The sequence below is a fragment of the Lissotriton vulgaris genome, chromosome 7 (assembly GCF_964263255.1).
Source record: "Lissotriton vulgaris chromosome 7, aLisVul1.2, whole genome shotgun sequence".
NCBI lineage: Eukaryota > Metazoa > Chordata > Amphibia > Caudata > Salamandridae > Lissotriton > Lissotriton vulgaris.
Genome location: NC_141695.1, coordinates 1,234,447,942 through 1,234,520,030, shown reverse-complemented (window position 1 = coordinate 1,234,520,030; position 72,089 = coordinate 1,234,447,942).

Genomic DNA, 72,089 nt, shown 5'->3' with positions numbered 1-72,089 from the left:
CCTGAAAACATGTGTGATGAGGGCTTCTGGTGGTGCAGAACAACTAGGACCCAGGCCGTATTCTATACCAAGATGTGTGATAAACCCTTCGACAGAAGGACTTTCAACCCTTGGATTTGAAGGACTTTCAATATCCAGTCTTCATGGAACAGTTTGAGACTTGGCCCTTTAACCCATTCTTCCTTAATGTGTCCTCTGCATTACCAATCTAGATTGGTGTGACCTGTTGTCAGTGTGCAATGCGCTCATGGTTGCTTTTTGTGTCTTCATATCTGTAGTCAATGCCCCATCCGAGAGTCAATTTGCTTTGTTCTGCACTGCTATTAAGCTTCTTGAAATCAGCCCTTAGTAGGCTAGCCTCAAATTTAACTGTATCTCTTTTCTGTTCCAGCACTGTTTTTCAGTTTTGGATTATATCAAGGGCTTCTGTCAGCTTGGACACTATTGTCTTCACTGCGCCCATAGCTTCACTAGGCTCTTGTAATAAATCATTTATATCCTCACACAGATTGTGGCTGAGAAATATATTTTTGTTTTGGCTGTGCAGCTGAACCATTTTAGTCCTTCTCTTCCAACCCATATGTGGTCCATTCTGTTGCTCTGTGTAAGGTCTGATAGGCAAATTCACTTCTCTGTTACAGGCAACCATCTACTGTACTTTTCCCAAAGTGGGCATCCAGTGCGGTAATCGCTGTACTCAGTCTACAGTGATCAGTGGTTTGAGCCTTTTCCATTCTTCCTGACTGGCCTCTACAGTGACCTGTCAGTTTATCATTCAGTTAATGGTACATAATCATTTTATCAGTCCCACTCCTGGCAGGAGCTCTGTAACTCAAGAGGGTCCTTGGACACCCTATGTATATGCGCAGCCCTGTGAGTGTCTGCTGTGAAAGTCCTTCAGGGCCCAAGTCGGTGCCAAGTATATCCGATGGTTTTTAATGAAAGTCACATTACATCTAAAAGGGGCATCCATTACTTTATTTCTTGTTGCTCTGCAAGCTGGATGTTCATACCAAAATGGCAAGAAGGCATGTTTTGGCTCCAGATGCCATAACATCAGTGTGACTCTCATTGCCCTTTTAGAAGGTGGCTATATTTTCTTCAACCAGTCACTAGTTTGGCCACTGCCTTCTGTCTGTTTCCCAGCCACACCCACAATCGGGATGATGCAGCTGATCTCTGCTGCTTTCAATCTAATGGCATTGAATGGCTGCACTCCACTTGCTCAAGGCAGAGAAAGAAGAATGGATTATGGGGAGGTGGTGCTTATCATATTGGGACATTTTGCTAAAAGGGCTTTACAATGAGGTTGGTTCCTCAGCCAGTGTATGATCACCCTATAACACAGCAGGTACCGCATGTTGCTTTGCAGAAAACGCTCCTATTCTGCTTGTTTGCACACCAAAATCTTAATTCTTTTAGCGTTTTTTAACAATTGAATGAACTTTTTAAAATTGATGGTACTACTAAATGGGATCACTGAACGCTTTTAATTTGTCTAAATTGTGTGAATTGAAAAGTGAGGGGAGAGTAGAGGAAAGTGAACCCTGAATTTGAGAGGCTTCCAAGCCGCCACCGCCAGTTTTTCCTAGACGGTGTGGTCTAGTTGTGTGCACACTGGTGACTTCAAAACAGGACGCTGCGCGAGCGCCCCAAACCCCGTAACACAGCAGGTACTGCGTGTTGCTCTGCTGAAAACGATGCTATTCTGCTTGTTTGCACATCAAAATCTTAATTCTTTTAGCTGCTGTTAACAATTGAATGAACTTTTTAAAATTGATGGTACTACTAAATGGGATTGCTGAACTCTTTTAATTTGTGTAAATTGTGTGAATTGAAAAGTGAGGGGAGACGAGGGGAATCCGAGTCCTGAATTTGGGAGTCTTCCGAGGCAATGGTGCCATTGTTTATAGAAGGTGCAATCTAGTTGTTTGCACCCTGGCGACCTTAAAACGGGACGCTATGCGTGCGCGCATAGGGGACACCAAAGGCGCGCCTGAGGCAAGCCCGTCAGCGCCCGTCAGTGTCCCGGAAGGGGCCGGCGCAGGAAATGCTACTGGTTCGCCAACAGAGCAGTTAGGCCACATCAAGTATTGTAGTCAAGCTTCTTATCATTGGTAGGTGTGTGAGCTGCTGCCCTCACCTCCCTGTTCGGATTGGCTGCTGACTGTCTTGGAGGTAAACACAGTATCTGGGTGGCCTCTCCCAACCCCAGGGAATGTAATGAGAACTATAACACCAGCACTCACTCTGACCAGCTTCCTTCTTAATATCCGGTCAGTAAAAAACACAAGCTTCATATCCACGACCTGCTAGTAGATTCAACACCTGACGTGGTGTTTTTAACTGAAACATGGCTAACTGAAGCCTCTAACCCAACTATCTCCAATGCGATCCCCTTGGATATCAGATCCTTAGGAAGGATCAACACGAGGGGAGGGGCGGGGTGTGGACCTTATTTTCAGGAGTTCCCTAAGCTGCTCTCTATTGCCGACTGTGGAGATGGAGGGGGCAGAGAGCCTGGGCTTTTTACTTACCGTCTCTTCCCAACAGTCAATTGCGGGTGTAGTAATTTACCTCCCCCCGGGGCCGGCAGGAAAATTCCTGGAGTCTATCAGCCACGCTATTTCCCCTATTGCTGCCAAATATAGTCATTACCTAGTTCTCGGTGATTTCAATATCCAAATGGATAACCCCACAGAACCTAAGTCTAGGGGGTTGTGCGAATCTCTTGACAGACTCAATCTAACCCCGTATGTCAGCCTCCCCAGCCATGAAAAGGGGCACACGCTGCACCAGGTTTTTTCATCAAACTGTCAAACTGGATTGAAATGGATGCGTCTCTCTCTAAAGCTTGGTCGGACCATTGTTTGCTACGTTTTAGAGTCCGTAGGGAGCTGGGCAGCCCCCAACCACATGGTAAATCCTGTGCTAGCAGTTGTATGCCTTTTCATCTGATCACTCCAGAAGAGAAGGGCATTCACCAGATCTGAGAGGAGAGGCAAAAGAACACAGCACACACACATCACCAGCACCATCACACCAGCACCAACAAGCCCCCAGCACATAACATACCTCACACACCACCACCACACACACCACCCACACCCCTGCACCCACAAACTCTTTGCACACCACACACCATGTCCACACATTAAATGCCGAAATTCACAGAGAGTGAGTTGTCAGTTATAGTAAATGAGATAGTCAGAGTGGAACCACAACTGTTTGGTAGCCTGGTCCAACAGACACCATTAGCCACAAGTACTCAAATGTGGGAAAGAATAGTACAAGGGGTCAATGCAGTAGGGACCACCCCACGATCCAAGAAGGAGATCATGAAGCGGTGGCATGATCTGAAGAGGGTTGTCAAAGAGAAGAGTAGCAAGAACTGGGAGCTGGCCAACAGGACTGGCAGTGGCCTCCCATTCCATTTACACCATGGGAGGAGAAGGTGCTTGCCATACTGCATCCACAGAGTCTCACAGGACTAGCCGGGGTAGTGGAGGCTGGTAAGTACAAACAAATGACTACCACCACACTGATATGTACTGTCTTGCACAACTACAAAGCTACACCACCTAGGATAAATACCATTCATCTGCACCACACACTCTCAAAAACATGACTCACGGATCCAACAATCACCCACTCCCATTCACCCCAAACATAGCCACCAACATCACCATGGGGGCATGTTTACAGGCAGCCAGCACTATAGCTCCCACAGGAACCCTTGTCCCACAGCATCAGCAAGATGTAGCCCCCCCCCCACCCAGAAGCATGTGTCAGCCATTACACAACCCACATCAAACTAACAGGTAGGTAGACATCTTGCCATGGAGTGCTGTATGTGGGAGGGAGGCCTGCACTACTACTCTCACCATGCCCCCTGGCACACACCACAGCAGGACAGAGCCCTCCCCCATCCCACCCAGAAACAGCTGGAAGCCATTGCAGTACACCAAATGACATGACAGGTAGGTAGCAATCTTCCCTGGAGGGCTGTTTGGGGGTGGGAGGCCTGCACTACTACTCCCACCATGCCCCGTGTCCCACAGCATCATCAAGATGGATCCCTCCCCTACCCCACCCAGAAGCACTTGGAAGCCATTGCAATGTTCAGCTTCACCTAACAGGTAGGTAGCCATCTCCCATGGGAGGCCTGTTTGGAGATGGAAGGCCTGTACCACTACTCCCACCATGCCCCCTGTCACACACCGGATCAGGATGGAGCATTCCCCTACCCAGGAGCAGTTGTAAGCCATTGTAGTACCACAAGTAAACTTACAGGTAGGTAGCCATCTTCCCTGGGAGGGCTGTTTGGGGGTGGAAGGCCGGCACTACTACTCCCACCAAGCCCCCTGTCCCACAGCATCATCAAGATGGAGCCCTCCCCCACCCCACCCAGATGCACTTGACAGCCATTGCAGCACACCAAATGTACTAACAGGTAGATAACCATCTGCCCTGAGAAGGCTTTTTGGGTGTGGGAGGCCTGTACCACTACTCCCACCATGCCTCCTGTCCCACAGCATAATCAAGATAGATCACTCCCCCACCCCACCCTGAAGCACTTGGAAGCCATTGCATTGTTCGCCTTCACCTAACAGGTAGATAGCCATCTTCCCTGGGAGGGCTGTTTGGGAGTGGGAGACCTGCACTTCTACTCCCACCATGCCCCCTGTCTCACAGCATCATAAAGATGAAGCCCTCCCCCGCCCCACCCAGAAGCAATTGGAAGCCATTGTATTGTTCACCTTCAGCTAACAGGTAGGTAGCCATCTTTCCTGGGAGGGCTGTTTGGGGGTGGGAGACCTGCACTACCACTCCCCCATGCCCCCTGTCCCACAGCATCATCATGATGGAGCCCTCCCCACCCCACCCAAAAGCACTTGGAAGCCATTGCATTGTTTACCTTCACCTAACAGGCAGGTAGCCATCTTCCTTGGGAGGGCTGTTTGGGGTGGGAGGCCTGCACTACTACTCCAAACATGCCCCCTGTCCCACAGCATCATCAAGATGGAGCCCCGCCCTACCCAGAAACACTTGGAAGCCATTGCATTGTTCACCTTCACCTAACAGGTAGGTAGCAATCTTCACTGGGAGGGCTGTTTGGGGGTGAGATGTCTGCACTACTACTCCCACCATGCCCCCTGTCCCGCAGCCTCACCAAGATGAATCCCTCCCCCACCCTACCCAGAAACACTTGGAAGCCATTGCATTGTTCACCTTCACCTAACAGGTAGGTAGCCATCTTCCCTGGGAGGGCTGTTTGGGGGTGGGAGGCCTGCACAACTACTCCCATTGTGCCATCTGTCTCACAGCATCATCAAGATGGAGCCTTCCCCCACCCCACCCAGGTGCACTTGGCAGCCATTGCAGTATACCAAGTGAACTAACAGGTAGGTACCCATCTTCACTGGGAGGGCTGTTTGGGTGTGGGAGGCCTGTACCACTACTCCCACCATGCCCCCTGTCCAAAAGCATCATCAAGATGGAGACCTCACCCACCCCACCCAGAAGCACTTTGGAGCCATTGCACTGTTCAGCTTCACCTAACAGGTAGGTAGCCCTCTTCCCTAGGAGTGCTGTTTGGGGATGGGAGGCCTGCACTACCACTCCCACCATGCCCCCTGTCCCACAGTATCATCATGATGGAGCCCTCCCCACCCCACCCAGAAGCACTTGGAAGCCATTGCATTGTTCACCTTCACCTAACAGGTAGGTAGCCATCTTCACTGGGAGGGCTGTTTGGGGGTGAGAGGTCTGCACTACTACTCCCACCAAGCCTCCTGTCCCACAACATCACCAAGATGCATCCCTCCCCCACCCTACCCAGAAGCACTTGGAAGCCATTGCATTGTTCACCTTCACCTAACAGGTAGGTAGCCATCTTTCCTGGGAGGACTGTTTGGGGGTGGGAGGCCTGCACAACTACTCCCATCATGCCACCTGTCCCACAGCATCATCAAGATGTAGCCCTCCCCCACCCCACCCAGGTGCACTTGGCAGCCATTGCAGTACACCAAGCAAACTAACAGGTAGGTAGCCATCTTCACTGGGAGGGCTGTTTGGGTGTGGGAGGCCTATACCACTACTCCCACCACGCCCCCTGTCCAACAGCATCATCAAGATGGAGCTTTCCCCCACCCCACCCAGAACCACTTGGGAGCCATTGCACTGTTCACCTTCACCTAACAGGTAGGTAGCCATCTTTACTGGGAGGGCTGGTTGGGGGTGGGAGACCTGCACTACTACTCCCACCATGCCCCCTGTCCCACAGCATCATCAAGATGGATCCTTCCCCCACCCCACCCACAAGCACATGGAAGCCATTGCATTGTTCAACGTCACCTAACAGGTAGGTAGCAATCTTCCATGGGAGGGCTGTTTGGGGGTGGGAGGCCTATACCACTACTCCCACCATGCCCCCTGTCCCACAGCATCATCAAGATGGAGCCCTCCCCCACCCTACCCAGAAGCACTTGGAAGCCATTGCCTTGTTCACCTTCACCTAACAGGTAGATAGCCATCTTTACTGGAAGGGCTGTTTGGGGGTAGGAGGACTGCACTACTTCTCCCACCATGCCCGTCCCACAGCATCATCAATATGGATACTTCCCCCACCCCACCCACAAGCACTTGGAAGCCATTGCATTGTTCAGCGTCATCTAACAGGTAGGTAGCCATCTTCCCTAGATGGGCTGTTTGGGGCTGGGAGGCCTGCACTAAGCATGGGCGGAAAATCCGTTTCGCTCGCGGATTTTGCGGATTTTCGGTAAATTCGCAATCCGCGAGATTTGCGAATCTCCTGCAAAATCCGCAAATCCGCGAGCAGCGGATTTTGCTCGCACTGTTCGCACTGTTCGCGTGAGTTCGCGCCCCGCGAATAAGTGCAAAATTGCAGAAATACGATCTTAGCAAAACTGAAACTACTTACCAGGTTCAAAAGTTCAGGCTCATCATTAGTAGCCATTTCCTGTAGTGCTTCCTGAGGGGCCCCTCCAGAGTTCAGTTGCCAGTTGAAACTCTTATGTGACCCTGCTCTGAACCTCAGAATAGTTACACATATGCCACAAAGGTCCTGAATTACAGCTAAGGGAGACAAGCAGGAGCCAGGCTGGAAGTTCAAATCCATTAATCAGCCCCTAATTCATTATTGTCAGTTGGGGCAGGGCAGGTGTTGTAACTAATTTTGCAACAATGAAAGCACTTAGCAAGTGCAAAAGATCACTAATCAGGAAGCACTAAGGAAGCAGGTGCCAGCTAAAAAAATATTCTGTGACACATTAATCAGCCCCAAATTAATTCAGGTCACTTGAGGCAGGGAAGGTGTGCTTGCGTTGCCACAATAATGTACACTGACTGGACAACCAGAGGGTGCTGTGATGAAACAGAGGGTGGCATGGGTGGGCCAGAGGGTGGCATGAGTAGTCAGAGAGTGGCAGTGGTGACAGAGAGTGGCAGTGATGAAGAAGAGTGTCCCAAACAGGCTGGACACGTAGAAACAACAAGTTCGTGAAACTTGCGACCCGACAGGTAAGTTCGCAATTTGCGACATTGTACAAAACCCTCGCGAACTGGCAGAAACCCGCGCAAACACAAAAAAAAAAAATCCGCAAATTCGCGAGAATTCACGGATTTTGCGGATTGCGAGTTCGCAAATCCGCAAAATTCGCGAACGCGAGATTCGCAAAATTCGCCCATGCTTAGCCTGCACTATACTCCCAACATGCCCCCAGTCCCACAGCATCATCAAGATGGAGCCCTCCCACACCCCAGCCAGATGCACTTGACAGCCATTGCAGTACACCAAACGAACTAACAGGTAGGTAGCCATCTTTCCTGGGAGGGCTGTTTGGGTGTGGGAGGCCTGTACCACTACTCCCACCATGCCCCCTTTCCCACAGCATCAAGATGGAGCCCTCCCCCACCCCACCCAGAAGCACTTGGAAGCCATTGCATTGTTCAGCTTCACCTAACAGGTAGGTAGCCATCTTCCATGGGAGGACTCTTTGGGGTGGGAGGCCTGTACCACTACTCCCACCTTGTCCCCGTCCCACAGCATCATCAAGATGGAGCCCTCCCCCACCCGACCCAGATGCACTTGGCAGCCATTGCAGTACACCAAACAAACTAACAGGTAGGTAGCCATCTTCCCTGGGAGGGTTGTTTGGGTGTGGGAGACCTGTACCACTACTCCTACCATGCCCCCTGTCCCACAGCATCATCAAGATGGATCCCTCCCCCACCCAACCCAAAAGCACTTGGAAGCCATTGCATTGTTCAGCTTTACCTAACAGGTAGGTAGCCATCTTCCATGGGAGGGCTGTTTGGGGGTGGGAGGCCTGTACCTCTACTCCCACCATGCCCCCTGTCCCACAGCATCATGAAGATGGAGCCCTCCCCCACCCCACCCAGAAGCATTTGGCAGCCATTGCAGTACACCAAACAAACTAATAGGTAGGTAGCCATCTTCCCTGGGCTGGCTGTTTGGGGGTGGGAGGCCTGCAATTATACTCCTACCATGCTCCCTTGTTCCACAGTACAGCAAGATGGAGCACACCATACCACAAGATGCATGTGTCATCTAATAGACCACCTCAACCAAATCACTTGGTAGGTAGACAGGCCGGTCTCATGACAACACTGAGCAGAATGTAATCCCTCCCCCATGCACACACAGATGTGCCATACCACAAAGCCAAATGTGAGGACATCACAGGTAAGTAGCCAGTACATGCACCCACACATTTGTCACTAAAGAAATGGCACCATATGGCAACACCAGCCCTCTCATTGCACAAATATGCTCACCGACGTAGCTTACCACACACAGTTTACACACAGGTAAGCAAAGGCAATGGTCACAGCTACAGAGTCACACACCAATGCAGATGCACAAGGAAGACTAGGCACAATCATGCACAGCACACACTGATGAGTGCATTGCCATGGGGCACAACCGAGAATGACCATTTCAAAAAAGAGAAAGCATGTGTGGGGTTACAAATCAAGATATGTACATGACAGGACAAAGGTATGCAGGACAATACAATGGCCAGTCCATGGCCAGATGTGACGTCTGCCAGGGTAGACAAATCAACAAAGAGTCAACAATGAAAAAAGGTTGTGCTGGTCCCTACATACAAAAAGAGAAAGTCCCTGAGCTTTAAGGATATACCTTATGTCGTAAGATAGCATCTAAGATGTCTATGGAGGCTATATTCGACCTAGAAGGAAAGCTATCCCTACAATCCCAAAAAGCAATATGATTATCACTAAATAGTGGCTAACAGTCAGTATAGGAACTCTGTGAACAACAAATACTGTAAATGAAATTCAACAATCTTTAAAAACACTCTAATATGTTCCTATATTTAAAATCATTAATTTATTGTTCATAATTAATAACATCATGAAATCTAGCAATACATAAAAATACAATCAATAACAAATAAAAAACCAATAAAAAACCAAAAGTCGACGCGGCGTTTCGGTGTCTTGTTTGGATGGCAACATCTTCTTCAGGACGGTTTTTTTAAAAATCACTCAAAGTTTTGAGGAATTCAGACCAAAAATGATATCTTGGTAGTACAGCTTTTCATTCATTGGGCTGCATATCTTGTTATTTTTTCACAATGTAATTTTTTTTAACAATTATTCCACCTGAACAGAAATTCTTATATACATTCAATGTTTGGCTGTACCAGGGATGACCACCGTATGTGTGGATCGAATACAATTTTTCTTCTTATGTATCAAGATGAAAGGAAACTTGAGGCTGATGTGCCGTTGCGTAGTAGAAGGGTCTTTAGACTTGCTTCCTTCTATAGTCTGTATTTTTTCTCCGTTTTTTGAATATTAAATTCTCACTGAATGTATATAAGAATTTCTGTTCAGGTGGAATAATTGTCAAAAAAATTCCATTGTGAAAAAATAACAAGATATGCAGCCCAATGAATGAAAAGCTGTACTACCAAGATATCATTTTTTGTCTGAATTCCTCAAAACTTTGAGTGATTTTTAAAAAAACGTCTTGAAGAAGGTGTTGCCATCCAAACAAGACACCGAAACGCCGCGTCGACTTTTGGTTTTTTATTGTTTTTTTATTTGTTATTGATTGTATTTTTATGTATTGCTAGATTTCATGATGTTATTTATTATGAACAATAAATTGATGATTTTAAATATAGGTGCATATTAGAGTGTTTTTAAAGATTGTTGAATTTCATTTACCGTATTTGTTGTTCACAGAGTTCCTATACTGACTGTTAGCCACTATTTAGTGATAATCATATTGTTTTTTGGGATTGTAGGGTTAGCTTTCCCTCTAGGTCGAATATAGCCTCCATAGACATCTTAGGGGGCTATTTTATGACATAAGGTATATCCTTAAAGGTCAGGGACTTTCTCTTTTTGTATACTGATCCACCCGGTCCCATCTTGGTTCCAAGGGTAACTCCCTCCTTGTGTCCTGGTCCCTACATAGGAATAGGTTCCCGTGAACATGATTCCTGCACGAGTTGAATGGCATGCATTGATACCTCACACCATGTACAAGTAATGTATGTACCACTGCATCATGTTAGGAGTAAGTATGGGCGAATTTTGCGAATCTCGCGTTCGCGAATTTTGCGGATTTGCGAACTCGCAATCCGCAAAATCCACGAATTCTCGCGAATTTGCGGATTTTTTTTTTTTTATGTTCGCACGGGTTTCTGCAAGTTCGCGAGGGTGTTGTACAATTTCGCAAATTGCGAAATTGTACAAAACGCGTGCGAACTTGCAGCAACCCGTGCGAACACAATTATATGAAGAGAAAGAAGCTCCTGGTCACAGGAACAGCACGGGGATTGCGCTCATGAAAGTCAAGGATGCAAAGGCCTCTACCCAGCATCACAGCTGATTTTCCACAGTAGATTTGGGAAGAGGCACACCTGTCCCGCCTCGAAGACGCTCATGATTGTTTTTGGGCTAATGAATGAGTCACTGATTTTGAGCATCAACTAGTTCGAGCGACCATGCAAAGGCCGCCCTCTACCCAGCATCACAGCTGATTTTCCACGGTAGATTTGGGAAGAGGCACACCTGTCCAGCCTCGAAGACGCTCATGATTGTTTTTGGGCTAATGAATGAGTCACTGAATTTGAGCATCAACTAGTTCGAGTGACCATGTGTGTGTTACTATGCAATCGCCCTGAAGGGTGCAGGGGTCCCTTGAGTGACCTGTGTAAGGCTGTGCCTGTAACTATTTTACAATGGCGCCAGCAAGCTGCCAGCGCCGTTGTAAAATAGTTACAAAGTTAGCTTGCACAGGAAGCACTTAGATAAAATAAAGCAGCACCTGCTTCGTTTTATCTAGTGGTTCCTGTGCAAGCTAACTTTGTAACTATTTTACAACGGCGCTGGCAGCTTGCTGGCGCCATTGTAAAATAGTTGCATGAGTGGGGGTTCAACTTTTGAACCCGTTACGCTCGCGGATTTATTTTGCGGGAAATCCGCAAAATTCGCGGATTGCGGATTTCCCAAAAATCCGCAAAATTCGCGAGCGTAACGGATTTCCCGCTCATGCTTAGTTAGGAGGCATAGTAGTGCACATAGTAAATGGTGTTAAGAACAGTTAATTATGTAGTGTACAGACAGAGGATGACACACAGCTAATACAATGCTTGCAGAGTGCACTACAATGACCATTTCCCAACTAATCCACAAGTGACCAAGAAATGACTGCAGACAACACCAACGACCTGCAGAGCCAGTCTCTCCCCCCGGTACATGGGCTATCGGATGTAGACTCCCGGGATTTTCAGGACGGTGAGCTTGAGGCCGGCCCATCTGGTGTGCCAGGGAGCAACAGGTCCCAGGACCCCCATCCTCCCCACCACCACATCTGCTGCAACACCAACTGCACAGAAGACCCCTGCTTTTATGGCCTGTGTGTCCACCGCCACCACCACCACCACCAGTGCCAGCTGCAACACCCTCTCTGTCGCAGAGGATGACCACCCCAGAACACCAACTGAGGATGGCAGGGCGAGTGGGCAGGGACCCTCAGTGGCAAGGCGACAGGTCCGTGGTAGCAGGGTAGGTGGGAGGGCCAGGGTCACCCCAAGACACCAGGAGGCTGGGACCGAATCCCTGGCCACATCACCAGAGTACTTGGAGCATACCAACAGGCCCAGGGACAAAGTGGCCAGTCGGACGACCTGTTACGCGAGCTCATCCTGCTGATGAGGTCCATCAACACTCTCATTGGACAACTGGTGGGCCTCATGGGCCATAAAGTGGCGTTACTGAGGGACAGGCCTGTGCCACAACCAACACCTCCACCTCCCTCTAGTGGGCCGCAGGATGAGAGTTCACCATCCTCCCGTGCACCCACAGAGAGGGGTGAGTCCTCAGACGCCACTGGCACCACAGCAGGGCCCACCCCTGCTAAGCGGCCAAGGGGCCGTCCAAAGAAGATGGAATGAATAGCGTCTTATTCCAATGTGGCCGTGACGTATAATCGTTTTAGAGTTCACACATTATAATCCATGATTGTACCATAAGTGCGTCGTATAAAATGTAGTTATCAGGTAGCTATCCAAAAGGTCCAAACGATTTCTAGTGAAGTGTAGAGGGCATCCACTTTAATCAGGATGCCATAAATAGTAGAAACGGCCAAGGTGAAAAGCCGTAGCTCCACACAAGTTCCTTGTATATATAGTGTCAATATCCAGGAACTGACGTCAAGGAGAACCAGTCCGGCAAAAATACATGTAAGGACGATCGTGGTAGGCATCGAAAAGGCTTTTTCGATGCCTACCACGATCATCTGAACGCGGAAGAGACACGCCAGGGAAGCTTTGCCGTTGGATTAAAAAGCCACGAGCGATTGCCACCCAGGGTTAAAGGAATTGTCCAAGACTTAGCCCACACAGGAACAAGGTGTGGGAATCTGCACCACAAAAAAAGTGATTGAGAGGTATAAAACTACATCCTCCGGTCCAGAAGCTTAAGAGATTCCTTGGACTGTAAGTTTAATGAACTTTTAATTGGCGACAGATAATACAAGCCACTTTGAGTCACATCTGCCCACAATAACGATTAACTGAAGAGTTGGGAAAACTGTGAAAAAGACACGCTTCCCTACATGAACACCTAACTGTAAAGTGAATTCATCCAAGTGCGATTGCATAGGTGACATATTGGATGTGGAGAATTAAATTATGTTTGTCCTGAAGAAGGAGGCTAAAACCAGCGAAAGCTTCCGAAACGCGTTGACGCATTATAGATCTGTTAAATTTGGAGTGGCCAATTCACGATCTGGGTATAGGGAAGGGTAGCCCTGCCTAGTTTTGCCCACTGAAGGTCCAAATTAACGAATGACAAGACAACATTTACTGTCTTTCCCCCACATTTTTTCTCCTGCGCTATTGTTTTAAGTTTTTAATCTGCAATTGTGATTCGTTTTTTAAATATGAAATGTATGTATATGTTTTATTTATTCATATGAATGTCTTTTTTATGATGCAAATAAATAACGAATAATAGTATTGCTTTTCCTTGTAAATGTTTCACGTAATGATGTGGTGTTCTCGAGCCTCATGTATGATTTATGATTTATGACTGATTGAATGGAATAATTGTATTGGTATTTATTAGACCTTCCCAGAAGGAAAGCCTTTTTTTACTTCACAGTATTTGGTGCTTTATTTCCATTTGGTCATATTGAGCCCCTCTCTTTTGTTTAAGACAGTAACATATCCACCCACAGCTGAGTTGACAACTGGCAGTTTTCAATAGCCCTTCACAACAGCAAGATCACCAGACAATGGGTATGTTGTACATCGTCACCCACCTTCAAGTGAAGTAGCGGGTGATGAGCTGTTGACGCATGTCACCACCTTCCTCCTCTCCACTGTCCTCATGACTAGACTCAGGTTGTTGTGCAGGTGGGGGCCTTGGGTCCTCATCATCATCCAGGAGCAGGGGATTCTCTTTGCGAATGGCCAGGTTGTGGAGCATGCAGCATGCCACTACAATCTGACACACCTTCCTGGGCGAGAATGCCAGTGCACCTCTGGTTTTGTCCAGGCAGCGGAAACGTGACTTGAGCAGACCAAAAGTTTGCTCCACCACACGACTTGTCCTTCCATGGGCCTCATTGTATCTGATATCAGCCGGGGTCCTGGGATTCTGCAGTGGGCTCAGCAGCCATGGATGGTTGGGATATGCAGAGTCACCTAGGTATGACAAATAGACATTGCAATGTTGCACAGGCAGAGGGCAGCAGGTCACACACCCAGCACGCCATACAACTAGGCATACTCAACCGCAATCCATGCACCCTCTGGAAGCAGATCAGCCATCACCCGGGACACAATGCTGTTTCTCAGGATGTACGAGTCATGGGCTGAGACAGGGAATCTGGCACACACATGCGAGATGATCATATCTGCCAGGCACACCACTTGCACATTAATGGAGTGGTAACGTTTGCGATTGCAGAATATGTGCTCACTTGCCTGTGGTGGCACAAAAGCAACATGTGTGCAATCAATGGCTCCAATAACATGGGGGATAGAAGTCCCCCTTCACAGCTGGCAATTCAGCACCCCTGGGGAAATGGATATATCTGTCCTTGTACATCATCATGGCAGACAGAACATCACGCAGCACCATGCTGAACATCGGTTGAGACATCCCACCAGTGCTGGCTACTATCTCCTGGAACGATCCAGTGGCAAAAAAATGGAGTGCTGCCATCACTTTATAAGCTGGGGTGAAAGCTGTTGGATATGTCTGGCGAGGCTGCAGGTGGGGCTCCAACATATCAAAAAGGGTTTTCAGGGTGGCTCTATCAAGACGGAATTTGCGAATGATCGCCACATCCTCCATGTCCTTCAGCACTGTCAAGTGACAAATCAGATTTGGTCTCCTGCTAGTTGAGATGAACGTGGACACATGTCATTGAAATACATCATGAGATGGCCACAGCATATCACGTTCTGGATGACACAGCAAAAACAAAGACTGACTTGATAATTGAGTGACACACCAGGTTACATGGGTGGACGTTTGAGCTACACAAAGTGCACACCTCTCAATTTACAATACACAAGTTACTCAAACACCACATCGGTCATTGTGAATGCACATAGTGATATGGCCACATTTTACATGTGCACGCTTGGGACTGTGGCATCCAGACAATGTGTAACAAATTAACTACACTGTCTCATACTTAGCTGCTGTGCCTGTCACACCTCAATGCATCTTTCAAACTTGGCACACATCCACAGCACAATGACCACAGTTGGCGGTGAACTGACAATTGCGTGTATGCACAGACAGAATAGCACATGTAAGTAACTACATCATACAATGAGACAAGCCTTGTCAAGGTAATCACTGCACCTCAACACATTGATATGTGTACACATTGTAGAGTTCACTACAACACTGTCCTACCTCATCGACCATATGATTTATTCATGACATGTGAGGGTCTACAGACCAATCACACAGGTGCGGTAGTCATTTGCATGGAGACATGCCCAAATGGCGGTGGGCATGCTCTGCCACCCAAATCGCGGTGCCTCATGTGATTGTATGCACTCAAAATCACGGTAGCTACTGCCTATCCCCAGCGGTGTGTCACCAGCACCACCCATTTACACAGGTGCGGTAGTCATTGGCATGGAGACATGCCCAAATGGCGGTGGGCATGCTCTCTCACCCAAATCACGGTGCCTCATGTGATTGTATGGACCCAAAATCATGGTAGCTACTGCCTATCCCCAGCGGTGTGTCACCAGCACCACCCATTTACACAGGTGCGGTAGTCATTGGCATGGAGACATGCCCAAATGGCGGTGGGCATGCTCCCTCACCCAAATCGCGGTGCCTCATGTGATTGTACGGACCCAAAATCGCGGTAGCCACCTCCTGTCCCCAGCGGTGTGTCACCAGCACCCCCCATTCACACAGGTGCAATAGTCATTGGCATGAAGACATGCCCAAATGGCGGTGGGCATACTCCGCCACCAACATCGCGGTACCTCATGTGATTGTATGGACCCAAAATCGAGATAGCTACCCCCTGGCCCCTGTGGTGTGTCACCACCATGGAGCATGCCCTAGAGCCAATGGGAACAATGACTGCGGTGGCATGATGCAATTTTGAAAACAGCGGTAGGCACGCTCTGCCACCGCGGAGCCGGTCATTTAATGATTTTGAAAGATGCACCATTGCGGTAGCGCGCACCGGGCCCCTGCGGTGTGTCGCCGCCATGGAGCATGCCCTAGTGCCAATGGGAATGATGACTGTGGTGGCATGATGCAATTTTGAAAAACGCGGTAGGCGTGCTCCGCCACGGCGGAGGCGGTCATTGGATACTTTTGAATGAAGCAGACCTGGACAACCAATTGTTGCAGCTTGGCACCTTTGAAACGATCCCAGGGGGCTAAATATGTGTGGGAGTGAGCCTCACATTTCCACTGATCCCAGAGCCTGCTGCCAGAGACCCCTTGTCTGCTGCTGCCTCCAGGGACTGCTGCCTGGGACTCCTCATCTGCTGATGCCTCCAGGAACTGCTGCCTGAGACCCCTCACCACCCAATTCCACCACAGGTGTTCCATGTCGACAGGGACAACAAGGACAGAGAAGATCCGTGCCAGTCCATTCACAAGCGAGGAGCTGGAGGTCCTGGTGGCCGAGGTGCTTGCACAGTACCCAAGGCTGTATGGTACCCCAACTGTCACGGCAAGTCCTCAAAATCAGAGGTGTAGGGCAGGGGAGCACACATGTAGTTGGACTGATGCAGTATATGCCTGAGGGTGTGGGGTTGTGTCATGCACTTACAAACATGCTGTCTCCAGGGGGAAGGAGTGTGTGTCCCAATGCCACTTACTGTGTTCTCACAATAGTGTTTTAAACATTCAAATCCAGCTATGCAACATCTCAGCCCTGTAGATTGCACACCACCCAACTTGTGTGGATCAATATTTTGTTTGTGAGTCCATGTCCTTCGATGCCACACACATGACCTACTGAGATATTCACAGGGCATGGACATTGAGTGCTGCACAGTCTTGTACACAGTGAGTCCACACCCAGACACAGGTTGATATGTAATGTATGTGGTGCCCAGACATGCAAAGGACTGGAGATGTGTGCAAGCCACATAGGGAGTTCAGTGCTGGCATCCTGAAAGTGTGTGAGATTTGCAGGGACTGTGTACCCACTCACAACTGCATGCAATCACACCAGCTTAGCCCATGCATAGTGCCCATGTGAGATGTACCCCAGTGTGGGATGGACAGATAGTAGATTTTGTAATGAGTTTGTGTCTAGCTACTGTACTGATAGATGTTGGGATATGACACTGTGTCACTGATCATTTCCCCCTCTTGTCTCCCATGCCTGCAGCTCAAGGTACACCAGCGTAAGGCCATGTGGAGGGCCATTGCAGCCAGGGTGCGAGCTCTGGGGTATATAACCAACGGCGCACCCACTGCCACAAGAGGTGGGATGGCATCAGCCGGCTGGCAAAGAAGGTGGCAGAGATGACCTTGGGTCTGCTTTCTCGCACGGGCGGTTGGCACGGCGCAGCATGACACCACTGATGGGCAGCATCTTGGAGGTCACTCATCCTGAGCTGGATGCATGTCTGAGGGAGCATCAGCAGCAAGGCAGGGGTGAGTATTTGGGGAGGGTGACTTTGGCTGGGAGCGGCTGCATGTGGACAGGGCCTGTGCCAGTGCTGGCCTATGTGATTTTGCTGGAGTGGTGCAGTGTCGTGTAAGCGGCTGCTTTGCTAGGTGCCAGTGTCATGCATTTGCCCAAACTGTCCTTACAAAAGTAAGCCTCCATGCTGTGCATTTCCATTGCAGTCTGAGTTGTGCTCTTCAACTTTCTTCAGCATTGGGGTAGTCAGGGGAGTCAAATTGGGAGTGAACATCAGTGTTCACAATCTGAGTGTGACTTCATGAATGCGGCCATTGCATGCACCATGAATGTTGAGACATCTTACCACAATGTGCACTAGTCTTTGGGCCCCAGAGTGCTACATGGTGGTTGGCATGGGCTCTTTGCCATTGTTGACTGTCATGTTGTAATCGGTGTCTGGGTTGTCCCCTCGTGTTCCATCCAGGTCTGTCAGTGGCAACAAGTGGTGTGCCCCCATCATGTCCGTAGGTGTGGGCAGAGCTAGTTTTGTGTCTGGTAGACCTCAGCCACAGGCAGGGTGTTGTGCTGTGTGGCCTTAACATGGCTCAGTCATGTCCGATAATCAGGATTACATCCACTTCTGAGGTTTATGTAGTGAGTTGCCGCAATGTGATTGCAGAGAGTGGTACGCAACATATAGATTTGGACCTCTTTTTTACTGCATTGATTGCATTGCTTTGTACTGTTGCTGCCACTAACCTGACCCTGCATCTCTCTCTCATGCAGATTCACCAGTGGTCACGGAAGGACAGGAGCCGGACACCAGTGGGGGTGAGACTAGCACTACAACTGCACAGGAGCCCAGTGACACAGATATCACCAGCGCCTCAGAGGGGGACTGGAGTATGCAGGAGGAATCCTTGCCTGAGACACAAAGAACCACATCATCTGATGCCAGCGGGGATGCATCCATGTTGGCGGGCACAGGGAATGGAGACTCTGCATCATCTTCTACCACACAGTGGAGAGTGCCCACCCTTCCATCCACTTCCTCTGGTGCTGCCCGTGTCAGTAAGAAGGAACATGTTTCATTCACACCAGGCACCACTGCCCCTGCACCTGCCCCCCCCCCTGCTGCCCTCAGTGCTGAGTCTGTTGAGCTTCTGTGCCAGCTTTGTGTGGGCCAGACAGCTCTACTCAATGCCTTCAGTGACAATGACAAAAAATTAGCTCAGGTGGTTGCCTACATAGAGAGCAACACTCTGACGTGGGTGGGCTGCACCGTATTGTCCAGGCTTTGTCCTCCACAGTGACGTCTGCCCTTCAACAGGCACATACTCCCATTCCTGCTCCAGGGCCTTTGTTTACCCCCCTAATTAGTGGCCACGTCTGATGATAGTGACCACGATTCACATCTGCAACAGTCATGATACAGCACACGAAGCACCCAGCAGAAACAACCCAAGCGGTCCCGCCCGCAGACACCATCCCCACAGAAGAGCAAAGCCAGCCCAGAATGCAAAGACAAAAGCCTGTCAGGGAAAAGCAAGGCCCAAAAAGCAAAGAAACAGACCTCAGGCTCACATGCCTGAGAGGCATCCCCAGCTAAGGACTCTCCTGTCCCTAAAGTTTTGCGCAAAGCAAGGCATGCAGTTTCTGTGCCCACTGAGGAGGAGGTGCATGGCAAGGGCTCAGAGGCACATTCCCCCACCACCTCGGCTACCATTCCAAGCCCAGTGAAGCAGGGAAAGGAGGGAACTGTAGGGGGTACACCTGGCAAACAGGGGAAGGAGGGCCAGAGGCGAAGCCAGACGAAGTGTTCCGCAGGATCCAGTACATCACCAGAGGGAGTGCCAGTGTCTGCACCTGATGCTGCTCTGTTGGTGTGTGTGCCTGTTGTGTCCACACCAGTTCACATTAATCCCAGTACAGGGAAGCCATTTCAAATCCCCAAGGAGTGGAAAGGCACCCCTCAAACATCTACCACCCACACAGTGTCTCAGGTCTGCATGACTCCACCTCCACGTGCCACTACACCACCTGGTCCAGGCAGCCCTCCGGCTTGCCAAGCCACTGATAGCCCTACCTCACCTGAGCCGCTCTCTCCCCAGTCAGGTGCTCCTGCTGTCCCTGACACACAGCCAGCTCCCAGTCCACCTGACAGCTAAGTGTGAGTGCTAGTCTCCATCACACACCTTTCTGTCACACAGGTGGGCCTGTACTACCCATTGTTACCCCCTGACTGTCTTGCTACCCATGGAAGGGTACAGTCATACACAGTCCCTGTGCAGCCTCTCATGTACTTACTGTGCACTTTGCCCTGGGCACTAGCTCTGTTGCTCTGCTGTGTTGGACTATTCTCTGTGCAGCCTCTCATGTACTCACTGTGCAATTTGCCATGCCCACTGGCCTTCCTGTTTTGAGCTTGCCTGTGCAGATTCTCATGGATATGCTCTGCACCCTGACCTGGCCACTGGCCTTCCTGTTTTGACCTAGCCTGTGCAGCCTCTCATGTACTTGCTGTGCACTTTGCCCTGGACACTGGCCCTGTTGCTCTGCTGTGTTGGACTATTCCTTGAGCAGCCTCTCATGTACTTGCTGTGCACTTTGCCCTGCCCACTGGCCCTGTTGCTCTGCTGTGTTGGACTATTCCCTGTGCAGCCTCTCATGTACTCGCTGTGCACTTTGCCATGCCCACTGGCCTTCCTGTTTTGACCTTGCCTGTGCAGATTCTCATTCATATGCTCTGCATTTTGTGCCTTGCTCTTCTCAACTGTTGATCTACTTTCCCATCTGTGCAATATGTGAATAAAGACAGTTACTCCTGTTGTCTGTTTTGTCAGTGTCCTTACTGAATAAAGTTATTTTGGCATGTGCATATGTTTCACTGTGCCCCATGCTATATGTGGCACTTCAATATTGCCAAGGTCTTTGCCCGCCTAATATTTTTCACAGGGGTGACAGGGACTTAAGTTCTTTCAGACACTGATACTTGTGGTATCTGTGGTGTCAATTCTACCTGTAATGCAGTTCTCATTTTCATAGTTTTAAATTGTTGACTACATTGTTCACATGTCAGGTTGGGGGACACTGCCAGCACAGGGTGTGATTCTATGCACAGGTTTGCATGCAGGGTGGGCAATGTAATCATGTATGTGTGTTATTCCTTTATGTGTGCCCAGCTGTGTATGTGTATGGTCATCTTGTGATGGCCCGTAATCCTGGTCCCATGGCCTACATGAGATGTGTGCTCTTGGGTAGTCAAGAAGTGTGCAGTGTGAAGAGTGTGCCTTTGTAGGGAGCTGTGATGAGTGTGTGCCCCTGCATTGTCAAACACACACATGTGTCACCCAGGAGTTGTGTGCCTGTTGTTTCGATTGTTGAACCCTGTGGATGTGGTTGTATGCACGTGTGAGTTGTCTGTTGTACACTGTTTAATGTGTTGCTGTGTCCATGCTGTTCTGTCTGACTCCTACTTGTTCTTTTAGTCACTTGTGAGTGTGCAGAGTGTCAAATCAAGTCAAGTCAAGTCAGAAATTTGTATAGCGCGCTACTCAACCAGAGGGTCTCAAGGCGCTTAAGGGAAAGGGGATCGTTACCTATCAAATAACCAGGTCTTGAGTTGTTTCCTGAAGGAGAGGTGGTTCTGGGTAAGACGGAGGTGAGAGGGGAGGGAGTTCCAGGTCTTGGCGGCCAGGTATGAGAAGGATCTTCCTCCCATGGTGGCTTTTCGGATGCGTGGGATCACGGCGAGGGCTAGGTTGGGCGAACGTAGTTGGCGGGTGGGGGTGTAAAAGGATAGGCGATTGTTGAGGTAGCTGGGTCCTAGGTTGTGGAGGGCTTTGTGTGCGTGAGTGAGGAGACGAGCGTGATTCTCTTGCTGATAGGGAGCCAGTGCAGGTCTCTCAGGTGTTCTGATATGTGGTTGTGTTGAGGTATGTCCAGGATGAGTCGAACAGAGGCGTTCTGAATGCGTTGAAGTTTTTTCTGCAATTTGGCTGTGGTTCCGGTGTAGAGGGTGTTTCCGTAGTCTAGTCGGCTGGTGACCTAGTTTCAGTGGGGATCCATCGGAAGATCTTGCATGCGTACGATGTTAAAACATGATGATGAGACAGCGTTGACTTGTTTAGTCATGGAGAGGGATGAGTCTAGGATGAATCCTAAGTTGCGAGCATGGTCCGTTGGTTTGGGTGTGCTGCCTAGGGCCGGGAGCCACCATGAGTCGTCCCAGGCAGAGGGGGATGTTCCTAGGATGAGGACTTACGTCTTGTCCGAGTTCAGTTTTAGGCGGCTGTTCTTCATCCATTCGGCTACGCCCTCTATTTGTGTATGGTGCACTCCTTACATGTCCACTACTGACATGCAAAACACTTCACTTTAATGTCAGCTGTCCCCTTGGTTTACATGTGTGTGTGCTTCCCCATCAATTAATTTGTAACACTGTGCTTTGTGGTGTAGTTCTTTGTCCAGGGCATATGTGCCACTCAGGACATTTCCCCAATGGGTTATATGTGAAGTAGTGTGGCTCACTGGTTAGAGGCGGCAGACCCGAGAGCAGAGGACGGCCCGAGACCAGGGTTCGATTCCCGACGCGGCAGGTTTCTGGACCAGGGTCAGCGGACTCGATAATTCTCTCGCCTCGGTGCCCACTCTGATCAGCGATCACACTCGGCAACTCTGGGCATTAGCTTGCCTCATCTTCACTAACGGCCCCACCAGACCGCCGGGGATGCCTGGTCTCACCCTGGAGATACCCACTAAGGGACCATCTCTCAGGGAAGCCAGGAAGGGTTTCGCAGCGGTCGAAGCGCGGAGATACTCCTCCGGGAGTCGATCCTAGCGCTATATAAACCTGCAATTATGTTATTGTGCTGTTTAGCAGTCATGGTTGCTCATGTGCACTTCAGGTGTGTGTGCTACCTAGGGCTCTGGTCAGGTGGATTCTGCCTTTGTGTCCCAGATTTGTGCATCTGTTGTTGTTGTGTTGGATGTATGTGTGTTGGCTGTGGTATTGCTTCACTTCCTGGGTGTGCTGTTGTGTTTGTGCTGTGCTGATTTGTGTTGTGTGGGTTGATGTTGTGTCACTCATGTTTGTGTGTGACTGGTATGCTTGATGTGCACACATGGCTTGTTGTGTGTACAGTGCTGTGTGGATGTAGCCTTGTCATTGCCTGATGTGCATCCCCTGATGTCCTGCAGTGTTTGTTCAGTTTTTTATCCTGTGCACCTGTAGTTGGTTTGATGTGTCTGTGTTGTTCTGTGATGGCGCACTTCTTGTGTGATTTGTGGTATGCTGTGGGTGTTTTGTTCCTGAGTGATGAGGTTGTGCACTCCTGTTGTGTCTGTGCTCCCATTGTCTTGCCACAGTTTGGCTGACAGGGTATGTCTGTTTTTGTTGTGGTTCTGTGTGTATTTCAGTTGTGTTTTGTGTTTGTGTGTTGTTTTTATGCAGACATTTGTTCTGGCATCCCTGTGTGTGTGTGTGTGATGTTTGTGGCAGTGTGGTAAATAATTATTTACCCTGTCATAATTTCTATACATTAATAAGGATCATGCATATAATGAGAGGCAGAGTCCGTGGTGTCCGATTCAGAAGGGCTTTAATTCAGAAACTCGCGTTACTGGAGAATCGGGTTCCATCACCACTAAGGTTCAGGAAGGATCGTCATCTGAATCATTATTCACAAAACACATTATATATAGTTAAAACATACATTGAATTGGATAGAGAAGGCGGAGCGCTCCAGGCGGAGCAAGTGAAAGAGAGAGATAAGAGCACATGGGCGTGAAAGAGGCGTGTAAGGAGGCGTACACGTGGGTGTTCTCTTGATGAGTCATAGGTGTGTCATAGGTGGGTGGATGCATAGAGGGGGTCTGCATGGTCAGCAGGAACCTTTACCCTACTTGTGCGCGCAAAACTGGTCATGACGTGAAATTGACGTGTAACTGGGGAGAGCTGGGGGGAGCTGACTTTAGTGCTAGTAGGAGAGTCTGGGATGTCAGAACGACCTGCACCCCTGGCATTATCTGATATCTTGTGTTTGGAGGATGTATTGTCTGACTTAAAGGTCGCTGGAGCAAAGGCTGCTCATCACTAAATGCTAGTGTGTGCATATATTTCTTTGTGCATTGCGTGGGGCCATGGGCCTTCTATGGAGGCAGGTCCAGTAAATCACTTGAATGGAGACAGAAAGGCTAGGCCCTATCTTCTGCAGGCGGAATATGTTTACCCCTTTCGTTAGTCAGGAATGTGTTTCTGTGGAGCGGGGCAGATAACTGTAGGCAAAATACTGTCTTGGCAGGCCAGGCTGGGCACCTCTCGGCGGAGCAGGAAGTAAGTGAGAAGTCAGGGATACATAACTATTCTGCAGCTTTCAGAGTATCAGGAGGCTCGGAGCCTGAATTCGGGTCCTGGCTCGGCTGTGTCACAAAAACGAGTTCATCTCGATTTTTAAACGTGTACCATGTAAATGCATTGGCAACATAGGCCTCGGTGCAGAATTAACGTTTCATTCATGGCGGGCCTAATAACTGACATGCTAACATTGAACGGAAATGCAGAGGCATTATTATTATTGGCATGAGAAGGGAGTTACATGATGACATGGACATACATGGGGCATAGGTACATACATGGGTGCGTGTAGGGGACACACTGGCCACGTAAAATTTCTATTTCCTCATTCCCTCCTTGTCCCCTACTGTGCCCTTCAGGACACGTCTATATTCATGATACCGTCTATTTGTTCATACAGCATCATTTGTTTGTCTTTTTTCTTTTGTGCACGTGAACGTGGACGGGGAATACAGGCAGTGGCACACAAGCCGCAAATCGCTGGGCCACATTGCAGACAGAGACAGCAACTGAATATAACTAGTAGTATCATCCCTAGGAATGACAGTACTTTCCATCCCCAAGCTGATATCACACTCCAGAGCCAACCGGACCAAGTCCAGGTGCCTAGATTTTTGTGTATCTCGTGAGCTATCTTATGGAGCCTTGTTATTGCTGCAGACACGGATGGCGCGTTATTTGGAATAAACACGCAACAACTGGAGCCGATCACTCTACAAGCCCCGCCCCTATCTGCCAGGATGACGTCAAGAACAAGACGATTCTAAAGAACAACAAGTCTCATAGCAGACTGCTCCTCGGTCAATTTTCCTAAAGCAGAAGTAGTCTCATTCACTACTGCTTCCAGTGTTCTTGTCAATCTGCGTATTGATTTACTGTTTTGGACGGGACCTATGAAGAAAAAGAATCCTTTATTGAAATCTGAATATTGCTCCCACGCTGTCTCAGTCTGGTCGACAACTGGGGAATCGGTCTCCCTCTTGTGTCTAACATGTACTAGTCGTGAATCTCGATGGGATGGGGCTAGAAAAACAGGTGGCAGTAGGAACGCTATATAACACGTTCCACCCCAGTCTAAGGGCAGACGTACATAGGCTGTCTGACCGCAAATGAAATAGGAATGGCGGGAAGCTTTGAAAGTAGACTTTCCTTTATCATTAAACTCGACCACAGTATTACAATCACTGTGACCTAAATGCACTGAGCCTTTCTTTCTGACGCATAATTCACCTTTTACTGGTAAGACTGTTATGAACAGTGAACCTATATTTGTCTCGGACTGGACATTCAGAATCATAAGGTTAAGGGAAACATTTCCTAGTTCATACACTTCATTTTCAAGATTAGTTCCTGTCCTTTGGGGAAAACCATTTTTGTCTGGGAAACATGCTTTATTCATTACTATATTCAAATCTCCCCAAATCCATTCACTCTGGGAATCTGTGAACTTTCTGTCTTGTGATGATGACATTAAAGCAAACCATGCTCCGCACGAACCATTGTGCGAGAAAGGATAGGGAAAGAGGGGCAGAACTCCCTTCGTTTTCTGATAAGGTGGGAGTCGGCCACATACCCAACAATTTGTTACATTGCTGGTCTGATGAGAATGGTGTAACATGCTAATAAAAGTATTGTTGCGCAGTGCTAGTCGATATGACAATTCATGGGGTGGCAGATCACTGAATGTGTGCTCTACAGTGTCATCGATGGAAGAATGTATATGTGAACCAAGAGGAGGAAAGAAAACATGTAGTGTCAAGCTTATACATATAATCGATATAGGAGTGCAGACATCAAGGAAGCCAGGTAATCTGTCAGCATATTACTGTCAACATCGGTTATTCTTTTTGGCATAGGCGTACCCCACATATTCGGCGGTCTACCAAAAACCACCTCGTACGGGGACAGTCCTGTTCTGGAATGGGCTACCATACGCATGGCATACTGTGAATCTGTGTATATGTTTACTTTCAAGTTCTTGGCTCGTATGCAGGCTTGCGTCAGAGCAATGAGCTCTGCTGCTTGTGCTGACAGTGTGTCAATTCGATGTGTCTCAATGACTTCAGTATCAGTGGTCACTGCATATGTGGCCACTAGCTCTCCTGTGCTTGTTCTCATGCATGAACCATCCACATAAAGTGTCAGGTCTGGGTCTGGTAGTCAATGTCTGTCAAGTCTTGTCTTGGCTTCGTTACTGTATTTACTACTTTCACACAGTCATGTGGTGCAGTGTCTGCTGTGCTTGAGGGCAAGAGTGTAGCAGGGTTCAGGGTATTGCATCGTCTGATCTCTATGTGTGGCTGGAACAATGTCAGTTCGTATCCTGTCAGTCTTGCTACAGTAAGGTGTTGCGCCGGAGTCCTGTTCAAGAGAACTTCCACTGAGTGTGGAACCTGTACTGTCAGGGGGTGTCCTAACACTATGGAATCGCTCTGTCTTATTGCTAGGGCTGTTGCTGCAACTGATTTCAGGCACGCTGGCAGAGCCTGGGCCACTGGATCCAATGTACTAGAAAAATAAGCACAAGGCTTGTGTTTTCCTGCTTGATCTTGTGTAAGGACAGATAATGCTGTACCTTCGCGTTAGTGACAAAAAGTGTAAAAGGTTTGCTGTAACATGGAGCCGCTAAAACTGGTGCTTGACATAGAGCTTTTTTCAATTCATCAAATGCAAGTGTATGTTCTTGTGTCCAAGGGAGGACAGTCGAAGACGCTGCCTCCTGTGTTGTTAACTGTATGAGTGGTTTGGCTAGATATGCATACTGGGGAATCCATTGTCTGCAGTAGGAAGTGAGGCCAATGAAGGCCCGTACCTCCTTTTGTGTCTTGGGCTGTGAAAGATTTGCAATTAACTGAATACGGTCTGGTGTCAGCTGTCTACCCCTCTTGGACAGCAAGTGTCCAAGGTACACCACTTGCTGTGCACAGAATTGCAACTTTGAAGGAGACACCTTGTGCCCCTTGTCTGCCAGAAAGTATAAGACCGTCAGTGATGCACGTTCGCAGTCACGTTCTGTTCGTGCAGTAATCAAGAGATCGTCCACTTATTGGAGCAATGCGATGTCAACAGGCATGTGAATACTGTCTAGTTGTCTTTTCAATGCTTGACTGTAAATTCTAGGACTTTCTGTGAATCCTTGAGGAGCCCTCGTAAATTTGAAGCTGCGTCCATTTAAACAGAATCCGAAGAGGTACTGGCTCTCTGGATGTATTGGGACACTAAAGAAGGCGTTCTTGAGGTCAATTACAGTAAAGAACGTCGCTTCGGAATCAATTGCAGTCAGTAATGAAGAAATGTCTGGGACCACTGGGTACTGGGGTATTATGCATTTATTCAGTTCTCGGAGGTCAATCACTAGTCTGTAGACTGGTGGTGCATTTGGGTCAGTTCGTTTAAGAATAGGAATGATAGGTGAATTACATACATTTGAGTCAGTTTCTACAACCACTCCTTGTGCAATGAGTTCGTCAACAATTTTCAGTAATGCTACTACAGCATCAGGTGGTAACTTGTATTGTCGGATTCGTGGCAGTACTACTCCTTGTTTGAGAGTGACACGGTGTGGCGTAATGTGCATGTAACCTACATCAGTCGGACCTTGTGCCCATAAATGCTGTGGTACATTCTGGAGTCTGGGATCAAAATCTCTCAACACATAATGCCCTTTAAAATCACGTAAAAACAATCACACTCCTTCCGGAGAACAACAAATCACTGCTCCTAGTTCTTTCAAAGTCTTTATACCAAGCAAAGTTTCTGGACATGACTTAGTAAGTAACAAGTCTGTAGTACGGGTCAATGGACCGACTCCTAAGGAAACTGGCTTTGACACTTCGTTAACAATAGGCTTTCCTGAAAATCCCAGGGAAATATTCTGTGAGCCTGAGAGGGGTGCCCCTGGAACCTCGTCATGACTGATGGTGGTTCTGCTCGCCCCTGTGTCAATCAGAAATTTTCTGTCCTTTCCCAATACACGACTATGTACATAGGGACCCTCTTGATCTACAGGAACCTCAATAAGGGGCAAGCCAACCTCCCTCTCTAGGCTGTTTCATGAGTACTGTTGATATTCTGGATAGTCTGACTGTGCGTACTGGTACATTTGTTGCGTAACATGTTGTGTGGCAGCTATTGGTTGGGGTGTAGCTACTGTCTGTTGCGTGTTCTGTGGCGTTTGCGTGTTCTGTGGGGTGCTATTCTGTCTAGAAGGATGCGGTCTTTCCTTTATCTTGCCTGTAGCTATATTGTGTTTCAGGACAGCACATTCATTTACATAGTGACCTGGTTGCTTGCAATAATTACCGTTCCCCTTAACAGGTGCCGTGCCCTTTTTATGTCCATCAGCTGGTACTGATTGTGCGACTAGCACTTTCATTTTCGTATCTTTCCTGCGTCTCTTTTCATGTTCCTCTCTAATTCTGTTCTGGTGATATTGTAACATTTGCAACATTTGGGAAGTACTATTTGCTTGCCAGGTACTCTCAACCTTCTGTACTCTATTCCTGATTGGCGGTAAGGAATTCTCCACTAATTTGTTCACAAAAAGATGTGGATATGATTCACTATTTGGCTTAAGGCCACTATTAATAGTAAAACATTTTTCGAATCTAGAAGAAAAATCACTGGTGTCTTCATCTTGTTTCTGTTTACAGGCTGAAATAGCATCCCAATCTTCCTTTTTAGTAGTCAATAATCTCGGCAGAACCTGTATTAGGAGTTCAGGTAATGCTTTGGGTTTTTCCCCGAGGCCAACACCAGGGCCCCGGAGTTTATCCTCATCTTCCAATTCTGTCCAATTTATCTTTTTCTCTCCCACCTCCCAGTCTTTTTCTTTAAGCTTTTCATAAATGCCAGCTGGTAACAGTACTTTTAATAATTTAATGATGTCAGTGTATGTGTAATCCCCCATGCGGAGAATGTCTTTTAATTCACGGTGGAATCCACCGGGGTCTTTATCATGGCAGGGCAGCAATTTTTTCATTTCTAGTATTTCTATTTTCGTCAAGGGTGTGTAAACATATACTCGTTGAAGCTCATTCGCTGCATTTCTAACGGGATGCACCTCTCGTAGGGGGTTCTGTCTGTCTATGTGTAAGGTCTTTCTGTCGTGGTGTGGGGCAGGAATTAGGTGCGTGGTCAGAAAAGTCAAGTACTTATGTTGTTGGTCTAGAATGACATTAATTAATTCGGTACCTAGGCCTCTCCATCTCTCTAGGTGTAGATCGTCCAATAATTTATACAAGGGACCGGGATCAGAATGTTGACTCTCGTACAATGTCATCAGATGTTGAACCATGTAAATACCAGCTAAACGCTGTTCTTCCGGAGGAAGGCTTAAAAAGGTCTGAGCCACTACGTCATCATTATATATATTGGAATTACACGCCCATTGAACGGCTGACCGGGCTAGTTCCTGTTCATGTATAGTGTGTGGTCTATCGCACTCTACTCGTCTTTTCAGTGCGTTCTCAGTAGCTTGGAAAAGATGTTCGAGAGAATATCTTTCTGGTATGGGAGGTCCATGTTTACTGTAATCGAGGCCCTTGGGCCTGTCAAACTGTCTTGCTCTACCTACATAATTCAATTTATCTACTTCCTCTCTTTCAAGCTCAACATCATCTGATGCTGAGTCGTCCTCTTTCTCGTCTGACTCTTTCCTGTGTAAGTTTGAAATCTCTTTGCGTATTTTCCTATACATGCATTCTATCTTTGACATTGTATCATGTTTACCGGCAGCTATGTTGTCACTCCAATCAACCATACCTTTATTTATTCCTTTATCTGGCTGGTCTTGTTCCCTGATCAGACAATTAATCAAGAAACGTAAAAGCATGCATTGAACCTCCACCTTTCTTTGCGCCATGGCCTCATGTATACTCTCGGGTCCCTCCCCCGTTCTAATGAAATGGTATATTCTGTCTAAATTGTCCTTCATGCCTGGTAATGCAATCAGATAGTCTGCAACGCGTCTTAATCGTAGTGAGTACATGAGCATCGAACCTACACCTGGTACTGGATCATATATACAATGTGAAATCGTTACATTTTGTTTAAGAGGTGATGCTGTCATTTGTGGTGTTCGTTGTAATGCTAATTCTAGTAGTTTTCGTGTTGGTGGTGGTGTTTGCAGTATGTCTGTGGTGGGCCCCCCTCCCATTGCCCCTTGGCTTGAATCGTCTTTCACTGTCATTGTCACTGCTGGTGTGTGTTGATCCTGTGATACAGGCGGAGGGAGAAAAGGATTGTTGCCAGGAGGAGGAGGAGGAAAACCTGCATTAACATAATCCGGAGCGGCCTCTTCTAAATAGGAGGAAAGAAAAATGTCGGCTGCTGTCTGTTTATGACTACGCACTTTGGTCGGGATCAGTGGTGGCGGCAAATTACTGGGTACTTCCGGGGTCACTTTAGGTAGTCCTTCGGCGAGGACGGGATACATGCCTTTAATAAGGGCATTTCTTTGTCTATCTGCTTGTTCTGTCTTAACCCGTTCACCTTCTTCCTTTAATTCTTGTTCTCTGGCTTTTTCTGCTGCTTCTTTACTTCTCTCTGCTTTGTGGAATTCTTTCTCTGCTCTCCTATGCGCTTCTTTACGCCATAACTCAATGGCATCTTTCTTGGACTGTCTAACCTTCTTTTTCCATAGTGCTTCCTCTACTCTCATGATGCAATCAGCATCCCATGTTCCTGAGGCAGGCCATCTATATTTCTCTTCCAGATCCTTCGTGTAATCTACCCATAAGTCTAAAAACAGTATGGCATCTAGCCCGTGCTTTTGGTACATGAAATGGCCAGGAGTGTCTCTAGGCGGGACGGGGACTGCCTCTTCGAGTATCCCTTTCCTGGTCCCTATCTGACGTAATTTCGAAAACAGTGGCATGTTGGAACTAACTTGAACAAAAACACAATATACACAAAAATAGACTGAAAACAACCATTCATACTACAACATTAAAACATTTAAAACAGATACATCCTAACTAGTACATGAAAAAAAAAATGATCCTGAAAAACTGTTTACTTTATGCACTGCAAAACAGTACAACCATACCGGTCTCGTGAAGAGACACGTCTTTACCCCGTCCACTGAAATGGACACGTCATTACCGTGCCTGTGTACCCAGACACGTCTTTACCGGGCTCAAATAAATGAACCCGTTTCTATGCGTTCCCAATAATGGTACTCACCGGGAAGCAGAACTGAAGGCCTCGGAAACTCGATACTGGACTGCTACTACTGCGGCTGCTTCTGCTGCGCATGCGCCTTGGAACAGGTGGGCCTCGGGATACCTCGGACCTTGCTCTCCCGGCTTGGGCTTTGGTTGGGATGGTCCGCGATCCTCACCGCCTCGTGTGGATGCCTGGTCGCAGTCTTAGTCTCCTCCGTGGGCCTGAGGGAGTAGGCAGGAAGTCCCGCTGTCGTGTACACTTGAAGTCCGTCACGGCTGTAGAAGGGGACAGGGGGCTGGACCTACATCACCGGCGCGTGGGGAAGGGGACTGGTCCCTATTCGGGCGCCAGATTAATGTGGTAAATAATTAATTACCCTGTCATAATTTCTATACATTAATAAGGATCATGCATATAATGAGAGGCAGAGTCCGTGGTGTCCGATTCAGAAGGGCTTTAATTCAGAAACTCGAGTTACTGGAGAATCGGGTTCCATCACCACTAAGGTTCAGGAAGGATCGTCATCTGAATCTTTATTCACAAAACACATTATATATAGTTAAAACATACATTGAATTGGATAGAGAAGGCGGAGCGCTCCAGGCGGAGCAAGTGAAAGAGAGAGATAAGAGCACATGGGCGTGAAAGAGGCGTGTAAGGAGGCGTACACGTGGGTGTTCACTTGATGAGTCATAGGTGTATCATAGGTGGGTGGATGCATAGAGGGGGTCTGCATGGTCAGCAGGAACCTTTACCCTACTTGTGCGCGCAAAACTGGTCATGACATGAAATTGACGTGTAACTGGGGAGAGCTGGGGGGAGCTGACTTTAGTGCTAGTAGGAGAGTCTGGGATGTCAGAACGACCTGCACCCCTGGCATTATCTGATATCTTGTGTTTAGAGGATGTATTGTCTGACTTAAAGGTCGCTGGAGCAAAGGCTGCTCATCACTAAATGCTAGTGTGTGCATATATTTCTTTGTGCATTGCGTGGGGCCATGGGCCTTCTATGGAGGCAGGTCCAGTAAATCACTTGAATGGAGATAGAAAGGCTAGGCCCTATCTTCTGCAGGCGGAATATGTTTACCCCTTTCGTTAGTCAGGAATGTGTTTCTGTGGAGCGGGGCAGATAACTGTAGGCAAAATACTGTCTTGGCAGGCCAGGCTGGGCCCCTCTCGGCGGAGCAGGAAGTAAGTGAGAGGTCAGGGATACATAACTATTCTGCAGCTTTCAGAGTATCAGTGTCGTAATTTGATGATGGCCGAGTTAGCGTTTAACTGTAGCTACACGTTTCATTCTTATATTGGCCAAGCTTAAAAACGCCATTTTGCGTGTTACGGCGGCCATCTTAGATCATGAGCGGCCTCGTGGCCAGCATGGCCTTTAGTCCGTTGTCCGTGCCATTGACCACTCAAGTTTGCCCAGCAACAGGCTATTTTTAGTAACGGTCAAGCCTGTACATGCGCAGTCCACATTGACCAGTCACCCCTTAGGAATGTGTCGCAAACTGACCAGTGGGTTTGAAACCCTCCAATGAGCTGGCAGTGTTCCAAAACATGACCATATATGTCCATAATACTCTGTAACTTTGTACCGCCTGTTCTTTTTATTACCTGTTTAACGTATAAAAGAGGGGGTCACACCGATGTTCGGTGTGATACTTCTTGCATTACCGAAGGGTGCGGTAGGAATGTACCACCACCCCATGGGGTCTTAATAAACTTGTTCTTTGAATTTTTCATTTTCCGTGCCAACAGTTCATTCAGTGTAAGTGGGTTATCTTCGGAACATGTAGGCCTTGGGAACCCAATAACACAAATTGGCGACTCTGGTGGGACTCATCGGCGACTCGGATGCCCGAAGGAGAGGTCGTGACGAAGGTCTGGATACTCGCCATGGACGCGCGCTGCCACTGAGTGACCCGAGTCTTGGCACCCACGGTGTTTTTTCCTTTCCTTCCGATCTGACCTTCCAGGTGGCGCCGGTCTCCGACTGAGTCCTCGATTGTCCGTGTTGCTGGATGAAGTGCCGTTTGGCTGATTCGATTACAAGACCTTGGCAGTTGGAAACTGGACCTTTGAGGCTTTGGGTAAGATTTGTGATCGGTAAGGTAGTCTGCGGACGCTTACTGAAGTTCTATGATTTGTGATCGGTAAGGTAGTCCTTGGACGCTTGCCGAAGTCCTATGATCTATGATTTTGATTTGAGTTAGCTAACATATGTGAATTTGTGAATTTGTGATCTTTGAAAAAGTATATGTGTAGTGCACTTCACATAGGCAGGCATGTAGAGATGTTTCTCTAATTTTGTTTTTTTCCTTTGAGCGGCACATTTGTGGGAAGTACTGTAAGTGCCATTTTTCTACGGTATCGCGCTTTCGTGGTACCCTTTGAACATGCCTGTTTGATTTCCTGAGTGTGGTGTTGTTGTGGTGTGTGTGTTTCCCTGGCCCTGTGCTACTGTGCTGTGTGTAGTGTGTTCCTGTGCAGCCACTCCTGCTGTCGCTGTCTCCCTTGTTGTTTGTTGTGTGGTGCAGGGTGTGGTTTGACATCATTTGTTGTTGTTCATGGGTGTGCACAGGATGGGCACATGGCATTTTTTGCTTCATGGGGTGTGCTAATGTGTGATGGGAGGAGGCGTGGCCCTATGGTCTTTGTGCCCTGCCCATGACTTGGACTGGCCATGCCTTCTGCATTGTGCGCATGTATTCCCTTGTGTTCTCCGCTGCGGTGACGTGACCGAGACATTGCTGCAAGATCGCGGTAGATGTGTGTCCAGGATGCAGAGGAGTGACTTGGTGGCCGGTGGGTCATGTGTGGGTGCCCTTGTGGATGTGTTCCTGTCCCCAGCAGGGTGTCTGATGTGGATTTGGACCCTGTGTCAGCCGTGTGTTGTGTGTTGTGTTTGTGTAGTTGCGTACCTGCGGCAGCATCCCCGGCGGTCCATGTGTTGCTGGTGATCTAGCAGGTACAGCACCGGGAACACATATAGGGCAGGGTCCATGGTGGTCGTGACCGGGAGTCTGGTTTTGCGCTCCGCTGTCAAGCTTCTGCCATCTCTGGTTGGCCGGTGTCTCCGCTGCGGTGCGTCTGCTTGTTTGGGGCATCTTAATTTGTGGAGCGGAGCAGATGTCATTCCGCGCGGCGGTGAGTCTCCATTGGCTCCCACCGCCGTGGTGGATGGCGCACTTTGATGGCAGTGCGTGTTGCTCTGCGGCGGACGGGAATTGCCCTATGTTTGGCCATACTAATATGGCAGACGTGAGTTCCGCTGCTTGCAGGCGGAAAAATGCCCTTCACCCTATCCCCCATAGTGGGAACTCAGAAAGTAATGTACTCTCCTTAAAGAATTGGCTTCAACTTCGCTCCTTAGAACTAGCCACTCCCACCATGAGGGCAGCTAAAACCAACGGAGCTTCAGCCTCTTGGTTCACTGAGGCCCTTAGGAAAAGCAAAAGTGTGTGCAAACGCCTTGAAACAGTGTGGCGGATTAATTATAAACCCATTGATAAATCTGTTTATAAACAGGCCTTGAAAGATCACTATAGGAAAGTCTGTGAGGGAAAGAAACTTTTCTTTCCTACTAAAATGTATCAGGCTGTGAATAAAAGCAGAGAACTCTTCAACATTCTAAAAGATTTCTCATACCCTAGGGCTATGAGTAACCTTTTTGTTCCCACTAATGATTGGACAAACCAGATGGCCTGCTTCTTCCATGACAAGATTAAAATCATCCAAGATTCTTTTGAAGCTCAGTTACCAGTAACAGAAGCAGACACAGGTCTGCCCTCTGCTGCCAGCCATAATACTGGTCTCTCCCTTATGCAGTTTCCTCCCATCCCATTGGAGAAATCCCTTGTATTAATGAAGGCCCTCAAGTCCGGCTCACCCTCTGATCCCTGTCCAGCAAAAGTACTGGCATCTATTGCAGAGGTGATTAACCCTGCTGTTAATTTAGTCTTGAACACCGCCCTGCATGAGGGGCAAATGCCAAAAACCTGGAAAAATGCTAAAGTTCTCCCACTTTAAAAAAAACCCACAGTAGACTCTCTGGTCACCAGAAAATATAGGCCGATGGCCCCAACTGCCCTTCTTCTCCAAGGTTTTAGAGAGCTATGTTAACACAGTTACCGCTGATTACGTGGTTGCCAACCATCTTCTGCCCCTGAGGCAGTCCGGCTTCAGAGTTAATTGAAGGACGGAAACAGCCCTATTAGAAGAAGCTGAAACCATAAAAGCTACACTTGATAAAGGGGGCAATGCGGTTTTGGTGCTGCTGGACCTCTCTGCGGTCTTCAATACCGTGCCCGCATTGGACTGCTAAGAAGACTCCAGGAGGGAGTTATTGGAGGCACGGTACTATGGTTCAACTACTTCTTAAACAACTGTCGGCTAACTATCTGGTCCCCTCCTTTCTCGGCTTCCATCCCCCCTTGAATGTCGGGGTTTCACAGGGCTCAATCCTCAGCCCAACGTTGTTAAACCTGTATATGCGCTCCTCGCTGAGAAAAACGGTGCTAAAATAGTGTTGTATGCTGATGACACATAATTGTTGTTTACTTGTGAGAAGGGCGTCGAGTTCAATGACAATATGATTAACACCTGTCTGTCAGAGGTGTTCTCCTGGCTCAGGCAAAATCAATTGATGTGCAACTCTGAAAAGTTGGAAATTATTTTCTTCGGCTCCCATCCCTGTGCAGCATGGCACCAATGGTGGCCGCAGGACATGTCCCCCCTCCCACTACTTTAGTCAGCATCGTGAAAAATCTTGGGATCAAAATGGACGATTTCCTTTCTATGAAGGATCAGATTTAATCAGTGTCCGGGACCTGTTTTGGGTTAATCAGAATGCTAGGGAACTTTCTCCCCCTGCTTCCAGTCTCTCACAGGAAGACGGTAGTCCAGGCCTTGGTGGTATCGAGACTGGACTATGTAAATGCCTTGTACTTAGGCCTTCCTGATTATTTGCTTGGCCGCCTACAGGTAATCCAGAATGTGGCGGCCATTGCTATTCTCCTGGCAGAGCCGAGATCACGACCAACCCCTCTGATCCTTTCTTACACTGGCTTCCGGTTCAGAAGAGAATTCGTTTTAAAGCATTAATGTTGGTCTTTAAAGCCTTCCATAAGATAGGGGCCCCATATCTTGGTGAAAGGCTCCAGCACTATACAACATAACGAACCCTGGGGTCTTCTGCCCAGTTTCTGACCACTACCACTAGGTTCCTGCACTCCTGGATAGAGGGCAGATCTTTTGAAGTGGTGGCCTCATGCCTTTGAAATAGCCTGCCCTCTCTCTCAGACAGGTGCAGGATCTCCTTACCTTCAGGAGGAAACTAAAGACATAGCTCTTTCAACAGTAGATTTGGCAGGATTCTGCATTGGTGCACTCTGTCTTGTGCTACCTGGTCTTTCATAGCACCGGGACATTCCCTGGAGTAGGTGTGCGCTCTATAAATACCTAACATAACAACTTACATCAGCACCGGCTATACATTCAATGGTTTATGGCATTGTATTCAAACAGAATTTCCGAGGTTATATAGGGGCACAGAGGAACTGTGGGAAATGGGGTTATTAGTTAAGGGTGGAAAGTACCCATCTCAAGTAATATTCACAGTTTGATTGCTTAAAGTTACTAAATTCACTTGAGCTCAACCCCCTCATAGCTGGTGAGCAGTCAATATATCGAAATTTTAATATCGATATACAAAAATATCGAGTGTAGAATATCGATGGTACAAAATATCGATGTTTTGTATATCGATGTTAAAAATCTTAATAATGGTATGTTTAGTAAAATATCGAAGTAGAATATATCAAATGTTAAAATATCGTACAGTGAATATATCTATAAAGTGTAGTATTTTGTGATTTTTATTTTTGGGAATTTTTTGTATATAAGTGTTTTAAAATGTTATTTTGAATGTATTAAAAAGGTATTTTTTATATATTAAATTATGATATATTTTTTTAATTTCATATATAATTTTAGGAGTGGGATGTTGGGTTTATAGGGGAAAAAGGTGAGGAGTGTTTTAAATATATATATTTTAAATGAAATATTAATTAATTTTTAGTAAAATGAAAAATGTATTGATAAATAAAACATTTAGGGGCTGTTAGGCGGTTTTTCCGCATCCTCCGGGCCGGCGGAAGCCACTGCCGGCTCAGAGGATGCGGGAAAACCGCAGCGGAGCCTCAAAAGACCCACCGCCATATTAGGATGGCGGTGGGTCTTGAAATCCGTCCGCAGCCTTTCCTCTGCGGTCGCCTTCAGACCGCGGCGGAAAAGCTTTAACATGGCTGGCGGTGTCTATCAGACACCGCCAGCCATACTAGGATGGTGTAAAATGTATGCTTTTCCGCGGCGGCTTTCCGCCATGGAAAAGCATACAGACCTTCATTTCGGGGGCCCGTTGCGGGACCCCTGGGTGAAGAGGGGGTGGGGGGGCACATTGGGGGTACCTATGGTACCCCCCTGCATTTGCGTGAACAAAGCAGCAGGCACCGCGCGGTGCCTGCCGTTTTGTGCACGTAAATGCGGTGCATGCATTTTTAACATTGCGGCGGGTGCAGCTTGAAGCTGCACCCACCGCAATTTTAAAGATAGAGGATGTGACCGCCACCCTGGCGGTCACATCCTAATCTGCACAGAGGGAACGCCGCAGCCCATGCGGACGTTCCCTCCTACTCTGGGGTCGCGGACGGACTCAAGTGCGTCCGCGATCCTAATGACCCCCTTAATCTTGAAATTTAAATTTGAAATTCAATTTTATGAATGGGATGGTGGGTTTATAAGGGATAAGGGTGGGGAGTGTTTTAAAATATGTATTTTAAATTAAATATTATTTAATTTTTAGTAAAATGTAGAATTTTTTTATAAGAAAAAAATTAAGGGCCCCATTAGGATGGCGGGCGGATTGCCCCACTGGGCCAGTGGTAGTCACGGCTGACCTGGCTCGGTGGAGGCAATCCGCCCGCCATCCCTGTAGAAGAGACCCCCACCTTATTATTATCGCTGGGGGTCCGAGGCGGAAGGAAAGACCGTCCACTGATTTTCCGCCCGGTTGACATGTCGATCGTGGGTAAAGGGTTCAATATGGTGGCGGTGTCTTTCAGGGACCGCCAGCCATATTACAACAATGTGCATTTGTGAATGCCTTTCCGTGGCGGCATTGCCGCCACGGAAAGGCATGTGGAGCCTGCTTGGGGGGCCCATTGTGTGTCTTTCAAAGTACAACGTGGCAGGCACCACGCGGTGCCTGTCACCTTGTTCTTTGAAAAGCACAACATGTATTTTTAGCATTGCCACAATGTTAAAAATACGGGATGTACTCCCGGTGTTTGGATTCACTCCATGCTGAGAGGCCGACTCTTCCAGGAGCCATGAAGCGGTAATCTGCTATCAACTGATGGCCGCCCAGCACCCTGAACTACTCAGAATCGTGCTGACCCAGCAATTGATCCCAGACGGCTGTGGAACTTAAGTGATACCTGTCAGTTTTCCCAAACCCAGGGACTGATCACAGGTGGCCGTGGAGCACAAGTAATACCTTGCCCCTATGCAGGTTCCAGAGGACTTCTTGCCCTGCTACCCGAATATATACAACAACCAAAACAAGCACCAATATTGCCAATTACTTAGTATGGGGGCCTGGAAGTGACCACACGACCTACTCAATTAAACAGTAAATCTTAAGACCAACTATTTCGTCCAGAATAAATCAATTATTTTTATTTTTATTCTTTGAGTCAAAACATATTTCGTAGAAAATTCACATATTTATGTACATTGCTTATTTCACTCCACATTTATTCACGACGACACTTATAGCACTCAATACAAACATTCAACCATGCATACACATAACAAACATAGAATCAATTGACATCGATTTTCAACATAAGCTATTTACAAAAGAAATTACAAAAGAACAACACAGAAAATCAAATCAATTATTTTAAAGACTTTGATGTTTTTAAGAACGTCCTAGTGTTGTAAAAAAACGGTCTACGCGTTTCGAAAACCCTTTCTTCAAGGGAATTCTCTGGAACTGAAACATAGAGGAACACTGTGCCAGCAAATGAAATTGGATGTGTTTGGAGTCAAAACAGACAAGCACGGGGAAACCACTCGGCCTACTTTCATCTCTCTCTACCGGAGCGAATTACACACTATTTTTCAAAGTTCACACTCCATAAAAAGACACGAGCCAGTTACGAAGGAAAACATATCCCCTGATTTAAGAAAATAAAGCACCAGTGAGCTACGTGGCCCTGAAGAGAATTCCCTTGAAGAAAGGGTTTTCGAAACGCGTATACCGTTTTTTTACAACACTAGGAGGTTCTTAAAAACATCAAAGTCTTTAAAATAATTGTTTTGATTTCCTGTGTTGTTCTTTTGTAATTTCTTTTGTAAATAGCTTATGTTGAAAATCGATGTCAATTGATTCTATGTTTGTTATGTGTATGCATGGTTGAATGTTTGTATTGAGTGCTATCAGTGTCGTCGTGAATAAATGTGGAGTGAAATAAGCAATGTACATAAATATATGAATTTTCTACGAAATATGTTTTGACTCAAAGAATTAAAATAAAAATAATTGATTTATTCTGGACGAAATAGTTGGTCTTAAGATTTACTGTTTAATTGAGTAGGTTGTGTGGTCACTTCCAGGCCCCCATACTAACTAATTGGCAATATTGGTGCTTGTTTTGGTTGTTGGATTTATTGAGGCTTGTCCTTATTGCCTGTTACCCCAGACCCAGTTTTGGTTACGGCCCGAATATATTCGCCAGACTGCCCCTGAATTAACCACAGAGGCCTCTACATTATCCCAATTAATTATCTACACAACGGAACTGACTCAGCACGCCCCGATCTAGACAACCAAGTCCTGATGATGATCCAAACTAATATGGATCGAAACGCTGTCGACCTAACAGCTCATTAACAGGCGTACTCCTTCATTGTGGCTCTACATCAAATTTAAAGAACTCTTACAAATTGTGATATCACGTTGCCACAATTTTTGAGCCACTCACTGTAAATTACTTGCACCTTGTTCACAGTGCGCCGTCCTCGCTGTTCACTTCTGCACTTGCTTCGCCACCTTCACCACAGACACTTTTGTATGCACCAAGTATTGTATGGTTGTCACTAATTCATTTTATGCAGTGCTGATTCTGACTGTATAATTTCTGACCATGAACTTGTGATATAATATAAGATGATTAACCTCTTTTTTCAAAAATAATGAGCGCTCTCCTTCTTTCTTCATGAGTAATGCTGTATGCATGCATATTTAATTGCCTACATATTCTTACCTGTCAGGACATTGTTTCTTAATGCACCACTGTGGCGGGCGCATCCTAATTGCCCCAACGGGACCCCCGCCCTTATGGCGGGAGGTCCCTTTCACCACGAGGATGGCGGGCGGACAAAGTCCGCCCGCCATCCTAATGATGCCCTAAATTTGAAATTTAATTTTAGGAGCGGGATGTTGGTTTTATAGGGGATACGGGTGAGTAGTGTTTAAAAAATATATATTTAAAACTAAATATTATTTATATTTTAAAAAAAATAGAATTTATTTATAATAAAAATATATACATTTTAAAATGTATTTTATGAATGGGATTTTGGGTTTATAGGGGATAAGGGTGGGTAGTGATTAAAAAAATACTTTTTGGGTGAGGCAATTGATAATGTTTAGTGATTAGTACATAGCCTAATTTATTATACACTGGAGTGGGAATAGTAAATTAATTATGTTTAGTGTCCAGCATCTACCCTAATTAATTATAGATTGGAGTGAGAATAGTAAATTAAATCTGTTTAGTGTCCAGCACCTACCCTAATTAATTTAGACTGGAGTGGGAATAGTACATTATTTATGTTTAGTGTCCAGCACCTACCCTAAATTATTGTAGACTGCAGTGGGAATAGTACATTAAATATGTTTAGTGTCCAGCATTTACCCTAATTTATTATAGACTGGAGTGGGAATAGTAAATTAATTAATTTTAGTGTCCAGCACCTACCCAAATTAATTTAGACTGGAGTGGGAATAGTAAATTAATGGATTTTAGTGTCCAGCACATACCCTAATTAATTTAGACTGAAGTGGGAATAGTGCATTAATTATATTTAGTGTCCAGCATTTCCTCAAATTAATTTATATTAGAGTGGGAATAGTAAATAATGTTTTTAGTGTAGAGCAACTGTATTTAATTATTATATATAGGAGTTGTAATAGTTTATTAATTAAGTAAAGTGTAAGATAATGAATAATGTTAAAGTTTTGATATATGTTTATTAATATAGTAAATGTTATTAATATAAAAAATATATAAGATAGTTTTGGTTTTTACAAATGGTTAATAGTAGCTAATACATTGAAAATATGTATTTATTATAATGTTTCTGAGTAACAAATTGTATTTTCTATATGTAAAATATAAATATTATAAGCAAAATAAAAATAATTAGAAAACTACATCATTTTTATTGTAGAAGTTATAATTTGTTATTGTTTTTTAATTTGAATAGGATAATGCAGTAAAATATTTTATAACATTATAATTCAATAGAAACATATTAGTGCATATATTTCAGAAAATATGTTATGTACATTTACAATACTTTGTAAATTTTTCAGAACATATTAATTATTAACAAAACATTATAATTTTGTGTTTCAAATTATATTTAATACAGTAATAGGTATTGGATATATTTATACAAAGAAAGTGTAAACAGTTTTTAGATAATAAAAATGTTCAACATTTTTCATTTTTGTTACCTGCATATTACATTTTTTAATTATTATTAATATTAAAGATATTAATATTCATTATTTTTACATTTTCTTAAACGTACAACAATTTTTAAAAACAGATACAGTCAATCAGACAAAAGGTTACTTTATTCGGTTAAAATCTTAAAACCATCAAAGTGCATTTCAAATCACATACCAAATACAAAAAATCATCCGATCCATGATACACAATTTCCACCAAAAACAACCCTTGGTATTCAAATAAATAGAATAAATAGTTTGTCACACACCAAAGTCAATTGGTTAAAGGGCTCTGTTCTTTCTTCAGAAAATTGTTAAGGAAAAAGAAAAGGAACACCAGCACTATAATTAAGAACTGTTACGTCGCCTAATTGCCGCTGTGATAAAGCTTGCGACCCCAAAACATACAAGCGGGGAGCCCAGCATTTGCAAGTAGGCCGGCGCTGGTCTAACTTGCTCAAAGTTACCTCCTCTTAACAGTGGCAAGATACATTTTCTGCGCATTTTAACATATAAATTGCAGAAAAATACCATATGGAGGGTGATCTGCTCTGAGAAGTTGTCACGCGGACAAGGGCCTAATGATCCCTCTTTTAAATAGCCTTTCAGATGCGCCAATAACCATGGCAACATATTATATTTAAATCTAATTAGGGTAAACAGATGATAGGAGTTGTTTATGTATGTTAAGTACGGCTGCATTTCCTTACCTAAACAAAACACCTCACTGAGGGTTTGGCTACTTCCACTTCCTCCCTTATTAGCATTGATCTATTCAGAAACTGGTGCTTCAGACCTCTAATGGCTGCCTTGCCAAGAGCTCTATGAGTTAGAAATAGGTCAGAACAACCCAGTGATTCCATTTCTGTCTTAACATAACAGATCAACGGGATGTCAAGCCCTTTGTCCAAAGACACACAGTCCTGAATGTTCAGCTGGTTCAGGTTTGGTGACGGCTGAGACCAGATTCTTAGCCAACATAATAATGGGGCAACCCCAATTTGGTCTGAAATTAAACTGGCACAGAAATCCTCATGAAGGTTAAAAATTGGAGTGGAAGCTGGAAGCGACAGCAGCTTTCGGAAAAAAATATTTTCAACTGTCTGGATGTCTCTAGTCTCAGTGTAGCCCCAAACGTCGCTCCCATAGGTTACCATTGGAAGGCACTTGGCGTTATAAATTTTCATAATTGCAGGGAGTGGTTTAGATCCTATTCTCCGTGCAAACCCCAATATAGTCCCAGACGCCCTAGCCAGGGTATTCTTTTTATGTGCAGGCGCATCACCCACAAGCGTCTTTCATCAAAAAGGACGCCTAAATAAGGAAAGTTGGGGACTTTCGTAAGTTCCAATCCCTTACAATAAAATGTAACCTTTTTTGCCCGGCCCGTGCTAATTGACATTGAGTGTGACTTTTTGAGGTTTGTAATTAAATCTAGTGAGTCCATAAAATCAATAAAACAATCTAAAAGGGATTGTAAACCACGCGACGTCCTTGCTATCAAAACTGCATCATCTGCATACAGTAGGGCAGGGATCATTTTTGTGCCTGCTCTTGGGATATCCTTTCAAGAAGTGGTCAAAACATCTCCTAATTTATTGATGTAAAGAGTAAACAGCAGGGGAGCCAAAATGCACCCCTGTCGTACCCCTCGCCTTACAGGCCATGCATTTTTTAAGCTGCTGTTCTCATTATAGCGAACGTCCGCAGATTCATTTTTATAATGCATGAAAAACATGTATAGAAATGTTCTATACATTGTTTTGTTGTATTGATTTTTTCTGTAATTATGATAATAAATATTATATTTATTATAATATGTATTTTTATAATTTTACAAATCAGGTAAATTATGTAACTATTTTTAATTAAATAAAAAATATTTCTACTATTTTATTTAAATAGTTGTACAATTTTTTTTATGTCAAATAACATTTTACTGCATGAAATGAGTTAAATTTTCTATGGTTAAGCTTTGTATTTGTTTTTGGGCCTTCTATTTTGTAACTGGTTAATGTTGTTTTGTGTCATTTTGATTGAAGAGAAGCTCGTGTTTGGGAGACACTTCACGTCGCTAAAGGTAAGGTTTATTTTCTTTGTTTAAAATAAGTTTTACATCAATTTTGAACCATGTTAGTTAGTGTTTAGTTAGATATTTATTAGTTATATTTGGAACTGTAATATGTTATAGTTACGTGTAGTGTTTTTACGTATTTTAAACATTGTGTAGACCTGTTCAGAGAGTTAGAAATACGGTGTTTAATGTATATTTTTTATCAAAATTAAAGCTAGTAGTATCGTTAGTAAGTCTTTATGTGTTGCTTTACAAGGGTGGGAGTGTATGTGCTTTTGTTTTGAAACTTTTTATTTTCGGAAGTTCCTCGTGTCGGAAGGAGTCATTTTTTTTTTTAAAGAAGTGTTTGTTAGTTTTATTGATTAATATATTTCTTACACTTCTTTAAATTTTTCGGCTTTCCTGGAGCGTTTTTTACTATTTTATACATTTTCGTTTTTTTATTGTTTTCCTATGGTCCTTTGCTAAATGGATTATTTATTTTTGCTACAGTTGTATTTTTCCATTTTTGTTTGGGAAACTTTTCTCTTTATTTATTTGGATTGTGCCAGCAGAAAATGGATTTTACAGCAATTGGAATAAACATGGTAAGTTTATTTAATATTATTTATTGTGGGTGGGAAATGTATTTTTTTATTATTGTTGAATGTTATTTTATTACAAATATCATTAATGTATGTTCCTATATTTTATTACACACAGTAATTATGTTTGTGATAAAATAAATACATTTTAGTTCTATGGTATGTTTAAAAGATGGAGTATTTTGAATTTTATTTGCATTAATGCTTTAAAGAAGAGGTTTGGCTATCATGTGTAGGTATTCCAGGCCTTTTGTACTAGGGTACAATTTCACTTGTTGTTCTAGATATGTATGCATTTGTTTCATTTTTTATTAATGTTTTGGGGTTAGTTGAGTTATGGATTGTTCCATTCTGAACTCTTGATAACTCTGTACTTTTTGTAGGCATGATATACATTTTTCTAGTGTTGGTTTGGTTCTGCCTGTTGATTGAAGGAAGGCATTATGCCATTCTTCTACTGCGTTCTTTGTTTTGGATTCCCCATTTAATGTGCTTCTGTATACGTTCCACCAGGGAATTAGAAATGTAGGGTTTCTTCTGTGGCCAGATCTATGAAGTCTGCCGACCCATGTGTCCTCAAAATAGTCCAATAGTGGACTTAGTTTCACTTCATGTTGTTTGTAGAAGGTGCTGCCTATTAAGATATTGTAAAGTTCTGCAACGTCTGTTTTTTAATTTGAAATGCAAAAGAAGAATTAGTTGCATATTCAATGCTTAGTGCTGATTTCTGCATGTGCCTCATGAAGCACTGATTAAAATGATAGTAACAGCCTTGAATGCAGGTATGGGGTGTGTTTTTAATATAGGATTAATCATTTACTGTTCAAAATCTAGAATGATTTTTTGTTTTATTGTATTTAATAGTTCCATGTATGTTGAGTTGTGTTTGCTTGATAATAATGCGTAAATGAGTGGTATATTGCAATTGTGATGTAGCCCATGTATTGCGTACAGTTGGAAAAAGGGCTTGGGACATATAGTAAAAGTCACATCCATCATCCAGTATTGACATTCTTGTAGTTTTAAGAGATTAGTTGCAGTTCGGAATATTATTAATCTTTTTTCATTGCTTTTATTATCAAAAATGTCAAATAGTTCTTTATTTAAAGTGATACATTGTTCAGGGCTTTTTAAAAAAAAAAAAAAATTTTTTTTGCGAAACCATAGAAGGCACATGTTCTTATAGCCTAGTAGGCCAAGTAAAGTCAGGATTAGCCACATGCAACGTTCAGGATAAAAACACAGCCATATAGGCCCACATCCCGGAGGCTGGGCGCCGTAGATTCAATGCATGTGTCAAGTAAACATAGCCGTACATTAACAATACGTATACATCATTGTATTCGCTGGTTTTTATACATTTATCCCCTCTCCCTTGTCCTCCATGTAATCCCACTCCTATCCTTCTGGATAGTCACTTGTTTCTTTTTTTTTGTTTTGAAATAGAACACTGTATGAACATAAAACAAAAGGAACAAACCCCCCGTGTTTGGCATCATTGATAAGTACTTAAAGAGTTAGGCCATCCATGTGATGCCCGAGAAGGCGCAGTCATTATAGCTAGAAGAAGACCTACGGGAATCACAGCAAATCACAAAAGCGTATCAAGGAACATTAGTGTGCGACTAGTGGGGCACTACCCCGGACCCGGGCCCTACAACCCGCCTCCCTCCCCGTCACTCTCGGATCCAGACCCTGTAGGGGTGAACAACTCGGCGCTGGTGGCATCTGAATCATCATCCGTCAACCCCTCCATACTCATCAACCTCCAAGCAAGCAGGTCATCTTGTAGCTTCCCATCTCGGCGAGTGCGCTGCATATGCATCTCCTCAGCCAGGGACCATTCTCTAGCATCTCTCAGCCAGAGGGATATCTCAGGAGCCCTCTGCCCCATCCAAGTTATAGCTACTCGTAGTAATTGTAAGAACTTGTAGGACAAGTTCCTCTTTTTAGGCTTAGGTACCAGGGCCAAGAGACAATGGAGCAGATCCAGCGCAATCCTTAGTTTTGTAGTACGGCCAATGCGGTCCACCACCTCCCTCCAAAAGGCACTAACCTGCGGACACTTCCATGCTAGATGAAAAAAACCTGCCGTGTGCGCTCCACACCTAGGGCAGTTGTGCCGCCTGTCCGCAGATATGCGGTTCAGAGAAACCGGGGTCATATAGGTACGGTGGAGAAAGTTAAAGTGTATCAGCTTGAATTGCGCATTACACAAGACTTTTCGGGTCAGAAGCCCAAGTCTGCCTCCCAGGCCGCCCAGGACGGGACGGTCGGTGGGGTCGAATCCTTTCGCATGGCTGAGTACAGCAGGGAAATTAGCCTTCTACCTCTACCACATGATAAAATGATGTCGAGGGTGTGGGTCAGCCGAGGTGCCTCCGGGAACTGAGGGCACGTTGCTCTAGCTATTTCCTGGAGCCCTCTATAGTGGAGGTACTGCCCCCTGCTCAATCCAAAGAACTCCGTAGCTCGTTCAAAGGACACAAAAGAGTCATCTGGATAGAGGTCCGCCAGAGTCTCACATCCGCCACTCCGCCACTCCGCCACTCCCGGTAGGACACGCTCTCCTCCACCCGGAGCACCGGGGCTAACATCCATACCGGCAGCTCCCTATGAAAGGGGGCCAGTTTCAATACCTTCTCAACCAATCGCTGCCAGATTCCCGCTGTATGTCGTACCACATAGGGCAAAGCCTCATCCACACCCCTCCCCTGCATTAGGGCCTCTCTCAGAGCCTTCTCATCTGCTCTGCCCTTCAGTAGCTGCAGTTCCCAATTCTCCTCATCCGCAAACCACCTTGCAGCCGGGAGGAGCTGTGCCACGTAGTAATATAGGTCAAATCTCGGGGCTTCAAGGCCTCCCTCCTCCCAAGATCGGGTCACCGTGCGCAGATCAACCCTGCTACGCCCGCCTGCCCAAAGGAGAGACGTGAGGAGCGATTCGATTGTCCGCAACACTCGGGAAGGAAGCGGACACAGGGTATTCTGCAAAGTGTACAGTACCCTAGGGAGCATCACCATCTTGGTGATCGCCAATCGCCCCATAAGGGAGAGAGGGAGCGTGTTCCAGAACGACACAGACTTGTGGAGGGCCCGAAGCACTCGGTCAATGTTGTAAGCCAGCAGATGCTCGTCAGTTGGGGCCACCTGAATGCCGAGATAGCGGAACGCCTCCAGCTCCCATCTGAGACCCAAACACGGGAGATCTGCGCTCAGGTCAGGGGCACAACCTGCAAGCGGGAAAACCAGGGATTTATTAATATTGACACGCAACCCAGAGGCAGCGCCAAAGCGGTCTAGAATTCGCATTAGCGCAGGAAGCGACTCGCCAGGGGACATTAAATAGAATAAGGCGTCGTCGGCATAGAGGGAGACCACGTTTGCGGTATCACCCACCTTAATGCCCCATTGCTCCAACTCAGTGCGAGCAGAAACCGCCAGTGGCTCTATTGCTAGAGCAAACAGGAAAGGGGAGAGGGGGCAGCCCTCGCGAGTGCCCCTCCCCAGGGACCACTCCTCCGAGCGCGCCGACCCAAGCCGAACTCTAGCGCGGGGCGCTCCATAGAGCACACGGATCCAATTGCAGAACACCGGTCCGAACCCCGACTTCCGGAGCATCTCTAGCAGATATCCCCAGTTAACCGTGTCAAAGGCCTTGGCCAAGTCAACCGACACAAGGACATGAGGACCCTATCTCCTGCGCACCTCAGGAATGATATGATTCAGGCGCCGCAAGTTCATTGCCGTATTACGGCCAGGGATAAACCCACCATGGTCCGGGTGGATCAAGTGGGCCATGTGCAGGGCCAGGCGAGTGGCTAATAGTTTAGTGAGGATCTTTGCGTCTGTGTTGATCAGGGTGATAGGTATGAATGCCGCGGGGTCGCAGCCGTCTCCACCCGGTTTCAAGATCATGCAGACTTCTCCCTGGTTCATAGTAGGTGGTAAAACACCAACCTCCAGGGTTTCATTATAAACCTGTAGTAAAAGGGGGGCCAGAACTTACCCGAAAGAATGGTAAAACTCATGCGGGAAACCGTCCCCGCCCGGAGTCTTAGCACGAGGCAGGGCGGCCAACGCAACACCGATCTCCCGTAGTGTCAACCCCGCGCCAAGTTCCTTCGCGACTTCCTCCGAGATGGTCCGGATATCTAGGTCCTGGAGATAGGGCCGATAGGACAACTCTGTAATCAGGGGGTCAGCTGTGTACACGGACTGTAGGTGGGAACGGAGGACTTCAAGAATAGCAGCTTCCGAGTGCACCATAATACCACCTGGGGCTTGTAGAGCAACTATCCTCTCAGGCGCAAATTCCCGACGAAGGATCCAGGCCAATAATCGGCCGGATTTGTCACCCTCTCGGTGAAGACGATGCCTGTACTGGCCTAGGGTATATTTATCAAGCCGGGTAAGGATGTCATGCACAGACACTTGAGCCGCCTTCTCCACCTCCCGGTCCGAATCATCGGGATCTGGTCGAGTCTGGGTATGCTGGAGCACTACCTCCGCATCCCGCAGATCAGACAACAGTTGCTTCCGGACACCATATGTGAGGCCCATACAGGCTCCTCGTACCACCGCCTTCCCACTTGGTGGAGTAGGGTATATCACCACTACCCCAGTTCAAATCTATGTAATCCGATAGGGCAGTCCCCACATGGTCTCTACCCACCTGATCCTGAAGGATGTCTGTCAGCATCCGCCAGGTGCAAGGGCGGACAGTCCGGTCAGCCCACTGTGCCATGCATGTTACCGGAGCATGGTCCGACAAGTATCGGGCCTGATGTGTAACCGTCAAGGTGAGAGATGGAGCGAGATTGGCCGCGAGTACGCGGACCAATCTACTATGGGTGCCATGCGTTGGGGTATAACAAGTATATATCTTCTGAGTGGGGTGGCAGGTCCGCCACACATCTAGTGCCCCCAAATTATGCATTACCTCCTGGAGGCGCACCGTCATACGCCCTTTTGTACCAGACCGAGGGGGATGCCGGTCCAGATCCGGGTCTAATACGCAATTGAAATCTCCAAACCAGAGGAAAGGGGCATCCAGGTCCGTAGCAACAAGATCCTGAAGGTGGGGGAAGAAGTTCGGGTCATCGACATTCAGTGCATAGGAGTTCAAGATTAGGAATTCCCTATCATCTAACCTGTGCCGTAGCAGCAGATATTTGCCCTCAACGTCAGCCTCAATATACTGGACAGCGGAAGGAATCCCAGGCGCCACCCAGACGAAGACCCCCCTGGCATACGTGGAAAAGGAGGAGTGGAAGACCTGTCCCCTCCATTTCTTCGACAGGCGCTGAGCACCCCCTTCATCTAAATGGGTCTCCTGGAGGCACGCAACAGAAATCCCATGCCGCTTAAGGAAGGAGAGAACCCTGTGTCTCTTGGTACAAGTACCCAAACCGCGCACGTTCCAAGTTAAGAATTTAAAACCCATGGTCTGTGGTTGCGCCTAGCCGGGCCATAGCATATATACATTGCAACCTGCCACCTCCAGGCCCCAGCGCCAGACAGACCGGAAGGACCAGCCCACCTAGCAAGCCATACAGAAACCTGATTCGTCATATATTGAATGACAATAACATTTACCGCACTTACCCTACCCCCCTCCAAGAACTCCAAACCTCAAAACCCCCTCAGAAACATTTTCCCCACCCCAACCCACGAGCAAAAGGACAGCAACAACCAAAAACGCTACCCAACCCTTCCCCTGCCAGTGCCAGGACGTACACAGCCACCCCATTCAACACACTCAACACACACTCACACACAACCAACCAAACTCCCCCACCCCCCCCAGCTTCCCGAGGGAGCTCTCCAGGACAGTCCCCGGGCATGTCTACTGGATATAGTCTCTGTTCTGGATGGGCATCCGCCCGGGAAATGCGGACCCCAGACCCTGATTCTTCGTCTAATGGCATGCAAGTCCTCCGCTCCACCCAGCCATACAGGGACTTCTAGTACCAGCCAAAGATGTCATTGTACCAACAATAACCCAACAGGAGGCTCCCCAAATCGGAGGATATCAGACCATTAACAGGACAGTACCTCAAATTGATGTCTACTCCAGCCGGGGCTCAGGAAGGCTGTTTCCGGGATCACCGGGGCCGTACAGTCTGTATCTGGGATAGTTTCCGCAGGGTATCCAGGACCAAAACCTCACCAGGTGGAGACGCCCTAGGAGACCCCGGGGAGGCTCCCTCCGACGACGTTCCCATGTGGAGGGCCCCGTCCGCTCCCACAGTAACTCGAGGCTCGGCAGAACCCCTTGACCCAGATCGTCGTCCCCCTCTGCCTCGGCGCCGCCGCTGGGGTCGGGTCCCCCATGTCTCACGGGGGCAGCCGCGTTCACCATGGGGTAGGCCCCCCCCCTTATCTCCAGCCACTCCCAGACCTCTGCTGGGGACTCAAAGAAGTGTGTACGGCCCTGTGAGAGCACTTTAAGTTTGGCCGGATACAGAAGCATGTATTGGAGTTTCATTTTCCGGAGTTTTTGCTTAACTCCTAAGTAGGACTTGCTGCTCTTGCACTTGCTGGGTATAGTCAGGATAGATGGAGATCTGGCTGTTCTCAATAGTGAGGGGTCCCGTTTCCCTTGCGGCCTTCAGGATACAGTCATGATCCTTATAGTTCAGGATCTTTGCGATTAGGGCTCTAGGGGGGTCGCCCGGGTGCGGAGGGGGGACAAGGGCCCTATGCGCCCTCTCAATGAAAAACACACTGGATAGGCCATTCGGGCACAGCTGGGCGCGGATCCAGGACTCCAGGAAGCGCTCAGGATTTCCCGCCTCCAAGTATTCCGGCACTCCTAGGACCCTGATGTTACTCCGACGGGCCCTGCCTTCCGCATCCTCAGCCCTTCTCTCCAGCGCTCGTGTTGTGGTCGTAAGGTGTGCGACCGACTTCTGCAGGGAGGCCACCTCTCCTTGTAATTGGGTGATGTTACCCTCGGCGTCTGAAACTTTGTCCGCCACCTTACGAAGATCCGTCCGAAGCAGATTAACATCTATGGAGACGGTCTTTATCTGCCTCTCCAAGGCAGAATGGGATCCCTGGATAGCCTTCAAGATCTCTGCACGGGATGGCTCTGATGGACCATCCCCACCGTCTTCCGGACCCGTCTGCCGTGTAATTCTTTGTGAGGGCAGATGCGGAGTAGTGTACTGCACGATGGTGTTGGGTTGGGAGGGCTTCGAGGACCTATCCTTGAGGATCGCCATCAGGAGGGGTAAGCCGCTCACCCCTTCAATATACTTCAGAGGGTTCCCCCCAGGCACCAGCGGCCAGGTATGGTGCGCAGGGGCGGTCCGAAGACGGGAACCGCAGGCAAGATGGTCGTACCCCGGGGAGCCCCCGGCAACTGCAACCCAGGAGTCCAAGCTAAGCAGAGGGCCAGTTGGGACATATAAAGGTGGAGGGGCAGTCCACTCTCCTCAGCTTAGACGCGTGTGCAGCTGTAGGGGCCCAGTACTTCAAGCCACGTACAACAAATGGGCGGCCAGTGGCGCGTGGCCCACCCATCGAAGCAGGCGGCGGGTTCTCGGATGATCCGGCCGATGCAGGCAGGAAGGCCCTCACGCCAACCGGGACGCCCGGAGCGGCGCTCCACACCCGCAGAAGGCAGGGGCACGATCTCCAAAACTCCACGGGCGTCTCCTCCAGGAAGCGCACGATGATAGTGCAGTGTGGGCCAGTAGTCCTGTAGCCTGAATGACGCTGCGGCGCGGGAAAGGAGCACCCCGGCGCCTGAAGAACATGGCAGGCGAGTGGGGGAGGGGCGCATCCCCCAAGACGCAGCCCCACAGTCCGCCTCAGGGCTCCCGGTGGCCCCCCAGAGCCCCAGGGGGCAGATGATCACTCACCGCAGGCGCGCTCCCCCCACGCAGGGTCCGCCACAGTATGTCGTCCGTGGGAGAGGTGGGTTCCATGATCTCCCCACAGGGACGTGGGCCAGTCCAAAGCTATGAGGCCGCCGAGCAACTCTCAGCCGCAGTTCGGCGCCCAGCAGTCACAGCTCCAGATGAAGGCAGGAGTGTCCCCCGAGGTGCAGCAGAGGAGACTGCGTTAGCCCCTCGCGAGCTCCCCAGGGCCTCAGGGGTCAGTCAGGCACCCAGCGCAGGATCGCTCTTCCAGCGGGGGATCCGCTTCGATAACTCAGCAGGGGGAGGGGCGGGCGCCGCGATCTCCCCTCACGGACCGATGCAGGTCTCCGGGGTCTCCCGACAACTCGCAGCCGCTCCTCGATGTCCGCCAGCTGCAGGCCCCGGTGAGAGGAGGTCCAGCCGAGGCCGTTTACGACTCCGGCTTAGTTGACCGCCTCGTCAGGACGGCCCGCCTCCACCACAACTCTCCGAGGTAGGCCCAGACCACGGCCTCTCGTAGTCTGCCCCGGAGCTCTCAGTCCCCCCACAGAATCTTCAGGCTAGGTTACGCGGGTTCCGCGGATCGCCCCTCCAGTGCAAGGGTCCCACAGGATCGGGGAAGCTTTAGGCACATTCATTCATTCATGGAGAGACAGCCCGGGCGGGATCTCTTTACAGGATAACTGGGTCGTCAGAACGGGAGCTGGTGGAGCTCACGTCCTGTCGGCCATTGCTCTTGGCCACGCCCCGTTCAGGGCTTATAATAACTTTGTTATATGTTCTAGGAATTGGGGTGGAAGTAGTAGTAGCTTTTTAGTATGTGCTATTGTTCTCTTCAATTAAGCTACAGGTGGCTTTTGTGCAGTAGCTGTTTTAGGAATTTTTGGAAGCTTCCTTTATTGCTTCCATTGCAGATCTGACTTCTATTTCTGTCATGTTTGGTGGGTGGTTATGTTCTCTAGTGTACAGTACTGTTGCTTCCCTTATTGTAGCACGCCCGTAACATTTATTAGAGGAGCATTTACAGCATTTACCGGTAACTTTTAATCCAAATTGTTTTCCTGTGTGTAAGTGTATCCCATATAGCATAATAACATTTTTCCTTTCTGGCTGGTTATAAATTCTGCTCCTTCCGTCATTTTGATGCAGGCAAATCTATGATGAATCTATATTATAGTTATTAAATATGTTGTTCTATGCATGTTAATTTAAGTTAACAAACATTTTTTTTACAATATACTGACACAGTTGGTCTTTATGTATTTGAGTTTGATGATGTTTGCTATTTAGTTATGGAATGCTTTTCTTTGTATGAAAAATAAAAGTACAATCATTTTAATATTTGTTTCTATATTTTTTACAGGGGGTGGGTAGGGTGTTTGGGACTGGTTTTGAGTTTGGGGGTTGTTTAATATATTTATTTAAGATAGTTTAAAAAATACTTATTTTGTTAGTTGTATCTTTTTTGGTTGTTTTATGTAGTTTGTTAATTTTCTTAAGAGTTTCCTGTAGTGGAAATATAAAATAGAAAGAAGACATTGATTATTTTTAGCTTATGTCTATTATTGTTTGAAGTTTTTTTCTTTTAGTATTATTGGGTTTTATTTAGTTTACTCACTTAGGATAGAGTTTATTAATTGGTATATGTTGATCTTATATCTGTAGTTGAATTTCTTCTTTAGTTTTCTTTTTTTTTGGGTATGGAATTGGCATGAAGTTTAATTGTTTATATAGTGTTTTGGATGTTGTTGTCTTGATTTTATTGGTTTGTGTAAATTTTGAGTGTTTCTATTGGTTAATTTGTATTTTTTTTAATGTTTTGGTAATTAGTTTCCAATTAAGGAAAACGCTAATTAGTAGTAAGTTGTGTATAATGTTGTATATATATATTTAAATTACGTTTGCTATATATTATATTTGAGATTTAAATTACTATAGAAATATTTAATATTGTTAATGTTTAATGTAGTAATGTTGTTAATAATATTTTAGTATTTTCTTGTTGTGTTAATAGATTTTTTTACGCAGTAAAACTGTTATTTGTAATCATTAATTTTGCAATGTGTTTTTAGTAATTTATTGATATTCATGTTGTTTTAATTTGATATTTATTATACTTTTATATAGTCAATATATTTAAAATTACGATATTAGTGTTGTGTATAATATTGTGAACGATATTTTTTACCCAGTCAATGTATTTTAATGAAGGTCGATATTTTTAAATTTCGATAAGTGTTTTAGCATTATTTGTAATGTTGATAATTATGTTCTTCGATATTCTATCTTTGATATTTTGGTAAGTTTTTAAATAAGTATATGATGTTGATGTTAATGTTATCAATAATTTTGTATCAATATAATTGTAGCTCGATAATGTATCTGTCGATATTTTGTCAGTGATTCCTCATAGCCATTGTACAGAGTAACTTAGAGAAATTTGTAAAGTACCTATGCAGTGCTAAAACAGTAATAATGTAGAAAGGTAAAACAAAAAAAGCCCCAAAGCAAATTGGAAAAAGAGAGCACAATGTAATGCACAAAAGGGCTCTATGGTGAGAAACATCCAATAAGGACATCCACAGATATAATTTTTGAAGTTTCAAGCAGAGATATCACTGAGAAGGGCAGAGTACAAATGATAGTCAATAAGTAAATTGGTCCTGGGTTGCTTGTGTTCCAGTTCAGGGAGGACCTGGCTTGGCAGTTCAGGCTGGACTGTTCCCTTGAGGAACAGGGTCAACACTGATTTGAATATGACTGGGTCCAAATGGAGGTGGCATGGTGACCAAATGAATGATGGGTTAGAGTGCTACCCCAAAAGATGGCCAGTGGTTAGACTTATTGCAAGAAGCCTCCATAAGCTTTTGTGTGCTTCATGTATCACTCTAAGTGGCATGAGTATGCCCAGACATGGGTCCCATGCTCATTGTGTCACTGGAACCACGTTGCAGCTGGCTGATGAGCCCATACCTAGGGTGAAGCTGAACCTGGGTTGTTTGTGTTTCAATTCAGGGAGGGCTGGTTTGACAGTCTGGGTTGGACTGTTCCCATGAGGAACAGGGTCAAGACTGATTTGAATATGGCTGGGTCCAAACTGAAGTGCATGGTGAGCATAAAACAATGCCTTAGAGTGCTACCCCAAGTGACTGCCAGTGGCTAGACTTATTGGAAGCAGCCTCCCATCATCTTTTGTGTGTGCCACCTTAAGTGGCATGAGTATGCCCAACTGCGGGTCCCATGCTCGCTGTGTCACTGAGACCAAGTTGTACCTGGCTGATAAGCCCATAATTAGGGCAAAACTAATCATGAGCTGCTTGTGTTCTGGTTCAGGAAGGACATGACTTGGCAGTTTGGGCTGGACTGTTCCCACGAGGAACAGTGTCAAGATTGATTTGCACATGGCAGGGTTCAAACTTAGGTGGATCAGATGAGCAGAAGAAAGATGGGCGGGAGAGCTACCCCAAGTGATTGCCAGTGGTTAGACTTATTGCAAGCAGCCTCCCATCACCTTGTGTGTGTTTCATGATAGTCAATACTCACAACAGATCATTAACTAGGCGCAATTTGAAATTGCCCGCGATGGAGTGTGGGTCACAAACATTAACCAGGCTTGTCCTTAGAAATTATTTTAGCTTCTGACTTAGAGCTTAATTGCAGTTTGGTGGATAGATATCACTTTGAGGGAGTACCCCCCCCACCAACTTTTGAGAGGTACACCTGCCCAGTGGACATCTTTTGCATTTACAGGAATGACTGTCATGGCAGCTCCTGTAAATTCACTGAAAGTTTAATGGGCGGCTCTGTCAACATAACTGAGCCGTGAAGCAAACTTTATTAATTTCTTTTTGAAATAAGGAAAATAATAAAATGGCAAAGCTGACAAATCATCAAACCTTTGAGGGCCCTTATTTTGTTGTCTGTAAGAGGTGTCTGCCGGCGGCAGACCCTACTGTAGTCAACCTACTAAAGGTGCGCTAGACCCTAAATGAGGTGGGGAAACCTCCAATTTGTCTGGGAGGTCAATCCGTGCAGGATCCCAGTAAAGTAACTTAAACACTCATTGGGTGTCAGACAGAAGCCAACATCAGAGTCCATTCCAGGTCCATCCATCATTGGTCAGCTAGGCAGTTGCAAGAAAGACCTCTGTGTAGCTTCCTGTTTCCCTGTAGCTTGAATAGGACGTAATCTTTATGACCCTTTGAATCCACTTATTGGACCTGGGTATAAAAGGGTGAGCAGGTCCAGTCTCTTAAGGTTCTTCTGCGATCTCAGACAGCAGGTTCAGTCGTCTTCCACTGGTCCAGGAGTGGTTTGGTGTGGGTGACTGGAGATACCACATTTAAGCCTGACATGAACTAGTAAGTGTGACTGACCCTTGGGCACATCCTTAACAATGAAGTAAATGTTCTCAGGCTAACACTACCCACTTTGACCATTTTCAAAGAGTCTTCAACCACACTAAAATTGGGTTTTGAAAGCTGGGGGTTTGTGTGGGAAGTGTACTATGGCATTTCTCCAGTCCTCCCAAATCTAACACTAAAATCCAGTTTTAGGCAGTCTCTGCACCTCCTTAAAACTCAGAGACAGACGTCTGGTAGGAAAAAGCTGAGCTTTCAGCAACCAGACAGTGGATGAACAGAAATTGCTTTGGCATTTTGTTTCTGCCCTTTGAATATTATTCCCAAGGTTATACAAAAAACACCAGCAGATCTACTTGACACTGCAGCAAGATCCAACTCTGTGATGTTAATAAGCGGTCTACTGTGTTGGAGATCAGTCTGATTGGAGGACCAAAACAATAGTGCAGGCCTGGGTGTTACCTACATCTGCTTGTGATAGGTAAGGCCTTTGAAGTTAATCATTTCCTTAGGTCCAGCACACAGGTCAAACGCTCAAGGTCCCAGCAACACCTCCCCACAACAAAGGCTTTTTGTCCCTGTCATGAGAGCAAGTTCACACCTCATTCACACCCACCGAAATGCTAATTACAGGCTGGCAGAAGTGAAAGAATAAAATGCAACTTTCATTGCCAGTGAGGTAATTCAGGGAGGGTTACAGTGACTTTTTAAAAGTCATCTTTCTAAAATATCTAATAACATTCTGACTTCACCAGAGAATTTGGCTTGTAATATATACTTAAAATGGCACCAAATTGTATTTGTAGATGTTTCCTAGGCCGAGTTAATATTTATATTACTTAATATTGCAGCCCAATGCTTTCCTGTGGAACAACTAACCCTCTTACAGTGCAATTAGCTTTGAGAGAATGTGTACTGTAAGGACATGTTTAGCAATAAACGTTCACATGTTCTGCTTTTAAAAACCATGCTCCCTGCTCTATGGGCACCCAATGTGATATATAAATGTTTTTTTAGGATGGTTTAGACCTATCAAATAGGGGTTATCTTGGTGAATTTGCAGTTTAACAATTGTACAGGCAGGCTACAATGGTCGGTCTGGAGACATGCTTTACAGTGCCAGTGCAGTGGATGGCACAATGAGTGCTGCAGTCCACTGGTAGTATTTAATGTACCTCCCCAGGGTACATTTGGTACCATATATTAGGTACTAATAGATAAATTAAATAAACCAATCAGGTGTATGCCAATTTCATCACATTGAAAGGATGAGCACAAGCCTGTTACTACTGGTTAGCATGTGTAAAGTACGCAGAAAGCCCTCAAAGCTATTTTCACTGTAGGAGCGTTTAGTGTTCATAGGAAAGAACTTGTATACAATATTGACATATATAAATGTAAACTGCACTTAGGAAATGGCTTCACATGCAATTTGTTGACTTATTAAATATTTATGTCAAGCAAACTTCACTGGTGAATTCGTATTTATAATTAATATTTGAGTTCAGAGAAAGGCAATCAAATCTGGGGTGACCCTGCAGAAAGAGAACATTTCTAACAGGAGCTTACTCAAGAAAGGACCACCTCAGTCATCTCCATCCAAGCCCTAGGTCATATTTATCCAAACCAGAGTGTGCACATAATAGTCAAAGGTAAGAATAATAACCTTTTAGAAATAGGCAATAATGGGACAGCTACCAAAAATTTGCAGCTGTTTACTCCATTCACATATTTAAATCCTAACGTCCTTTTAGGGGTATAGTGGTTTCTGACTGATGATTGATCTGCATCTGTGTAACTATCAGAGAGCATCACTGATGCTGATTTATTACTCGAGCAGAGTGTGTGAGATGGTCCATCCTATTTAATGAGGGTCCTTCAAGGATTTCATCACAATGATGGTCCCAAACAGCAATAGTGTCAAAAAGTCCTATTCATACTCACTGAAACATTCCAATTGAGGACAGATTCCGGTGCTTAATTTGTGCACGTGCTTTAAGGTGCTGAGCCCCGGCACCTAATTCTCAGAGCCAGGTCTATTGAATTTTTCTCCCATGCACAGCCAGCACTGTGCACAGGCCATTAAAAAGCCCCAGCCTCGAGTGAGGCTTGTGCATCTGTACATTCAGATTTAGTGCATGCTGCTAGTGTGCTTGTTTTGGCGGGCACCAGTGCCTGGTCCTAAGGGTGGGGGAAGGGCAGGAGCATAATTTCAGCTGCGCTACCGAGCAGTCTGCACTTTCCAGTGTAGCCAAAGCTGCAAGGTTAGGTGAGTTGTCTGTGTGTTATTATACACACAACTGTTATCCTACAGGTGACAGAATAGTGCTTGGCCGTGGCACACCATCGATAAATTCCTGCAAAGTGGCACCTGCAGGAAACTGCCCAGTGGCTGCCTGCCTCAGGAGCCCAGACAAGGCCTTGCAGCATAATAACAAAATACGGGAAGCAGCAGAGGGTGGTCCGAAAGTGAAAACAATTCCTGCCAGTCAGTGTATTAGTACGACGCTCCTACCTGTCCCAGTACCATCTCGTCTCTATCAGACCCGTCCTCTCCCTTCTGCAATGGGCACCGTTCTAGCCACAAGCACCTTGAAGAACACCTCCCATCCCTGCCACTGTGACTTTGCAACAGTGGCCCTCTCTCGACAGTGGCCTTCTCCCACTTTCACAGTACCCCTCTCTCCACACTGCCTCTCTCACCTGTATCTCGGTGCCCCTCTGCTTACAGTCCCCTTCCCCTCTGTATCACAATGCCCCTCCCTGCAACAACACTCGCTCACTCCTGTTACAGTACCCCTTGGCTCCCTCCCTCACTCTCAGAGCACCCGTCCCCACCATCACTTTGTATTAAAGCATGCACTGGGCCCTGAGTATCCATACTTTGAGTTCGCACATGAGACCGCGAAGCCCTTCTCAGTCTTGGCCACTCAAACCAGGAGGCTTTCCCAATTACCCCCTAACTAGAGAGAGGATACACAGGGAATTTCTCAGCTTTGACCTGGAGAACAATAGCATTGATTCAAAATGTGCTATCAGAAGGGCTATGCTGTGTTGGGCGCTCTGTACCTCCCCCCACCCCCACAAGCCTGCTGAGATCTATCGCCCCACACCTTCTCTTTACCTTCAATGACCCATTTCCCTTAAACCCCTGCTGCATACTTACAGCCTTATGTCCATGTTGGAGAGATATCAGAGTTTTGTCTAGTTGAAGTTTTGACTGTAGCACAGAGGGGTAATGTAGAACATATACCATGCAGATAACAGAACTATATTATGTGGATAGCTCAGTGGGTTTCTGGTTTTTGTCACAGACGTCCTTTTGTTACTCACTGACCATAGATTGCAATCCTAATATAGCACAGGTGGCAGACTCAGTTGAATTTTGTGCTTTATTAGTTAAAAAATATGTGTGGAAGATTGTCTGAATCGAGTTGAATGTCTGACTTCATTTGAAAATAGGTGGCAGTGGGATTTTGCGATATATAGTCTGATCATGTAATAGAACTATTTGTTTAAAGCATTAGAGTGTGGTTCTCCATCAAGGCGTAATCCCAATGGTATAACTGACACTTTATTATGTTTTATCAGGAATACCTATTGTGACATAACAAAACATCTTTTTATGGCATAAAACTGTTAAAGAATCGCTATTGTGTGTCTTGGACAACACTGCTGTGCACTGATGAGACAGGCCAAGAATGATACACTCCTGTCACCTCTCAACTTTACATAATTAATGACTGTATATTTAATAAAGCAGAGGTGTACTCTTCGCTTGCTCTATCTCAGTATCTGCTTTTCTTCCTCCCCTTCACACCTCACACCTTCACTTCTCTCCAATCTTACTTCACTTTCTGCCCTACATCTGCGTTTTCTCTTAATCGCCACCTCCCCTCATTAAATGCTTTTCATTGTTCACCTTTCCATCTTTCCCTTCCACTCTACTCTCACACCCTACCCACTGTCCACTTTTTTCCCTTGCCTTTCTCCTTTTTTCACTTTTCCTTCTCATCTCGTTCCACTCCAATCTTGCAATCCCAAACTCTGCTTACCACATTTCTCTTCACATTGTCTACTGCATCTATCTTTGCCTTTAGACCTCTCCTCCTCCCTCACTCTCCCCTTGAATTGTTTTCTTCTTGCACATATGTTTATATCTACTCCTTGAATCTGTGTTCTATCTCAGGGTCATCAATTGAAAACTTGGTGTGGCCACTCAGTCTTTTCATCTTTAGATAAAATAAATGTAATTGAGCTGGATAACAACATGTTTAATTTGGTGTCAAGGCCCCCTCTAGTGAATATGTGCTTTACAAACATACATGGTGTGTTTCTCCCATATCTCTTAATTTCTTCAGTTCACATTCTTTTCTTATTTCCTTCTTCTTTCATCCATTACTTATTTATTTCCTTACTCCAGTGCTCCTCTTCCTGCCTGCATTTGTTACTGGATTCTTTAATGTATTCCTTCATTCATTCTTTTCTTTCATTTAAACAGTGCAAGGCAAGCACATTTTCTTTTGTTTGCAAAGCTGCCTCAAGTCCTCAAATGACCTTTCTCTAATTTGAGTTCACTTTTATGTTTTGGTCATAGGCTTCCAATATGTTATATTATGTTATATTGATTTGTATAGCGCACTACCAGAAGGGTATCCAGGTATTTGGGCAGGTGTGAAGGTGGGTAATGCACCGTTACTACGGGGGCATTACTACAATGTACTTTTTCTCCGCAGTTTTTAGTGCGCGTTTACCATTACTACTCATGCTGCTACATAGCATGCTTTTACTTCGCAAATGCATTTAGTACGCATTTCTTTACTACGAGCCGTGTGAGTTATGAGGAGATGTGACGTGCCAAGAGAAGAGACGTAAGAGGGACTGTGTATCTTTTTTACAGGAAGGAGTCTGAGGAGTATTTTTTTTTAGTTTTGGGTAGTGCGGAGGGTAGTGTTGTAGTGTTTAGGGTAGTGTTGTAGTGTAGTGTAGGGTAGTGTTTTAGGGTTTAGGGAAGTGACAGGGGGTTGTGTAGGGTAGTGTTAAAGTATAGGGGACAGAGTGGGATTAGGGGTAGGGAAGTGCTGGGGATAGTGTTTTAGGGTTTAGGGTAGTGTTGTAGTGTATGTGTAGTGTAGGGGGTAGTGTTTAGGGTTTAGGGTATGTGCTGTAGTGTATGTGTAGTGGGTAGTGTTTTAGGGTTAAGGGTAGTGTTGTAGTGTATGTGTAGTGTAGGGTAGTGTTTTAGGGTTTAGGGTGGTGTTGTAGTGTATGTGTAGTGTAGGTTAGTGTTTAGGGTAGTGTTGTAGTGTATGTGTAGTGTAGGGGGTAGTGTTTTAGGGTTTAGGGTGGTGTTGTAGTGTATGTGTAGTGTAGGGTAGTGTTTTAGGGTTTAGGATAGTCTGGTAGTGTATGTGTAGTGTAGGGTAGTGTTCTGGGTTTAGGGTAGTGCTGTAGTGTATGTGTAGTGTAGGGCGTAGTGTTTTAGGGTTTTGGGTAGTGTTGTAGTGTTTGTGTAGTGTAGGGGGTAGTGTTTTAGGGTTTAGGGTAGTGTTGTAGTGTATGTGGAGTGTAGGGGGTAGTGTTTTAGGGTTTAGGGTAGTGTTGTAGTGTATGTGTAGTGTAGGGGGTAGTGTTTTAGGGTTTAGGGTAGTGTTGTAGTGTATGTGTAGTGTAGGGTAGTGTTTTAGGGTTTAGGGTAGTGTTGTAGTGTATGTGTAGTGTAGGGGTAGTGTTTTAGGGTTTAGGGTAGTGTTGCAGTGTATGTGTAGTGTAGGGGGTAGTGTTTTAGGGTTTAGTATATGTGCTATAGTGTATGTGTAGTGTAGGGGGTAGTGTTTTAGGGTAGTGTTGTAGTGTATGTGTAGTGTAGGGTAGTGTTTTAGCGTTTAGGGTGATGTTGTAGTGTATGTGTAGTGTAGGGTATTGTTTTAGGGTTTAGGGTAGTGTTGTAGTGTATGTGTAGTGTAGAGTAGTGTTTTAGGGTTTAGGGTGGTGTTTTAGTGTACGTGTAGGGTAGTGTTTTAGGGTTTAGGGTAGTGTTGTAGTGTATGTATAGTGTAGGGTAGTGTTTTAGGGTTTAGGGTAGTGTCGAGGGGGTCGTACAGAGTAGTGTTAGAGTGAAGTGCATGGACTGGGGGAAGGGGGACGGTTGTGTAGGGGTAGAGTTATAATGTTTAGGGTAGTGTAGTGATGTTAGAGTAGTGTAGGGTAGAGTACAGATTCTATTTAAAACAAAAAGAAGTACCTTTAGGATATGAATTACATTTCTGATCATACAGTAATGGCCCTGCTTGCTCCATCATCAACAACTTTCAGATTAAGGACATCAGCCTGCCCACCTTACTTAGAAAGGAAGGTCTGATGTATTTTTTCTATCTGTCAACATCAGGAAAAACCTGGGGGCCTGGAACAGAATAAAAGGAAAAAAAGACCCAAATTCACAGTTTGCGAATTTGTTTTTGAAAACCAAATAAGTTTGGTGTGCTACTGCCTAAAAGATGACTGCATATCAAACTACAAGTGAATTCGGAGGCAACGCTGTATGGTGGCTGCTCTGAAGGCAGTGATCTCTAGATATGGCAAGAGATAGTCCATGTGGATGGCACAAATAATGTCCTTCCCTACCATGAGAGAATTCGGGTCTCCAACTCACCTATAAATAAGGACCAAACAGGCACATGCATCAACCTTTTTTGCAAGTGCAGTGAGATACCCAAAAATCGGACGTTTGCGCCCGCAAAAAGGGCCTCTGCTATGCATGAAACTGAAAGGCTCTCGCAATTTAAGAAAGAGCAATTTATTGCAATGTCTTAAATTGTGATTGCATTTAAGGAATCGCAAATTGCAATTCCTTAAATGGAATGCATGATGAGATCGCAAACAGCCATCAATTTGAACTTGATGGTAATTTGCAAAAACTTTGAAAAATACACTAAAGTGCATTTTTCAAAGTTGTAGGTTACACACACATGCCCTTGGACATGTGTGTGCGCAACATGTGTTCACAGTTCAATTTCAGAGGGGCAACAGGGTGTCCTTTTCACACGATTGCACCCTTGAAATTGCATGCACAATTTGAGAGTACCTTTTGGTACTCGCAAATTGTGCATGCAAACTCTCATTCATTCCTATGGCATGTAAGCCCATAGGAATGAATGGGAAGGCATTACTTAATTGCGACTAGCAATTTACAAGTCGCAATTAAGAATTGTTTGGGAATCGCTAATTTTATAGTGATTCCTACATGCATAGGCTTTTGCAATTCCTTAATTGCGATTACTTAATAATCGCAATTAAGGAATCGCAAAAGCCTACATTGATGCATTTACCTGTAAGTCTTTAAATTGTAGATGGCTAAATGAAGACTACTCTTCAAAGAGGACAAAAATAGTGGAAACCAAAATTATTTCTCAACGCACATTTTCTCCATGAATTGATTTTAAACTAATATATATTTGTAATAAAAAGCAACTTTGTTTGCAGTATCTTTAAAAAAAACATTAATTGGGCTTCAAATTATATATAAACTGGCAATGTATATATTAAAACAAAGTAATGGATAGGCAGTGAATGATATGTCAAAAGAAAAAACATAACAACGGTGAAAGAAAACAAATACAAGGATACTGAAATAATAATATGTAGTTGTGTAATGAAAAAGGAGATAAATGAAGCATATATAAATGTGACTTAGATACCAAAATGAATTTGAAATAAAACAGTTCATACTGATGTTAAATTTTATAAATGAATATTCAGTGGAAAACTATTTAGCAAAAGCAGCAGTAAGAAAGATGGACAAGGCTAGTATCTGATTGAATTAAAGAAGAAAAAATTTGATTTTATGGACAAATCGCTATTAGTACTAAATAACCATGCTTTTAAGATACATGTATACTATTGCTTCTCTTTCACTAGCTTATAAGCTTAACATGCGGAGTAATTCGATTTTTTTTGGCTAATATAATACCTTCATTGCATGAGAAAAGCTCTATGACGGTAATCGTTTTATCCCAAGTCTTAGGTGAAGCCGCAGATCATCATTATTCCATCTTGGCACGTCATCCAGGAAAGCAACAGAATACTTGCTTACTTTCATGGCACTGTAGAAAATAGCAGTCATATTTTAATTAGGAAGAGTTATTATCATTCTTTCCATCTCAAATTTGGCAGTATTCAGACTTAATCATATAATACACTCGATTTTGTTTCCCACAAAATAGAACACAGCTACCTCAGGTAACTGAACTTGAGAGACATCACCCAGAAATTACGATCAACTTATTATTTGAACATATAATTTATGTATAATAAATGATCTTAAGTACAGATTGCTGAAATGAAGCTGTATTTTCTTGACTTTTTAACTTATCATATTTGCAAGTACTTTTGCTAAAAAAGAGTGTCTACATTTGTCAAGCAGATCTATCATAAATATATTAAATTGTTGTTAACTATTGAAAAGGTCATATATGTTATTCCCTCTCCTTATATTTAACTATTTACCCAGAGATTGAGGGCATCCTTCAATTCTCCATTGCCCTATCGCTTTGATTTTCATTACATAAATATTTATTTGTTTTACTGATAGCCAAAGAAATAGTCAATACAACCACAACTGACTAAATAATCTATTGCTATTAACTGTTTTTGACACAAACATTTTAAAATTTTCCTGAAAATCCAAAAACGAACCTGTTGATTTTGGTTAAAATACCACCTATTTCAGCTTCTGGGTGTATATTCAGTGAAGATGTTTAAACACAGAAGCTGGCTCAGGGTTCAATGGTAACTAGAAACCACACTTGCAACATAAGATACAAGACAGGAGAAGCCATGAACTCAACTCATTCCACTCATAAAAACCTAATCAATGCATCAGATCTTCTAACTTAACCTGCTAGTCAATAACACTCTGGGACTGCTCATCATCTTTTAGTAATAATGCTCTTAAAAATAAGATATCAGTGTAAATTTACATGAAGGATAATAGCCCTACTTTCTTTTCTTATCAGTGTCTGTGTTCATAACTTGAACTGGGGAGGAAATCTGGAACATTTTGAAATGTCTTTCATCATGCATTGATTTGGATGATTTGGAGCACAGTTTGAGAAGGTGGGTTGGTATATGCTGTCCACTAATTAAAGTGGGCACCTTGTACCAGTCCACACGACCCTTGTGATGTATGAGGTCAAAGATAACATTTATTGAAAGCTATGGAGAGCAGCCTTCATGCTTAGTCTTACCAGAAAATGACCCCCTAAATGACTAAATGAAAGGAGAACCACACAGTAGTTATATAAAAATATGTATTTATTATTATTATAAATATCTCTACTAATCTCTACAAGAGATTAGAACATAAAACACACTATACTGAATCAATAGAACATTCGTAATTAGCACAAAACACAGGGGGCTCCTGGGGGAGACCGAACCATATACTAACCAAATGGTATAACAGCAATGACTTGACTAGCCACAGTGCCTAGAGCACGTAGAATCGCTGGGACCCCAAGGAACCACTCAGAGGAGTGACACATGGAGCCCACGGAGGACGGGTGCAGTGTGAAAACACAAATACGTGCTCTGTCCAACTTTATGGGAAAGTCATGGTTGGAAAATTACAAGTTAAGGACACTTCTAAGAGGACCAAGTAAGCCCTTTGAAACATAGGAGAATCTAAGGCCAACCCACCAGTGAGTACCAAGGTACCCGTGTTATCCCAGAGGAGCCGGGTGCATAGGTGTCAAGTGGTGTCGGAAACCTTCTTCGCTTTCAATGGTGGGCTGCAAAGAAGTAGTGCTGCCAGGAAGGCGAAGAGTGGCCTTTGAAATCCAAGCCTGGATTCAAGATGAGAGGAACCTGAAAGCAGGGTGAACAGAGTCTGGGTCACTTCTGGTGACCGGGGTCTCAGTAGTCGAATGCCCACCGATGTCGGGTGCTTCAGGTGCAAAGAAGGTTTGCTTGACTCTACAGCCACGTGCACCAGAAGACGGCTAGGATGGCCAAGATCCAGAGGTTAACTGACCCATGTTGAGAGCTGAGGGGTCGATGTCCGGCTGGAGCACCAACAAGCCTTAGCACTGCAACCCATGTGGTCAGAGGAAACTGGTTAATGTTTGTACCAGCAAGGTCGTGGGGACTCTCCAAGCAATGGAGAGTCAGGGCACGTCTGGAAAAACTAGGTAGGCGCAAGAATTCACAAGGTGACCCTCGATAGGACCCACAGGCCAACAGACCAGGGATCCCAAGGAGACCTCAAGCAAGTAAGCAAAGGCCCGCCCACAGGACACTCGTGGAGTGCAGACTGGAAATTGTCAGTGCAAACACTGCTCTGTGTCAGGACTACAGGGAGTCCAAAGCATTGGCTCAGGAATCATCACTAAGCATATAAAACTGCAAACGTTTGCAGTGCACAGGGGTTCGGGTTGCACAGTCCCCACGACGGATACTGGTTTCAGAATCGCTGAGGTGGCAGATCAACCTCAGGAACCTTCGGGAACCCACATCTTGTGTTGCTGAAGTCTTCGGAATCCTCAGGAGCTCGGGAGAAGCAGGACAGAGGGGTGGCTATGCCCATGTCATTTGTCCAGTTTCACATAGAGCAGGAGCCAATGGCTCCCAGAACTGCTTTGAGCTGAACTATGCACAGGGACACCAAATGTGCCCCAGGTGTAGACTTTCTGGCACTCAGAGAGTGCATCTACCCAGTCCCAATACACTAAATTCTGTCTAGAAGGTGGTTACACCTCCCTGTGACAGGATACCTATTGTCATGCCTTACACCCTGCGGGCGTTGGCTAAGCAGCAGGAGGGCAGACCCGTGTCTGTGGCTGGCAGCATCTCGTTTGTGCTGCCCAGGTCGAGAAAGCTGGTACCTGGTATTCCGGTGACCCACATATGTCCCTCTAGAAAGGTAGTATCATACCTCCCACACCAGTTACTGGCATGGAGATATGATTCCAAGATGTTTGACACCAAACACAACATGTTTCTAAGCAGCCATTTAAAAGTTAGCATTTTCCACGAGGTTATAATGCACTTAATCATATATGTCTGGCTGCATACAACCCCGGAGAATGGTCTCCAAAGGCGGCAGAGGGGCTCTGCTCAAGTAGGGGCACCCTCTCACGTAAAACCCAGCACCTTGCCTTTAGGATTGTTAGGGCCTGCCATAGGGGTGACTGATAGGTATTTAAGTGTAGTGATTTGCAGAGATATTGTGTACCTATATGTCAGTAAGTGGTGCAAGCACCATCTTACACAGTCTGCAGTAGCAGGCCTGTCATGTTAATTTGGATGGCCTCTCATGGGTGGCATAATACATGCTGCAGCCCATGGGAGGTGTCTTGGGTACTTATGCCCTGGGTACATGGTGTACCATATACTAAGGACTGATAAGGGTACCCCAGAATCCAATCTGGAGTGTACCTAAAGTGCATGCATTGCAATTTAAGGGAGAAAGCAGATAGACTGGGGTCCTGGATAGCAGGATCCCAGTCAGACTAAGCAAAAAACAGTGTTACAAAAGCAAAAAGATAGGGTAACCATAAGAAGCAGATACTACTTTCCTACACAGCCCCCCAAACGTAAGGACATTAAACTAACCTTGCCCAGTTGAGTCTTCATGTTCTAAGTGGAAATATCTGGAGAGCCAGCTGCATTGGCATGGTTAATCCCAGGTCTATGTTCCGCTGTATAGTCCATCCCCTGTAGGGAAATGAACCACCTCAAAAGTTTGGGGATTTCACCCTTCATCTGTTTAGGCCATAAGAGGGACCTGTGGTCTGTCTGAACAATGAAGTAAGTGACAAACAAGTATGGCCTCAACTTCTTCAGAGCCCAAACCAAAGCAGCAAAGGCTTCCCTCTCAATAGCTGACCAACGTTTCTCTCTGGGGGTCAGCCTTCTGCTAATAAAAGCTACTGGCTGATCCTGACTCTTTTCATTCAGTTGTGATAACACAGCCCCTACCCCCAACTCAGATGCATCTGTTTGAACAATGAATTGTTTGGAATAATCATGACTTTGCAGAATGGGAGCAATTCACATGGCCTGCTTCAGGTCATCAAATGCCTTTTGACATCTAACTGTCCACTGAACTTTCCTAGGCATTCTTTTGGGAGTTAGATAATTCAAAGAGGTCACTATGGAGCCATAACCTTTGACAAACAATCCTGTAGTACCAAGTCAGGACCAAGAATGCTCCGACCTGGGTCTGGGTGGTTGTAACATCCCAATCCATGATGGTTTGGATTTTGCTCTGCAATGGTTGAACGTACCCTCCATCTTCCAGGTGGCCTAGGTATACAACCTTACTCTGCCCTATTTGGTACTTGGTGGCCTTGATAGTGAGGCCTGGTTTCTGCAGGGCCTTCGAAAGATTTCTCAGGTGGACCAGGTGATTCTCCCAGGTGGAGCTAAAGACAGCAATATCATCGAGATAAGCTGCACTGTAGGCTTCCAGACCTGAGAGAACTTTATTTGTCAGCCTTTGAAATGTGGCAGGTGCATTCTTAAAGTCAAAGGGCATCACCACAAATTGGAAGTATCCACTAGGGGTTGAGAATGCTATTTTTGGTTTTGCATCCTCAGCTAATCTGATTTGCCATTACCAGCTATTAGGTCAAATGTACTGATGAACTTGGCTGAGGCCAAAGTATCAATTAGCTCATCTGCCCTTGGAATAGGGTGACAAATGCAAAAAGAACAACAGGTCCTCCCCGAACTAGAAACAAGCATCCTAGGACTGGTTTCGGGCTTTCAGCCCTCATTAGCCAGGATAGCTTGACTCCAGTGGCATGGAGAGCACGAGACCCATGTCTGGGCATACCTGTCCCACTCGGGGTGACAAATGCAAAAAGAGCAATTGATGGATAGAATGCAGACCAATGTCATACATTCACCCCAGTACAGAGATCTGGGCCTAAATCCATTGCTTTTTGCTCACCATGCCATTCCATTTTGGACCCAGCCATATGCAAATCAGTCTTGAACCTGCACCTGATGGAAACAGTCCAGCCCGGACTGCTAGGCCAGGTCCTCCCTGGACTGAAAACAAGCATCCTAGGACCAGTTTCGGGCTATCAGCCCTCATCAGCCAGGATAGCTTGACTCCAGTGGCATGGAGAGTACGGGACCCACGTCTGGGCATACTCGCCCCACTCAGGGTGACAAATAAATGCAAAAAGAACAATTGATGGACAGAATGCAGAACAATGTCATACATTCACCCCAGTACAGAGATCTGGGCCTAAATCCATCATTTTTTTGCTCACCCTGCCATTCCAGTGTGGGCCCAGCCATATGCAAATCAGTCTTGACCCTGCGCCCAATGGGAACTTCCACATATGGTTTGAGCCTGTTCACATGGAGCACACTGTGGGGGCTCCTGGGAGTTCCAAGGTCCACCAAGTAGGTAACCTCTCCCTTTTGTTCAAGAATGGTATGGGCCCACTCCACTTGTCTTGGAGAGCTGCTGGGGCCCCAGGCTCCAAACCCCATACCTTCTGTCCTGGCTGGTATACAGTCTAAACAGGCTTTTGGGCATGCCTAGCCTTTTGCAATTCCTGGCTAGCCTCAAGGTTTCTGGTTGCCTTCTTTATATACTCAGCGACCCTAGAGCGGAGACCAAGTACCCACTATGTCCTGTTTAGGTGGTTTGGGAGTTAAATCCCATCAATCCTTAACCAAACATAAGGGACCCCTAACTGGATGTCCAAACAGAAGTTCAAAAGGGCTGTAGCCAACCCCCTTCTGAGGAACCTCTCTGAAGGAAAATAGAAGGCAGGGCAAAAGGAAGTCCCATCTGAGCCTAAGCTTTTCACGGAGACCTTGTATCATGCCCTTGAGGGTTTTGTTGAATCTCTCAACTAACCCCTTGTATTGTGGGTGATAAGGGGTGGTGAATTTGTAATTCACTCCACACTCCTTCCACGTTGCAGTCAGATAACCAGACATACAGTTTTTATCTCTGTCTGCTACTACCTCCTTAGGGAAACCCACTCTGGAAAAGATTCCCAGGAGAGCTCTAGCCACAGCAGGAGCTGTGGTAGTCCTAAGGGGAACTGCCTCTGGATATCTAGTGGCATTTTCACTAGGTAACCACCACTATCAATACTAGGTATCCACCACTAGCATAAATCTGTGCCCAGAAGCAGTTGGTGATCCATGGGATCAACAATGTCAATCCCAACCCTCTCAAAGGGACCCCCACCACAGGTAGTGGTATCAGGGGGGCCTTTGTAGTACCACCTGCCTTACCATTGGATTGGCAAGTGATAAAGGAGCGACACAACTCCTTTGTGTCTTCTGACATGTGAGGCCAGTGAAAGTGAGGGACAAGCCTGTCCCAGGTATTGCTTTGGCCCAAGTGTCCTGCTAATGGGATGTCATGTGCCAGTGTTAATAGGAAGCCTCTAAACTTCATAGGTATCACCAACATCCTGGTACACCAGGCTTGGGGTCTCTACCCTCTGATTATAGAAGTTCATCTTCCCAGTAGATCTTGTGGGATCCACTGGCACTCCCAGCAGCCTCAGCAGCAGCTTGCTCTCTGAGGGGTTCGCAAGAGGGGCTCCTGGCTCAGATTTGCCCTGGAAGGGCCCCCTGTCTCCAAGAACTCCACCTGATCAGGTTCAAGTTAATATGAGACAATTCCTTCACAAGGACTGGGGTCATGTCCCTCAAGTGACTGATCCTCACTCTGAGGCAGGGTGAAGACACTGTCTTACCCCTTCTGCTCCTTCTCTTGGAAGGCACCTGGTTCATCTTTTCAGGATCCAGGGCCTGTTAATTGTGAGACATTTTTGCCTATGACCTAGGCATGTCAAACACATCTGTAGGGATGCCCAGCATTTTTGCATTTGTCCTGAGTTCCACCTCAGCCCAAGCTGAAGTTTTCAAATCATTGCCCAATACGCATTCAACAGGGAGGTCTGAGCTAACCACAACTTTGTTAGGGCCAGTTACCCCCCCAGGGAAATTCACAACTGCCAAAGAATGGTCTGTCCTGACATTGCTCGCATTGGTCACTTGGTACATTTCACCAAGTATGATCTGTTCAGGGGCCACAAGATCTTTTGTCACCATTGTAACACTTGCACCTGTGTCCCTGTATGCCATGGCCTCCTTATCATTGATCAAAGGCTGCTGTCTGTATTTGCCCAGGTTACTGGGACTGACAAATAAAGAGGCAATAAGCATGCCTCT